We start from the raw sequence: 72,089 nt of genomic DNA on the forward strand, positions 1-72,089 counted from the left end.
CCGGACTAGGAGCATTACTAAGAAAAACATGAAAAGGTCTAACGTTAACTACCGGAAACGATATGAGGTCAACAACGGAGCGGCTGAGCGACTGAGCACTTCCAAGTTCTGTTCCCCTTGTTATGGATATTCTTCTTCCCCTTCCATTCTCTGGTTTCAGGAAAAAGTTATTCCCTTTTCTCTCTTATCCCCTCCCCCCCCTCCTTTTCTTACCATTCTTTTTTCCTTCAGTACCATATCAGACAGCAACTGGGTAATAAAGACAGTAACAGGAGACAACACCGTCACAGCTTAACTAAGTATAATAAATACTAAAAAGCTACTGTAAATAATCGTGTTAAAGCAGAACATTATGTAAACTGGTATAATGTCATGTATGATTGCAAATAATCTAAGCATATCCGTCTCATCTCAATATATGAAGTGTTTATTATGCCCATGGTAAAAAGCGGTTCAGTTCTGATGTGTACTGTATATATACAAAACTGAAAATAAAGAATATACAAAAAAAAGTTACAACTGCCACACACAGTGTAGTAGGGGCCAAAATAAGCATTTCTCCGCCACGTTACTTTGTCTGTAATACCTGTTTTATATTTAGTAAACCTGAAGAGCCAACTGCAATTAACACGAGGGCAGAATTACCTACTACATACTCAGCTGATTCTAATCATTGTAAAATTGTAATAAGATAAATTTACATAATAAAAGACGTGTTTTCCTACAACCACGGCTATTATAAGCCTATTCCTTATCATGATACCAAATGTTCTCTATGTTGCTCATATAACTTTAAAACAATAAGAAAATCACTGGCAGCATATTCGTGGTATTGGACAGATACATCTGTGTGGCCCCAAACCAAAATGCAAATGTGAGGAAAAAGCGGTATATTTGGATATTTCAAGAAAAAGAAATAATTCCCATTTGATCGCTAACTCCTAATGACTCCTATACCATATTTTGAGTAGATAAATAAATGGAAACATTTCATTTTGGGGCTTTTGTGTTTCTTTAAATGAGTCTCACCTGCATGTAGTCAAACGGCATAAGTGACTGTATTATCAATACATTTCTATTACTTTTCTATTATACACATTATGGGGCCCATTTACAAAAATCCAAAATTTGGGGGGCTTAAAACATGATATGGTAAAAATTCGGAGTAAACACAATAATTTCTGATGTTCTAAAATGTCCCGAAAATGCTTTTATCAGTCGTACGGAAATATCATAATTGCAATCGGAAAGACACAATATTTTCATACCAAAAAATTTGTTAAACCACGAAAACCTTTCTGGTTTTGGAAGCCTCCCATAGGACTCAATGGCACTCGACAGATCCAACCTGGTGAAAAGTGAGTCACAATACCGAAGCTTGAATGAATTCCGAAATGATCGTAGTCATTGCAAAAAGTACGACGTAGGGGTCTATTCATCACAGTACGAGTTTGAATCCCGAATTGGGAAAAATTCGGATTAAATACGAAATTTCAAATATCACGAAAATGCATATGAACCAATCGTATTAGTCATGACAATATTGTATTGGCAATCCGAAAGTCACAAAATTCTCATATCTGAACGATTGTAAACAGCAGGAAAACCTTTCCGACCTTGATCCTTCTGTACACGATTTTGGAAGCCTCCCATAGGACTCAATGGCACTCTGCAGCTCCAACCTGGCCCAAGGAAAGTCTCCCATAGGGCTCAATGGCACTCTGCAGCTCCAACCCGGCCCAAGGAAAGTCTCCCATAGGGCTCAATGGCACTCTGCAGCTCCAACCTGGCCCAAGGAAAGTCTCCCATAGGGCTCAATGGCACTCTGCAGCTCCAACCTGGCCCAAGGAAAGTCTCCCATAGGGCTCAATGGCACTCTGCAGCTCCAACCCGGCCCAAGGAAAGTCTCCCATAGGACTCAATGGCACTCTGCAGCTCCAACCCGGCCCAAGGAAAGTCTCCCATAGGGCTCAATGGCACTCTGCAGCTCCAACCTGGCCAAGGAAAGTCTCCCATAGGGCTCAATGGCACTCTGCAGCTCCAACCTGGCCCAAGGAAAGTCTCCCATAGGGCTCAATGGCACTCTGCAGCTCCAACCCGGCCCAAGGAAAGTCTCCCATAGGGCTCAATGGCACTCTGCAGCTCCAACCTGGCCCAAGGAAAGTCTCCCATAGGGCTCAATGGCACTCTTGGCAGCTCCAACCTGGCCAAGGAAAGGCCTCCCATAGGGCTCAATGGCACTTTGCAGCTCCAACCCGGCCCAAGGAAAGCCTCCCATAGGGCTCATGCACTTTTGCAGCTCCAACCTGGCCAAGGAAAGTCTCCATAGGGGCTCAATGGCACTCTGCAGCTCCAACCTGGCCCAAGGAAAGCCTCCATAGGGCTCAATGGCCACTTTGCAGCTCCAACCTGGCCAAGGAAAGTCTCCCATAGGGCTCATGGCACTCTGCAGCTCCAACCCCGGCCCCAAGGAAAGTCTCCCATAGGGCTCAATGGCACTCTGCAGCTCCAACCTGGCCCAAGGAAGTCTCCATAGGGCTCAATGGCAACTCTGCAGCTCCAACCTGGCCCAAGGAACGTCTCCCATAGGGCTCAATGGCACTCTGCAGCTCCAACCCGGCCCAGGAAAGTCTCCCTTGGCTCAATGGCACTCTGCCAGCTCCAACCTGGCCCAAGGAAAAGTCTCCCATAGGGCTCAATGGCACTCTGCAGCTCCATCCTGGCCCAAGGAAAGTCTCCCATAGGGGCTCAATGGCACTCTGCAGCTCCAACCTGGCCCAAGGAAAGTCTCCCATAGGGCTCAATGGCACTCTGCAGCTCCAAACCCGGCCCAAGGAAAGTCTCCCATAGGGCTCAATGGCACTCTGCAGCTCCAACCTGGCCCAAGGAAAGTCTCCCATAGGGCTCAATGGCACTCTGCAGCTCCAACCTGGCCCAAGGAAAGTCACAATACCGAAGCTTGAATAAATCCGAAACTTTCGTACTCGGCACAACAATACGATTTTGACGCAAAGTACGAAAAAGTTGCGCGACTATACGAAAAAAAGTTGCAGAAAATATGCACAGTACGATCAAATACAATTTGTTTGTAATTCGTACCTGTCATACTTAATAAATAGGCCCCTATTGTGTAATGTGTAATGTGTGATTGGAAATCCATTGAATAAATACAAGAAAATTTAAAGCAACCTTGCTTCCAAGGAATTCATCTTACTTTAGGAGCTAAGCTTCCTGTTTACATTTGCCCTGTGTCCATGCCTCATTAATTACTTCAAATGTCTCTGGGAAGGCACTAATGCTTCCTGGGAATGAAATGTAATACTCATTTGAATGCACAGTGGCACACCTTAGTCTGTGTCTTCTGGGCCGACCGGGCTTAGGCAACCTGGTTGGCCACCTCGGAGGGAGTCATTGCCCCCACCCTGTAATGACAACTGGCAGGGACAAGAGAAGGGAGCCTGGGCTAGGGGTAGGCAGGAGAGGTTCCTGCCTGTTGCCCCCCAATCGTTGTGCCCTAAGCAGTTGCCTCTTCTGAATACCCATAGTTCTGGCCCTGCTTCTGGGCAGCTAGAAAAACTTTAGAAGCACCCCCACCTCACAGTGCCCCCCCCCCCACTACCTATCTCAAGTATAGAAGAGGTGAACAGAAAGAGGCTTATACAGTGGAATAGCATCAGGCTACAGAATGGATGTGGATAATTCTGCAGAGAGAAATAGTAAAATGCACAGAGACTCATTACTAAATATAAACAGTTCAAATAATTTAAGTTTTTCTGAAGACAATCAGCATCTGAGTACTGGTATTTATGGTTTATTGCAGGTGAACAAGGAGCTGAACTGGAAAAAAATTGACTGACCAGATAAACATTGCTAGCGGTAAAAATGTATGGGTATACAGTATGTCTCCTTTGTCTATGTCACAGTGCGTCATCAATTGGTTCATTAACTGTGGCAAACACTCTTATCCAAACAAGAAGTTTAGCTGTATTCCTTGTATTCACTAGTGCAGTACAGGTGTTCCTGCTACATGTTTATTTAGTATTTGTTCCAGTATTTAGGGAAAATTATATGTAATATGTGTAGTTATGTTTTATATACTCTTGGGAACACAACCTTCTTATAGCCCTCTACCTTTGTTTGTTAAAGTTCCATGTTTACAACAATCTTATAGTAAAGTGTTCTGTTACTTGTTCTCTCTCTCTGTCTCTCTCTCTCTCTCTCTCTCTCTCTCTCTCTCTCTCTATATATATATATATATATATATATATTGGGAATTTACAGTAGTTCTTTAGGTAGAAGCAGCACCGTCTAAGGGTTCCTAGCCACCTGAGGTGACCAAGTTGATGCTGCCCCCCTTGCTCCCACCGTGCTTACCTGTTTCGCGTCAGAGGGGGGCGAGGGGGTGTGCATCGCTAGTGCAGAGAGCACTAAAGGAGCCAAAATTACACTTAAAAAATCAGAATTTTGGCCTTTTAAGTTACCAGGATCGGATTTTTGCTGCCCCCGGTAACTTGCTGGGCTCTGATGTCTGGGCAAGTTTCTCAAGGGTTTCAAACTGAGATCTGGTGTGTGAATTTATTCAACACAACAACTTTGGCAGAAACTGAAAGTTCGTATGAACCTTCAGTTTCTGCCAAAGTTGTTGTGTTAAATAAATTTGATTTATTAAAAATGTGATTTAATAAAGTCGATATCCCAATATCGATAAATAGCAGTCTTCCTTCTCAGAAGACACAAACAGCCCCATTTGGGCAGGTTAAACCAACATAAGTACAGTCCTTTGTAGAATCCCTGGGCTCTCTCAGCAACACCTCAATCCCAAGTATTTAAGATAGCAAATAGTAGCTGGTCCTTGCTGCTGGGATTAGGGATGTAGCGAACCTCAAAAAAAAAGTTCGCAAACCTGTTCGCGAACTTCCGCCGAAAATTGCGAATATTCGCGAACTTTGCGAACCCCATAGACTTCAATGGGAAGGCGAACTTTAAAACCTAGAAAAGCCATTTCTGCCCAGAAAACTGATTTTAAAGTTGTTTAAAGGGTGCCACGACCTGGACAGTGGCATGCAGGAGGGGGATCAAGGGCAAAAACCTCTGAAAAATTGACACACGCCGTTTTTCGAAATGATCGGTAATTTTGCGACTTTTTCGTATTTTCCGGCGCTTTCGTAAAGTTATCGTAAGTTTTGCGACTTTTTCGGAGCTTTCGTAACGTTATCGTAAGTTTTGCGACTTTTTCGGATCATTCGTAACGTTATCGTAAGTTTTGCGACTTTTTCGGATCATTCGTAACATTATCGTAAGTTTTGCGACTTTTTCGGATCATTCGTAACGTTATCGTAAGTTTTGCGACTTTTTCGGATCATTCGTAACGTTATCGTAAGTTTTGCGACTTTTTTGGAGCATTCGTACCGTTATCGTAAGTTTTGCGACTTTTTCGGAGCATTCGTACCGTTATCGTAAGTTTTGCGATTTTTTCGGTGCCGGCGAACCCAAATTGCGAACATCACGAAAAGTTCGCGAATTTGCGGACTTGCGAACACCCGATGTTCGCGCGAATTAGTTCGCCGGCGAACAGTTCGCTACATCTCTAGCTAGGATATCCACCTCTTGTGAATAAAGATTCCTCAGACTAAGAGGTAACTGTGCAGCCAACAGTTCTTGTCCCCAAAACACTTACAAACAGTATAAGCTCTACACTGCAGCCCCAGTGCTCACCTCTCTCCCAAAACAGAGCAGAGAGACACTACTCTTGGAGCCACCATTTAACTACAGGTGAGGCTAATCAGCCTTCACAGCTGCACAGACCCTCAATTTCACAACCCTCTGTGCTTATAGAGGATTCTGGGAAGGATATACCTTCCATCTATGATTTTTCCAACCATGCTGCTATACAGTATATATACAGGTCCTTTTCAAAAAATTTGCATATTGTGATAAAGTTCATTATTTTCTGTAATGTACTGATAAACATTAGACTTTCAAATATTTTAGATTCATTACACACAACTGAAGTAGTTCAAGCCTTTTCTTGTTTTAATATTGATGATTGTGGCATACAGCTCATGAAAACCCAAAATTCCTATCTCAAAAAATTAGCATATTTCATCCGCCCAATAAAAGAAAAGTGTTTTTAATACAAAAAAAGTCAACCTTCAAATAATTATGTTCAGTTATGCACTCAATACTTGGTCGGGAATCCTTTTGCAGAAATGACTGCTTCAATGTGGCGTGGCATGGAGGCAATCAGCCTGTGGCACTGCTCAGGTGTTATGGAGGCCCAGGATGCTTCAATAGCGGCCTTAAGCTCATCCAGAGTGTTGGGTCTTGTGTCTCTCAACTTTCTCTTCACAATATCCCACAGATTCTCTATGGGGTTCAGGTCAGGAGAGTTGGCAGGCCAATTGAGCACAGTAATACCATGGTCAGTAAACCATTTACCAGTGGTTTTGGCACTGTGAGCAGGTGCCAGGTCATGCTGAAAAATGAAATCTTCATCTCCATAAAGCTTTTCAGCAGATGGAAGCATGAAGTGCTCCAAAATCTCCTGATAGCTAGCTGCATTGACCCTGCCCTTGATAAAACACAGTGGACCAACACCAGCAGCTGACATGGCACCCCAGACCATCACTGACTGTGGGTACTTGACACTGAACTTCAGGCATTTTGGCATTTCCCTCTCCCCAGTCTTCCTCCAGACTCTGGCACCTTGATTTCCGAATGACATACTTTGGACCACTGAGCAACAGTCCAGTGCTGCTTCTCTGTAGCCCAGGTCAGGCGCTTCTGCCGCTGTTTCTGGTTCAAAAGTGGCTTGACCTGGGGAATGCAGCACCTGTAGCCCATTTCCTGCACGCGCCTGTACACGGTGGCTCTGGATGTTTCTACTCCAGACTCAGTCCACTGCTTCCGCAGGTCCCCCAAGGTCAGGAATCGGTCCTTCTCCACAATCTTCCTCAGGGCCCAGTCACCTCTTCTCGTTGTGCAGCGTTTTCTGCCACACTTTTTCCTTCCCACAGACTTCCCACTGAGGTGCCTAGATACAGAACTCTGGGAACAGCCTATTTGTTCAGAAATTTCTTTTTGTGTCTTACCTTCTTGCTTGAGGGTGTCAATGATGGCCTTCTGGACAGCAGTCAGGTCGGCAGTCTTACCCATGATTGCGGTTTTGAGTAATGAACCAGGCTGGGAGTTTTTAAAAGCCTCAGGAATCTTTTGCAGGTTTTTAGAGTTAATTTGTTGATTCAGATGATTAGGTTAATAGCTCGTTTAGAGAACCTTTTCATGATATGCTAATTTTTTGAGATAGGAATTTTGGGTTTTCATGAGCTGTATGCCACAATCATCAATATTAAAACAAGAAAAGGCTTGAACTACTTCAGTTGTGTGTAATGAATCTAAAATATATGAAAGTCTAATGTTTATCAGTACATTACAGAAAATAATGAACTTTATCACAATATGCTAATTTTTTGAAAAGGACCTGTATATAATTGATTTTCAGAGCTGTTAAACCCCGCTATTTTTTCGGGAGTTACACGATTTTGGTTCCCTCCACGTGGTCTCCCTAGCCTACCGCATTCTCCCAATTTTTTTTAAGATTCGCTTCTCTTGCAGTAAGCAGTCAGTGACATCATATGGAGCCTATGCAGAGGTAGCAACCCTGTAGTTTTTAAGAGTGCTTAGTCATTCAGTCCCTGCCCCAGTTAAGCTTACAGTCATTTACACAAAGGTTAATATCATCAGGAGCCTATTAATTAGCCAGTACTAGAAAGAAAATGGAATACCAGTAGGATCCAATACAGACACAGATGAACACCTTGCAGGCAGTACCGTGGTTAAACCCAGAATAATAAAACAACAGTGATAACCTATAAGCCACTGTACTGATGTTCTTGGGAAGACTGACTCTTTTTGAAACATACAGTTTATAGAGTGGGTGTTACCTGGGGCTAAACATGATCAGATGTATATGACCTTTGCTATGTTCCAGTACTGCAAATCTGGAAAGTATCACTGACACCTCCACCATAAAAATGGAGCCTTGAGACCAAAACTGTGAGCCATTACTCCAGAGGGCAAAGAAAAAAGAAAACTCAAGATGGTTCCCATGACCATTCTGCAAACTCTCCAACTGCCTAGAATACTGCAGATCTAATACTGGATATTCCTATAACATCAGAGCCTACACTATTAGACAACCTATTGAATATTAAAGGGGACCTGTCACCCACACACAAGCTGTATAATAAAAGTCTTTTGCAAATTAAACATGAAACCCAAATTCTTTTTTTAGTTAAAACATCCATAACTGTTTTAAATGTATTTAAAAATCTGAGTTGTCAATCATATATTGCCTGTCCCGCCTCTATGTCTGAGGCATAGAGGGGGGAAGGCAGTTACTTTCATTTTTAGCAACTCCTAGATGTAATTCCACTCCTCACATTCTCCCTCCCTCCTCACAGTCCATAATTTTGTTGCCTGTGCATGGACATGGTCCCCTCTTTTAGCGCATACACAAGATTTTGGGGTAATACAAAACTTGCCTTAGTAACAGTGCCCACAAAATGGCTCCTGTCTACTTTCTATGACTGTGGATTCCAAAACTGGAGAAAAAAAAAAATCTATATTGTATAAGTATATTTTCTGCTCAACTAACATGATTTGGAATTATATCTTAGGGTGACAGGTCCCCTTTAAGAATAACCTTTAAAAGCTGAGAGAGAGAAACACCTCACAGCTTAACTAGGTCATAGATTCATGTGCAAATTAATCAGATAACCTGGCTGGGTGCCAACAACTTTTCAGACCAGTCTGAAGAAGACAATCATGAAAAGTTTATTGAATCATGGATGCTTGACACATTTGGTAGGGAAGTCTTCTTATGAGCTTTTGCAAATGGGTGGACACATAAAATACCCTCCAAGGCTCATATACCTGAACCTTTCCCTTGGCCTCCAATAGCACATCCCCTTAGCATGAAAGTCAGAAGAACACTAGATAGGGAAAGGATTGTCCTTGGTCTGATATAATGAGTAGTAGAGAAAGATTTTCAATGGTGGTAGTTCTCTGAGGCAGTGTGAATAAAGGTTGTAATTGCTATGGGTTTTTGTGAGTTTGTTGGACAGTGTAGTGTAATAATGGGGGTCCCATGATGCAGCAGGGGGAATACCATTAAGTTGTGTGATGCTGCTTATGGGTCATAAAAAGATGTGGGGTACAAGGATATGGAAGAAAAGCTCTATGTTTAGGACTGGGAATCCCAGGACTACTTTCCTAGTTAGATTAGGCTACATTATTATTTAGTGATAATTTCACCATTGGCTAATTGGTGAAACTTCTGTGAAAATTCCGGAAAAATTTGCCACAGGTAATTATTTTTTGTCGAGCGTCAAATTGGACGCGGTCGCGTCAAAAAGGGCTGCTACTAGTAGCTCTGTGTGTCTTCACCCTTAGAAGTCTCCTTTTAGCATTTTCCAAGATACAATCTTTGTACAATGTTATTTTACTTATGATATATTTTTCACTTCTCTTGCTTTATATAATATTTACTTTTTAAGTGTAAATTCATGGAGAGCACATAGGACATCTCTGAGCGCATCCCTCACATTTAAAGCAGTCCATAACTCTGCCCCACCCTACATCTCTGAACTCATCTCTAGGTACTATCCAACCCGCTTGTTATGCTCCTCTACTGACCTGCTCCTCAACTCCTCTCTCATTCCCTCCTCACACGCTCGCATTCAAGACTTTGCAAGGGCTGCCCCCCTTCTCTGGAATTCGCTCCCACAAACTATCAGACTTTCTCCCAATCTCTCTGCCTTCAAGAGATCTCTAAAAACACATTTATTTAGAGAAGCTTACCCTAATCTAGTTTAGCAATACCCTGTGCCCCACCTCTCACAACTCTGGTCATGCCCATTCCCACACCTTGTGTCTCAACCCTTTCTCCTTGTAGATTGTAAGCTCTTTTGGGCAGGGCCACCTCTTCACCTCTTGTATCGGTTACTGATTGCTTTATATGTTACTCTGTATGTCCAATGTATGAAACCCACTTATTGTACAGCACTGCGGAATATGTTGGCGCTTTATAAATAAATGTTAATGTAATGTAATCCCAGGGGATTTTTCATTATAGCCATTCTGTGAAATCTGTCCATTTTAAGTACTATGGGCTGCCCACTACCTTATACAATTCACTCTGCTTACATACAAACCAAAGGAACACATTAACACTAGGATAAATAAATGGACAGAACGAAATAAATGGACAGATCTATATATAAGAGGTAAATGTTTATATATGCCAAGTCCTAAAAGGAACAGTAACACCAAAAAAATAGTAATTAAAAAAAAGTTGAGTTTTTGCTTCAAGGGCACTATTATAGTTCATATAAACAAAGTTGCTTTGGTTTTTACCTTCTGTCCCCTAGCAATACCAAGCCTTTTCCCCTACCCATAGGAATGAATCCAGTAGTTGGTAGTTAGGGGAGTGTCCTGATAGTAGGTAAGCCCATCTTCTCTCCTGGTGCACAGAAAGGGTGGATGAGAAATAAAAGATCTCCCTTGCGTTTCATCATTCTTGTCAGTATGGTGGATGAGGTGAGACATGAAACCAATGAAAGTCTAAGCAGCACACTGATTTTTGCACCAGCGGGCCAATAGTACACCAACCAAGGGTTCTGAGATGAACAATTCAACATGTGGACAGCAGGCTCCCTGGAGTCCTAGTGAGTTTCATAGAGGCTAGAAAACTAGTGAATTTCATAAGGCTATTACATCACCCAGAGAAATCCCTTGTGCTTTTCCAAAAATTGGGCCACCCATATCTGTCGAAGAAAAAACTACTAGTTTCTTTGAGCTTAGAGTTTATATTGAGTGCTTATATATCAATTGATTTATACTACCTGATATGTATAATATTTGTAATACTCGATTACAATTTCTAGAACCCTTTCCATCAGTTAAAAAGTAATTTTTGTAACACTCATGTGAAAAAATACTTATTATTACTTACTTAAATTAATTTCTACTTTAGCACTTTCAGAGAGCAATTCACTACCTTTATTCATTTTATGTATTATGCTCAGATAGATTAGATTTAGCTCACCCTGAGTAGTTTGTGTGAGTGTGTTGGTATGTGGGTAGGTAAAAGTTCAAAAAGCCTCTGCTAAGAAACTGTTCCATTGTTTGCAGATATGAATTTTCTGAAAAAAATCTCATCTGACTAGTCTAGCTTCAGTGGGTAGGTTGTGTGTCTTACACTTCAAGATTTGGGTATTTCCTAATAACATCATATTCTTCATTAGTCCCAGGCTAGTGGGGAAGCTTAATGTTAAAGCTCCACAAGGGAGAATATTTGAAATGGTCACAAGCCTTATCTTTAGTTCTTATGTCTGACGCAACAGCGCCCTTTTCTGACGCGGACGTGCCCTTTTTGATGTGACCATGCCTTTTTTGTACGCGACCGCACCCTTTTTTGATGCAACCGCACCCAATTTGATGCGCGACAAATACATTTCCGGGCGAAAAAATTTTCAGCGGCGAATTTTCACAGAAGTTTCACAAAACAATTCGCCAATGGCGGAATGTGAAAATTTGCTGCGAAATCGTGCCTGGCGAAAAGTGGGTGTTGATGGTGTAAAAAGACAGAGGCTCTGGCAAAGGGTATTAGATTTATTAGATTTAGATAAAAAAAAAAAACTTACATTATTGCTAAATATGGTTTTGGTTATATTCGATAGGTAGTGTGGAAAATTGGTTGAGAAATTTCTTTGGAAGTTTTTTTTTAGACTTCAATCATTTTCCCCAGGATTTTGCTTCATGCTATAAGTCGCTCCACCCATGCTCCAGAAATATTTGATTAGAATTAGGCAATCATTAAATAATTAAAGAAAGGATATGATCTGCTGAACCTTCCAAGTACATAGTACTGCCATGCTCAACCATACCTTTCTTAATCATTGTTGGATTACAAATCTCATACTGACTAATAATTTAACATAACAAGATTAATAGTAATTAGCAATTTTTTCGGCAGGCATGAATTCAAATTGAATTTCCACATTTTCCCATTGGTGAATTGTTTTGGAAAACTTCAGTGAAAATTTGCTGCAAAAAAATTTGGCGCACGTCAAAAAAAGTCACGGTCATGTCAAAATATGCATGGCCACGTCAAAACAAGTTGCGTGACACCTCTGTTCTGCATATGTTCTGTCATTTTTCGGCAAAATCAGGGTTGCATTATTAGACTAGTGCCACATGGGGCAGGCCGAGAATTTGATCAGACTTCTGATAGTTATGGCTGTACCTGGAGTGATTGTTTTTGCCGCGCTGCAGCCACACCAGGTGGAATTTGTCACAAAATTGCTTGTATAGGGATAGATTATCGGCCTGCTTTTACCAGCAGGCAGAGAGTCCACCCCATACAGTATGTTACTAGCAGCAGTGTTTCTAGACCTTATGCCACCTAAGGCGGCTTTCCTGATGCTGGGTCCCCCTCGGCCCCTGCGCTTACCTTTACTGCGCAGGAGGGGGCCTAGAGGGGGCCGCATCGCTAGTGCGTTAAAAAGCAGATATTCAGCTCCTAAAGTTAGCAGGAGTGTTTTTTTGCCATCCCCTGGTAACTTGAAGGGTTTCTCAACTCGCCTCATGGCAGCAGCACCCCTGTCACTAACCTTAAAGCAATAAAGTTCAATAAAAAAATGTCCTCAACTCTCCACACCAGTGGCTGCATTAAAATACAAAAGAATCTTCCCATAAGAGTCCTACCTGATCTATGTAAATCTGTCTCCATGTTTTTTTTACTTGGTAATTGGAGTTGGAAATAGTGATGAGAGAACTAGTCCCCTTTCACCGAAAAATTAGCGTAACGTGGAAAATATTGAGCGGCAAAAAAAATTGTTGCGCAACAATTCTTTTGATAACAGACAATTCTTTTCTTTTGATGAGAGACAATTCTTTTTGACGCAAGAGACAATTCTTTTGATGAGAGACAATTCTTTCCGACGCAAGAGACAACAATTCTTTTGATGAGAGACAATTCTTTTCGACGCAAGAGACAATTCTTTTCGACTTGAGACAATTCTTTTCGACATGAGAGACAATTCTTTTGATGAGAGACAATTCTTTTCGATGCAAGAGACAATTCTTTTGATGAGAGAGACAATTCTTTTGATGCACGACAATACGTTTTTTTAACGCTCACAACAATTCTTTTGACACGGGCGACAATTTTTGGATGCACAGTAAATTTTTCGGTGCCAAATGTTGTTGCCCGTTCCACGAAAAAAATCTGCCAATGGCGAAATGTGGAAATACACCGCGAATCTATGCCTGGTGAATTTTTTCGCCCATCACTAGTTGGAAACAATAAACACATTTCTCAGTACTGACTGATTCTATCCTTTATCCCCATGTCTGATTACAGGGTAATAGAATAAAGCAAAAATGACATACAGGTCTCAGATGCCTGACATGGTGCTAGTACTCATTGTCACTGGTGAATTTTCATGCATGTGTAACTGCATCTGTTTGGCAACTTCTATAGAAAACAAGTGAGTGCAATGGGGCAGCTTTAGGGGTAAGCTATTGTTTCTTCTACTTGGTGTCATCTCTATGAGTCCTGATGTCTTGGTTCTATTCTCCTGCTTGGGTGCTATTCTCATTACTACCACTAGTTGGGGCATGGGAGCATTCTTAGCAATGCAAACTATTTCAGTTCGTGTTGTTCTATACAAAGCTAAAACCTTCAGCCTTCAGGTAACCTGCTTATTGGAAGAGTACAGAGGATCTCTGGTGCCAGGAATCATTGCCTCTCATTGTATATAAAGTATTTGAAGCTGAAGTTCCCACTGTATGTATGTGGGTGACTGGCACCTTAAGTAGTGAATATTGAATCTGATTGGACCTGCCTCTTGATAGTGCTTAAGTCATTATGAGGCAATGTATTCCATTACAGATATTGAACATTTTCTCCTCAGCTTTCTTCAAAAACTGCTGCACAATCAAACCTAATTTCCTGCTTCCTAGTGCAAAAATGTGCAACTAAACTGCTAGAAGGGGTGAAGAATTTAATCTATGAGGAAAGATAGTCAAGGTTGTGGTTGGTTTCTGTATAGAAAAAGTGATTAATCTGTACAAGTGCATTAGAGGATATTATAGATAGATAGCGGGGAATCTTTTTTCCCAATAAAAACGATCAGCCCCCCAGAGACCACCCCTTTAGTTTAGAGAAAAGGAGTTTCCATTTGAAGCAGCATAGGTGATTTTTCACGGTGAGGGCAGTGAGGTTGGGGAATGCCCTTTCTAGTGATGTTGTGATGACAGATTCTATTAATTCCTTGATATCCAATGCTGTTGTAATCTTAATATATACAGTTAGTTGGCATAGCTAGGTATTGTTATATATATATATATATATATATATATATGTGTGCACTGGGGTTCATTGGGAGGCGTAGAGCCTGATGGACTTTTTTCAGCCCAACTTTACTATGTAATTATGAAAAGAGTTAGTTATAAGCACAACTAAGCACAAGAGCATGCTTTTACCAGATTCTTCCTGCTCCCTAGGACTAGGGTTACATTTCTTGAGGAATTAAAAATGAATTGGTACAGATCATAAATGTAACATTAAGGTATCAACATATTTTTCAAAAGATCACTTTATTCCTTAAATTCACACTAGATACGATAATTTCTGATAATCGCAAATATCACGTAAATGCTTATGAAAAAATCGGAATAGTCACGATAATATCGTATTGGCGATCCGAAAGTCACAGAATTTTCGTATTGAGCAATCATAAACTGCGGGAAAACCTTTGCGACTTTGATCCTTCTGTGCATGATTTTGGAAACCTCCCATAGGAATCAATGGCACTCTGCAGCTCCAACCTGGCCCAAGGATAGCCTCCCATAGGGCTCAATGGCACTCTGCAGCTCCAACCCGGCCCAAGGATAGCCTCCCATAGGGCTCAATGGCACTCTGCAGCTCCAACCCAGCCCAAGGAAAGTCTCCCATAGGGCTCAATGGCACTCTGCAGCTCCAACCCGGCCCAAGGAAAGTCTCCCATAGGGCTCAATGGCACTCTGCAGCTCCAACCCGGCCCAAGGAAAGTCTCCCATAGGGCTCAATGGCACTCTGCAGCTCCAACCTGGCCCAAGGAAAGTCTCCCATAGGACTCAATGGCACTCTGCAGCTCCAACCCGGCCCAAGGAAAGTCTCCCATAGGGCTCAATGGCACTCTGCAGCTCAAACCTGGCCCAAGGAAAGTCACGATACCGAAGCTTGAATGAATCCGAAACTTTCGTATTCAATACGATTTTGTCGCACAAATTTTGTTGCAAAGTACGAAAAGGTGGTGCACAGGTTCGAAAATGTTGCAGAAAATACGCACAATATGACCAAATACCAATTTTTTGTTTTGTAAAATGTTTTAATTATTTGCCTTCTTCTTCTGAATATTTTCAACTTTCAAATGGGGTTCACTAACATGTAAGGCTACACTTTTATTGTTATTGTTACTTGTTATTACATATCTTTCTATTTAGTCCCTTTCCTAATAATATTCCAGTTGCTCATTCCAACCACTGCTAGGTAGTGATGAGCACATTTTTTTCGGCAGACGAAACTTCTGCGGAATTCGCAGCAGAAAAATCTGTCGTACGTCATGAAAAAGTTGCGTCAAAATAGGCACGGTTGTGTCAAATTGGGCATAGTCACAGCAAAAAAAAAGATGTGGGTGATAGTGATGAGCGAATATGTCCGTTTCGCTTCGCCTAAAAATTTGTGAGACGACAATTCTTTTGATGCTCGCGACTATTCTTGCGACAATTTTTGGACGTGCAACTATTCTTGCAATGATTTTGGACGTGCGGCAAATTTTTTCATCCATTTTGTGAATCCATGCCTGGCAAAACATTTTGCCCATCACTAGTGGGTGACAAAAAAGTTGCACATGACAAAAAAGTTGCGTGACAAATGCGCTTTGTGGATTTTTCACCGTTTTGCGAATTTTCCTGTTGTTTCGGGTAATTTTCAGCAAAGCACAAATGCAGCATTAGAAAAATCACGTGAAAATGAGATGAGGTCAAATACAAGGAGAAAAATCCTTTCCCCTAAATCAGTTCAAATTTTTTCCCATAGACTTCAATAGAGTTTTCACATGATAAACAGTGAGATAAGTTTTTCCAAATTGAATTGCATCTCAAAATGAATCTCGTTTTCACGTGATAAATCTTTTCCTCACTGAAATGAATGTGGCCCATTCTGTTTTAGCTGTGCATTTACCATATTTAACAGTATATGACTAGTGATGAGGGAAATTTTTCACCAGGTCTCAATGCCAAAGAAACAGCTACTATTCTGTGTATAATACTTTACTGCCTATTATTTATTTATTCCTATATACTTCCTGTTGTTGACATTTTAAAATATTTCCCACTCTAAAATATCAAAATTATAGGTCTCTAGTGTCCTGCCTACAAAAAAGCCAAGAAACCTGCTGAAATCCATCAGTATTTAGAAAGCAATCCTGCCCATATCAATGCAAATTAATATCAACTGGTTTAGTCCAAACTGATGGCCTATAAAAAGGTTTCTTATTAGCAAGATATCACACAAGAAGCATCTCATGATTGGTAAAAGCAAAGAGCTCTCTCAAGACCTTCTTAACCTTATTGTTGCAAAACATACTGATGGCATTGGTTAGACATATTTCTAAGCTTCTGAATGTTCAAGTGAGCACCATTGGGGCCATAATCCAGAAGTGGAAAGAACATAATTTTCACCCTAAATTGTCTGTGACCCGGTGTTTCTCACAAGATTTCTGACAGAGGATTTAAAAGAATAATCAGAAGAGTTATCCAAGAGCCAAGGATCACTCACGGAGAGCTTCAGAAAGACCTTGGATTAGTAGGTACAGTTGTTTACAGTTGTTAAGTAATGCACTCAACCGGCATGGCCTCTATGCACGCTCACCGTGCAAGACCCACTGCTGAAGAAAAAGCATGTTGAAGCTTGTTTAAAGTTTTCTGCATGACATTTGGACAAGCCAATGAAGTTCTGAAAGAATATAGTCTGGTCAGATAAGAACAAAATTGAACTCTTTAGATGTTATTGCATGCAACATGTTTGGAGAAGAAATGGCACTGCACTTCCCCCCAAAAACACCATACCAACAGTGAAGTTTGATGGTGGCAACATCATGTTGTGGGGCTGTTTTTTAGCATTGGGTACTGGCAGAATTAATTTACTTGAAGGAAGGATGAACGGAGAAATGTACCGGAACATTCTTGATAAGAATCTGCTGCCATCTACCAGGATGCTGAAGATTTAATGAAGGTGGACATTTCAGCAAGACAATAATCCTAAAAACACAGCCAAAGAAACACACTTGCTTTTAGAGAAAGAAAATAAAGCTGCTAGAATGGTCAAGTTAATCACCCGACATGAATCCAATTAAAAATGTATGGAAAGAACTGAAGACCAGAGTTCATAGAACAGGCTCCCGGAACCTTCATGATTTGAAGACAGTTTGTGTGGAAGAGCAATGCATACGACTAGTTTCTCCATACAGGAGGCACCTTGAAGCTGTCATTACCAACAAAGGCTTTTCTACTAAGTATTAGATACATTTCAGAGAGAGTGTTCAACACTTATCCCCTGTGTCATTCCACTTTACTACACTTTGGGTTTTTACAAACAAATCATTAAGGTTGAGGAGACTACCTCATACAGATACAAATAAAAAAAAAGGAATTCTGGGAGTGAATTCCAAACAAACTCCTAAAAAAAAAATCCTATTTACATGGGTTGAGGAAGTCTCCTCAACCTTAATGATTTGTTTGTGAAACTACACAGTGACTCTACCTAAGCTGATCAGAAGACCCTTCACTATACTGATGAGCCTCAAGAAAGGCAAAACCGGTCTGTAGTTGGGAATCTGATCAGCTAATATCCTAATATCCTTTGCTTTTAAACCCAGTGGGTGAGCTTTAGCCTATAGGACAAACTCATGTAAATGGGATTTTTTTATGAGTTTGTTTGGAATTCAGAATTCCTATGGTTTTTGCTGATATCTAGTGTAAATTTCATGTCAATGGCCCCATTAGAAATATATTTACTGAGAAAAACATTGACATGTTCAATACTTATTTTCCCTGCCCTATGTTACCCATGAAATACTTTCATCACACTACCTTGCACCCTGCAACTTGAACAGTGCTATAGACACAAGGCTGCCCTGTATGTAATTCTGGACATTGGGCCACCCAGGGGCCTGCAGCCCATGGGCAAACTAGGTGGCTCCTACTTGAAGCCACCTTCTAGTCTTATAAATACAGTGCTGACAAACACAGACAGCCATGAATTCATAGAAATGAAGAACTTTATTCAATTTTTGGATTCAGTTACCTGCTTTCAACACAGATTTTTTGCTTAGTTCATGCTTATCATGCATGGATATTCATTCACTTGTATAATATTGACAGTCTCATAACGTGAAAAATCTGTCAGTTTGAGATTAGTCATGAGTGCAAATTGTGGCTTTACTTTACTGTTCTATAAATTGAGAAACTGTAAACAATCTTTTATAGCACTGGTCACCGAGGTCAGCAATGTGTGTGTATGTGTGTCTAAATGAAGTTTCTTTAAACAATTAGAAGCCAAGTTTGACTTTTCAATCCATGTCTAGGACATTTTTAAAGTAGATAAATATAGGAAGGGTGGACATTAACTATTCCCAATAATTCACTGTGATCATAGAAGTAATACTAGAGTTTTTTCCCCAAGCAAAAATAAATCAAAATTTAGAATTATCAAGCATTGGTGTCCCAATAGAAACATTCTGTCCAGTGATTAGCCCCCCCTCTAATCACTATTCACTAATCAGTATTGCGCCCTAGGCAAGGCAATTGATTTGCTGTGCCCCACAGGAGACAGGTTGAGGTAGGGCATGACAGCTTTCCTGAACTCTCGCGAGAGTTTGCAAGAGTTTGGGAGAGTTCAAGAAAGCTTGTCCTTCCTCCGCCTTTCTCTGGTAGGGCGCAGAAGTTTTCTCTGGAGCCTCCGGAGGTAAAGAAGGGTCAGAACTAGGGGTAACTAGGCGGAAGAGGTTTGTGCCCTGCGCCCCCCAAGTGTTGCGCTCTAGGCACATGCCTCTTCTACCTACCCCTGATATATATATACATTTATATTGAACATTAAAAAATCATATATATACTGTGTATAAATTCTCAGTTTTATCAAAATTCTCTGATACTGATAAAATTAAGGAGTATATACTGTATATATGTATATTTATTTTTAATGTTTAATAAGTCGTTTTAACTGAACAGGCTCGCCAGCCACTATTTATTATTATTGTTGTTCAATAAAATTATTGTTGCTTAAATAAAAATTAAGCACTATAAATGTATGTGTATTGATTAAGGTATTTTATTAATTAAGGTAGGGCAGTACAGCTACCAGCCAGTGTCGGAGTGGCCCACCAGGATACCAGGAAAACTCCCGGTGGGCCCAGGTGTCAGTGGGCCCTCCTGCTCCAAACCATTTGGCCTACTTCATGGTCATTCCCTATTTCTGAATGGGAACAAAGAGGAAAAATAAATGGATATATAGATGCTAGTGTGTAATTAAAAATAATAGGAGAATAAAGTTGTTAAATGAGAAAAGGAGGAAAAATATTTTTGAGAGTGGGCCCATGGTTTAAGGTTTTCTGGTGGGCCCCTGGGGTTCCAGTGCGACGATGCCACCAGCCACCTCCCACTTCTGCAATACACAACACACTCTCACCCAGGGCGCAAAGCTTGGGGGGCACCAGGCAGCAGCCTCTCCTGCCTACCCCTAGTACAGTTTTGCGTCGCGCCGCATCACATTGCACACCGCGGCGCGCCCCGCCCCCTCGCTGAACTGCGCATGCGCGTCAAACCACACGGGGGGGTGCGATAAAGTGGTGCAGGGGTGAGGTAGCCAACGGGTTGCCTAGGGTGCCCCTGCTCTCACCTACCAGCTTTTTGTTGCCTGTGCATCAAGGTTGTACAGGCATTCTGTCCACTTTCAGTCGTGCTATCAGCTACCCTCACCTTATAGCTTTTTTATTAAACCTGGCTTTAACCTTCATTCTATTTCCTGCCCAGCCTTTCTTTACTTGTGCTGTGAAGCTAGCAATCCCTTATTTGCACTGTACAGTCATAATATGCTAGAATGGGCTGTCAACTTCTGGTTCCTTCTCATTTGAACTGTACACTTATTTTGTTATACGATATTATGACTGTTCAGGTTGAGTATGCAGTGCAAATGGCAAGGGACTGGTAACTGACAAGTAGAAGGACAGTTGAACATACCATGTAAGCAATGAATAGGGATTTTAGAAAATGGAAAATATGTATAGTACTCCATTGATTTCTTCTTTAAAAAAAGCCTTATTTAACAAGGCATTGACTAAGTAGATATTTAATAAGGGTTCCAAATGGCCAGTCAAAAAGGGCCATAGTTAATGAGATACAGCCCATTAAAGGGCAAATCAAATATCCATATCAAATAAGTATCCCCAACTCAAAATGTCAGTTTAAAAAAATCGTTAAAAAAAATCACAAAAAGCATAGAGTCCCCACAAAGTGCCGCCATCAGGTACTTAGTCATAGGCAATAGTGTAGTTTATATAATAACAACACAATTGTTTGTGTTTAAGCAATATCCCTTTTTATAGCGTAATTAACACATGGCATTATCAGCATCTCTGACCCCTTGTGGTACTCTGTATTTTACCTTCATTAGGTATGTTACATGGATGATTGCAAAATACCATCAATTATACTTTATTAGCTAACAGAATACATTTCTGATTGCAAGCTTTAAGGATTACATACATTAGGTCCCATCATCAGTTGCGATCTAATACACAAGCTGAAATCATTATTTACACCCTCTTTTATGTACAAGCATCATAACAGAAAACTGCTGCAAACTAAAGGCTTGGGAATTGGGTGTTTTCTATTCAAGATGGAGACAAGATTCTATTCAAGATGGAGTCATTTACAGATTAGATATTTACTGTATAATGTTTATACAGGTATGGGATCCGTGGGAAACCCGTTATCTAGAAAGCTCAGAACTACGGAAAGGCTATCTCCCATAGACTCTGTTTTAATCAAATAATTCAGAATTTTAAAACTGATTTCCTTTTTCTCTGTAATAATAAAACATTACCTGTACTTGATCCCAACTAAGATATAATTACCCCTTATTGGGGGCAGAACAGCCCTATTGGGTTTATTTAATGGTTAAATGATTCCCTTTTCTCTGTAATAATAAAACAGTACCTGTACTTGATCCCAACTAAGATAAAATTCCCCCTTATTGGGGGCAGAACAGTCCTATTGGGTTTATTTAATGGTTAAATGATTCCCTTTTCTCTTTAATAATAAAACAGTACCTGTACTTGATCCCAACTAAGATATAATTACCCCTTATTGGGGGCATAACAATCCTATTGGGTTTATTTAATGGTTAAATGATTCCCTTTTCTCTGTAATAATAAAACAGTACCTGTACTTGATCCCAACTAAGATAAAATTCCCCCTTATTGGGGGCAGAACAGTCCTATTGGGTTTATTTAATGGTTAAATGATTCCCTTTTCTCTTTAATAATAAAACAGTACCTGTACTTGATCCCAACTAAGATATAATTACCCCTTATTGGGGGCATAACAATCCTATTGGGTTTAATTAACATTTATTGATTTTTTAGTAGACTTTAGGTATGGAGATCCAAATTACGGAAAGACCCCTCCCTATCTGGAATACCCTTGGTCCCGAGCATTCTGGATAACTTAGCTGTTTTGGTTATTTTTCAAGATTATATAGTGAATAACAAACCCACTATTGTAAAATATAAGGATAACCAGAATTCCCATGACTACATAAAAGCACAAGGTCGAAGACTGATTCATTTTCATATTTTACAACAGGGGGTACTTTATATATAATTATACACACGTTTCTTTGAGTCATGGAACAAAAATGATATCATTAAGCACTGATTATAACTGATGATCTAATTTACAGGATATATTGCAATATATGAATCATTTTTCTACTGCGGAAACTAAAACAAAACCAGTTAGACTCTCTGGTGCCATAGCTTGCATGCCTTGCATGACAACAAGATTCAGAGTATCTCTAGGAAAATATGCATTTACTTTTGTCTGTCAGTCTTTTTATCATACCCAAGAAACATTCTGGAAAATGTAAATCTCATCCAACTCCCAGAACACAAACATCCTGGATGTAGATTGAAAAGGATTAGCATGCATGATGAGCATGTAGCATGTCTGACAACATCATCTACCCAAAATTGACTCCACCTCTTAGGGGGTAACATCACTTAGAGACAGGCTCTTCCACTATAAAAAGGTCAGCTTAACTGCAGTACATGCACCTCCACTAAATACCCCCCAGTTCAGTAATAAGTTACTGAACAGAGGAAAAATGGGGAAAAGCAGGGGCATTTGGAACCCTCTCTATGTTCTCTTGATAGTGCTTCCCTGTCTTCAGGCTCAAGGTAAGTATTTCATGTGTTTTATAGTAGTAACTTCTATTAGTATTGAAAAAAAGTATTGGAAGGCATGCCTGAAAATTGAATTCTTCATAAATTATAGCATTACATAACATTTCAATGTAATCAAAATGAGAAAAAAATATTTACTTATTCCATGTAAAGTATTAATTATAATTATCAGTTTAAACAAAAAGTGAATAAAGTATTTATACATAAGCAGTTTTGCTACTATTTTTAGTAGCATTACAATCAAATATATGGCAAATTTACTTTATTTCATATATATATCACAGGCTACAAAATGCCTGAAAACCTATTGCAGATTACCAGGTGAATTGTTGAAAATGCATATGTTTTTATGCAATCGCATAGTTTACTACTGCTTTAGACACAACGATTCACATGATCTGCAATGTAAAGGTATTTTCAGGTGTTTTGTCACCTGTGGGAAAGGTGCTTTTGCTAAGATGTCAAACAGAAAATATATTTCCATAGTTCATTGACATAGACGACACAAGGTGACAAACAACTTAAGAGCAATTGTCATTACACCACTACAAATGTTTAGAATGCATCTAAATCCAGACGATAAATGCTGGAGATGTCTTGGAGATACCGGGTCCATCTCTCACATTTGGTTATAATGCCGCAGAATGAATAATTTCTGGGATAAAGTACAGTCAACCTTCCAGGAGATAGTGGGTTGCCAGACTAATTTAACCCGCCCCAGTTAATATTATTACATTATACTGAAATACCAAAGCTTTCCTTTAAACATAGCCTCCTGCTACAAATGATATTGGCAGCAAAAATCCTAATACGGAGACATTGGATAGACACTAGCCCTCTATTGTTTGAAGAATGGATAGCCAGTGTAAATGACATATATATTATGGAGGAGATTACTTTCTCGATACAAGGAAAACAGCAGGATTTTATCATGACATGGCAACACTGGGTCTCCTATCTTGGTGCTCAAAACAAAGAAAAAATATGTGTAGAAATAGAACGTCATCAAAAAACTTACCTTAAATTGTCTATCTTTTCTCCTTTTTACTCCTCCACTCTTTCTCACTCTTCTCTCGTTCCCTTTCTCTCGTTCTCTTCTTTGCTTCGTTCTTTGGTTGACTATTACATCTTTTTTTTTTCTTCTTTCATATGCAAAAAATAAAGCAATACATTTATATATATATATTTATATGTATAAGGAACCTAAGAGGATGACATACTCCTTTTGATTTATATATATGTACCAATATAAATGCTGTAATTTATCAGTTTGATCAATAAAAGCTTTCTTAGAATACAAAAAAAATCAGAAAAATGTTAACAGAAAGCTTTTTTGTCCTGGTTGGTGGTGGGACAGTTATGACTTTGCCTGAGTTGGCAGCTGGCATGACTCTTCTATTAAGTACACTAACTGAAAGACAAAAGAAATAAATATAAGAGTATTTTTTAATGAGAATACTGTCCTACTAAGGCACCTCATTTGCTTTATAGAAGGTTAGCAACAAAACGGTAACGACACTCTAATTCTACCACTGATATATGGTGTCTCAGGATTGAATTTCTTACATGCTCTTAGCCCCATAGCCCCAAGCTAGCACTTCTCCATCAGCACTAACACAAAGTGACATTCAGAATCATAGTTTTCTTATTCATACATTTTTATTTGTCCAATTTTTCTTTTTCTGTGCAGTTTTTTTCAAGTATACATTTTCTTAAATTTCAGGCACTTATTCCTTTATTTCACCAAGCTTGAATCCCATTTTCACAAGTAAGTGACTACAATATTTATTAGTGATAAAATATACAAATGTAGATACTAAATGTATTTACTGGATGTAAGAGGCATGGTCTAAGCATTACTTTTGACTTCTAGGCAGTTCCTCTGCCCACAATGGATACGTTTGCAGTACATGGGGAAATACCTATTTCAAGGCTTTAGATGGTGATATCTTCTACTTCCCTGGACAATGTAACTACTTGTTTGCTTCAAACTGCAAAAGTGTCACTGAAGAATTCAACATTCAGATCAGGCGTTCTGTTGTGAATGGGTTACCTACAGTCAGCCACATTGGCATGATCATCGAAGGAGTATTTATTGAACTTACAAAAGATACCATTACGTTCAATAGCCAAGTGTAAGTTTTTCTTTTGTTCTTATCTTGCAATTCATACTGCTTATATATATATTATTCAGTGCAGGTTAATTCAAATGACATGGTTTGATTTAAACAATACATATTAACTGTGGATTGAGGTGACATGGATCTATATTGCCTGAACTGTTTGAACTGAAAATCATGTTTGTACAGTTACGTTGATTTCATTGGAAAAAGATAATAGTCCATCAAGCTCAACCCCTCTGAATGATCCCCATTGTATAGTAAACCTACTGTAAATCTTAAAATCCCAATTGCCTAGATTAATTTGCTTGGCAACAAAATCTTCCAAGTCACTCTTAAAGGAAAATAATTATATAACCACACCACAACTAACAAAATAAGGGTGAAGACACATGGAGCTACTAGTAGCAGGTACTTGTCGTGGCTACTAAGATAGACAATGCTGATCATTTACTGATAATTGTCTCTATTTGTGTTTTAGCAGAGGCAATTCTTACTATTGTCTATGGCAGCATATTTTCTGGCATTTAGCAGCCGTGAAAAAGTAGCTTCTACTATTAGCTCAAACATGGAGTATCTTGAAGCAGTTTCCCTGCTTGTCCTGTTTAGCTCAAGAAAAAACAAAAAAAAAATTGATTATTCTTAATTAAACCAATAGGCAAACAAGTATGTTCAGCACAAGCCATGTTCATTAAACTCATGTTGAACAAGAGGGTGTACTGCCCCTTTAAGAAGCTTTCACCTTGACACAATATTATTCTAATACCATGGGGGAGGCAATCCTCAATATATTGTGTTAAATTTTTTTTATCCCCAAGTTTTTGTACACATAAATACCTTTTTGATTCTGGTAAAACCTGATAATGGCATTAAAATAATCTTTTAAAATTATTTTGTACCAGGGTTGATCTGCCATACAGTTTGTCCGGAATTCAAGTTGATAGACTTGGGCCGTACATCAGAGTCATTTCCAAAGCAGGTCTGGAATTTAAGTGGAATGAAGATGATGCTGCAATGGTACTTTTTTTTGTATTTTATTTTGCATATGCATACAGAGAGACAGGGCATTTTATTTAATTACATGGAAACCTGATATCCAGAAATCTCCAAATTTAAGGAAATTATTTTATTTAATTTATTTTGAAATTGCTTTCTCTTTATATGTAACCAAGCAGCATTAAGCCATATTGGTGTTGTATTTGGTTACTGTTTACATGTTATTTAATAAACAAGGTATGTTGATCCACGTTATGGAAAACCCCTTTGTTCATAAAATCCAATGTCCCAAGCATTTTGGATAATAATTCTCATATCTTTACATGGATACTAGAATTGTTTACAAATGACTCAAGCTAATAAGTTAAAAAAGTATAAAAATAAATGTCCAACAAGTCCAAATCGGCGGCGAATTTTGTTGCCCATTTCGCAAAAAAAATTGGTGAAACGTGGAAATTTGCCGCTAATCCATTCCTGGCGAATTATTTCGCCCATCACTACTCATGTCCAGTTGCTTTGACTGTGGCTGGTAATAAGGCTTTTATTGAAAAAGGCTATACAGGATCAACCTAAGGATGCAACAAAGGCTTTTATAGTTGTTAAATGAATGAGGATCCCTATTAGTAGCAATTTTGTATGACAGACCTTCAATGTTTTTTAAAGAGTTTTTAGTTAAAAGAATTTTTAAAAAGTTATATTATGTATTATTGATTGTACTTCCCAAATATTTTAGTTTTGACAGAAAGCTGTGTTAAGAAATAAAACTACAATTCAAATTCCTCTTTTTTTAGTTGGAACTGGATCCAAAATTTCAGAACCAGACTTGTGGTCTTTGTGGGGACTTTAATGGAATTCCTGTGTACAATGAATTCATGTTTAACAGTAAGTCACTTCTGAGCTAGCCTGTATGGATTAATATAAATTATGGGGCATATTTAAAAAGCTACATGGAGCTAAAATGTACCACACATCACTATATTAGCTCAATGCTACACAGTGTAAAATCAAGTGTACTTATAAAGCTATGTAATGAAAGTGTAGTGCAAAATTCTGTATAGAACACAAAATACACACCTCTATAAATGATATTGCTTTGGGCACCACTTTTTCGTCAAGAATTTACCCTTAGCCAGATTAACTTTAACTTGTTACACCAGCATTAAGGTGCTTGCAAAATAACGGTGTACTTTTTTTTTAAATCAACTTTTATAAACATCACCAATTTTAGCTTTGTATTTGATTTTGCCTCCTGATTTCAGCTATGGTAATGGGTAGTGTAAAATCAGAAGTAAGGATACATAAAGAGCATTTTAAATATCACTTTTATTTTATTCCACTGTTTACATGCCTTTCTAAATCCATTTGTAAAATCTGTTTTTTTTTACAGGTGTTAGGTTAACAGATAATCAATATGGGAATCTGCAGAAGATGAATGGGCCAACTGAAACCTGTGCAGATGTGCTTGAGGTTCCTCAGGACAACTGCACTGATTTGGTTAGTATTTTACTTATCTGCTTTGTACCATAATGTTCAACTCTGACTTTATTTAAAGTATTAACTATGATCCCAAACAAAGGATTTTCTCCAGTAGTACTGCACGCTATAAAGCTCATTTACAAAAAAAACCCAGGCATAAACCACCATGCATTTCGCATTTTGTACCCTGTTCCTTCCATGTGCCCCCACAAATCCTTGCACTCCAGAATAGGTTTAGAGAATAATACCAGGAACAAGGTGCAAAGGAGCTCAGACCTTATTGCCTGCCCTATGACAAGTGGTAGGGAATAGACTCCTTTACACCTGAACTCTGCACTCCAGATTTTTATTCTTTGGAATAAATGAACAATAAGGAGTGCAATAATTGTTTGTGCACATTAGTGCTCTATTGCTTCTGGAGCATTGTTAAATGACTTCAAATATGTTAGATACCAACTGTATTATATTGCTTTGGACAGGAAGCCGTTAAAGTATTAGATGGGCCAATATTTTGGCAGAAAGGATGAGCATATTGTGAGCGAGAAACTTTCCTTATCTGTATGTTTTCATGTGTAAATTAACCTTACTAATTACATATTGCTGCTGTTCTAAGCACTAATTTTCACTGGTGTCTAGGGAGTTTTGATGAAGTTACATCTTCATAGTTCCTCCAAAGAGAAACAATATCAATATTACATATAGTATAAATAACTTTTTTCTTAAACAACATTCAAGTAAAATTCAGCTTTAACTTTTTTGTTAAATTTATTTTACAGAGCAACATATGCCACGTGGTCTTGTCCAGTGCAGCATTTTCATCCTGCAACAGCCTTGTAGATCCTTCTCCATACATAAATGTTTGTGTACAGGATCTATGTAGATGTTCAAGTAATGCAACTGGGTTCTGCCTCTGTAATACATTCACAGAATATTCCCGTCAATGCGCTCATGCTGGGGGGGTCCCAAGCAACTGGAGAAATGCCAATTTGTGCCGTGAGTTTTGCTTGGATATCTGTATTTTATTTCTGCATCTCATGTAAAAAAATACCTTTGGATTTGGTGGAATATATAGGAAATGATTATGTAAAACATGTATATATAAAATATGCTGAATAACAAAATGTTTCATATTTTCCTAGCTTTACAATGTAACTACAACATGGAGTACAGCGAATGTGGAACTTCTTGTCCAGACACCTGTACCTACCCTGACCGCTCATTATCCTGTGATAGACACTGCACAGATGGATGCTTTTGTCCTGCAGGTAATTGAATTGCTGCATTCAGGGTTGGACTGGGTGCCCTTGCCACCCACATCCCCCACAGGTGTCCCTGCTGCGCCCCCCCAAAACCCCACAGGGGCCCCTGCCACCCGATATCCTCCCCTGAGCAAGTGTAAGTGACACTTGTGGCCGGGGGAGCACCAACAGGGATCGGGTCTGTGCCGCCAGGGCCAACTGGGTATTTTTCCGGTGTTCTGGCGGCCCAGTCTGACCCTGATTGGTTTTGTATATGAGAGGTAAAATTCTACTAGTCATAGCTAAACCACTCTCTATAGACAGCAATATGTTTGCCCATTGTATCTATCTATCTGCATCTATAGTGGTGCATAGCTAGTTTCCTCAGGAAAGACAGTGTAGCAGTGTAACGTTGTAGCATAAATGTCCCTCCAGTTTCTGGTTGCTAGAGTTCAAATTACAGTAGCAACCAGGCAGTGGTTTGGATGAGAAACTGGAATACCAATAAGAGAGTCGCTGAAAAGAAAAATAAGTAATAAAAAGTAGTAATAACAACAAAATTATAGCCTCACAGAGCAATTATTTTAATTGCTGGGGTCAGTGACCCCCATTTTAAAATAAATAAAAAGAAGACCAATTGAAAAGTAGTTAACTTCCCATTAATAAAATGTGAATCACCTCTTTAACACCTACAATTGCTATAATAATGTAAGAGTGTTTATAATGTACTTTATTTTTTATTATTTTTAAGGAACTCTGTGGGATGACATTGGCAATTCTGGCTGTATTCCCAGCAGCCAGTGTTCTTGTGTTTATAATGGACAGGTATATAACTCAGGAAGCACATATTTTGCACAGTGTCAGTCATGGTAAGCCATCTTTTATTCTCTTATTCTCTTACATGCTCCTCTCTCTTGTTGTATCGCTGTCACAAATTGAAATTGTGTTGTAAGAACTGCACTTTTGTTATCAGACCAACTGGTACACACAAGGGCAGATTTATTATAATTCAAGATTGTATTTTTTCCCAATTTAAAGAATATTCAAGAATATATTGTCTATAGAAGACAGTAAGAATTGTCTCTGAAGTAAATTTTTTTCCAGTTTATTAAAAATTCAACAGTGTGATTCGCATTTGTTTACTTCTTTTTTTTCTTGGCAAAACACAACCACGATATTCTTTTTTTTTTAATGTTTTTTTATTGATTTTTTTTAAACCAAAAAGATAACAAAGTAAACATAATTAAGTATAGAAAAGTAGAAAAGAAAGCAACCACGACTATTCTGTCTGAAATATATTCTAGAATACAAAAAAAAAATCTGCCTCCCCATGTTAGAACTTTAGTCATCATCGTCTTTACAGATTTTTGAGGTGTTTTTTGCTTGAGAATTGCAAATGGTATGGGTTAATTCACTTATAGTTTATTGGAACCCAATACTTAATTGCATGTTGATATAAGGGCTCTTACTAGTAATCTAGTCCAGAAAAATTAGCAAAAGTGAAAAATCCACGAAACAAATTTGTCACGCATATCTTATTTTTGACCCATCTGCATCTATTTTGACGCAACCGTGTCTATTTTTGACATGGCCGCTACTTTATTGACATGCAACGAATTTTTCCGCGGCGGATTTTTAGTGAAGTTTCACAAGACAGTTTGCCAATGGCGAAATGCAGAAATTTGCTGCAAATCCATGCCTGGCGAAAAAATTTGCTCATCGCTAGCTCTTACACATGGGTATTTTTTGGTGCGTTTGACACGTCTGACAAGCAGGTTTGAGTGCACCTAAATGCATTATCTAATTGATCCCATTGTATTCTGCCTGGGTGTACACAAACATTTTTAGAGTTGCATTTTATTACATTTTTTAAAACACACCATTCTGCATTTAAATACCATAAAGCAGGGCTCCCCGACCTTTTTTACTTTTAAACCACATTCAAATATAAAAAGAGTTGAAAAGCAACACAAGCATGAAAAAGATTCCATGGGGTACCAAATAAGGGCTGTAATTGGCTATAGGTAGCCCCTATCTGAAATAATACCATACAGAAGGCTTTGTTTGGTACTACGAATGGAATTTAAAAATAAACACCTGCTTTAAAGCCACTGAGAGCAACATCCAAGGGGTTGGTGAGCAACATGTTGCTAAGGAGCCACTGGTTGGGGATCACTGCTATAAAGTAAAGGGTGGCATATGAAACTGACGTGCATTTTTGTGTGTTTGGCAGGCTTTTCTAAATGCATAAAAAAGCCAGTTTCTAATAACCCTAAAAATATCAAAAATATGATCTCTATCTAAGGTGGTAAAGGGAGGTAAGAAGAGGTCACCTTTCTGAAAATTGACATAGAACAAAATGCATAACTAGATAAAACAGATAAATTCAATGAATAACAAGTATTCTGAAACACTGAGTACTCCATGTGAACCGAATTCCTTATTTATTTATATATATATATATATTCTTCTTTAGCACATGCGTCAGAGGAAAATGGCAATGCGTTGACCAAGATTGCACTGGATCATGTTCAGTTGTTGGAGGCTCTCACATCACCACTTTTGATTTCAATCGTTACAACTTTTTTGGCGATTGCAGCTACGTCCTGACCAAGGTACAAGGAAGTAATGTGAATATTGTAACTTTATAAGATGCATAACAATATCTACTTTGCTTATGCTCTGTTTTTGTATTATATAGATGTACAATTACAATATTGGGCTACAATATGGGCTTTTCCGTACTTTTCAAGTATTAATCACTATTTTAGATGTTTTTATAGTTTCAATACATAGGTCGATCAAATATGTATTCATGTTTACAGTATGAGGGGGTCATGAGGAGCAGTTGTCTTTAACTTACCTATTTGCAGAGGCACCATGTACAGGTATGGTGCGGTTCAATAAACTGATCAATATCAGTGGTACATATTGGTTAAAATGCATAGTAGATGCATAGCTGACATTACTCTTTTTGAAAGCATAATACATGCAAAACTATTAAGAAGGGCATGGCAATAAAAAACTGATATAGAATGGAGCTCATAATATGGGTCACTTGATTAATTTATACAGTAGGTTACAAACTGGGGGGCCTGGCTCCCCAAGTACGGTGCTCAATAAATTGAATGACTTACTTCTATTAATGAAAACTGTTTCCTTTCTTTTATCTTTTAGACAAGTGACAACCAGTTCAGTGTAGTGGGAGAATTGATGAAGTGCGAACTTAAAGACACTACAACTTGTCTAAAAAGTATTGTCATCTCTTTAGAGTACGGAAATGAGGTAAACACTCAATAAGAATGAAAAATTCACATTTAGTGGCAGAATTATTTTTTTTCCTATTAATACATCCTTTTTTTCCCCACATCTGTTAGGTTATTGAAATTCAACCCACCGGCAGTGTAGATGTGAATGGAATATACTCCCAGCTACCAGTCTCATCAGGTATGTCAGAAAGTTCCACTCATGCCACAATAATATCATCTGGTTCAAAAAATGCCTTAATAATATTATACAGTGGGTTCAATGGCAACTTACAGCAATTCTTGTATACACTGATGAAGATTCTTATTATTAAGTATAGTAGATGTGAACAAAAATGATTGGTAAGCAATCTGTAGTTCTAGTTGAAGAGATGGTTCCAGTGATATCTGCGTCTGATCATTCCTCTTGTAAGAAATGCTTGATGAAGGCTAGGTTCAAATCATACAATCTTCTGTTCAAGTAAAACATTTTTCAACATCCTTCTGATTTTTTTTTTTATATGTTATAATTTGGTCACAAGTCATTTGTTTGATGTTTGTTGCTATATGCAATATGTGTTAGTGGTTCCTCGATACACCAAACTGACATGGTGCAGAACTAGCAGATAAATTACAATGAGTGGGGCTTCCTAAAAGGGTGAATCATCTGGATATGTCAGTGGAAAACAATGTTAGGTTAAACTAAACTACTAAAAAAGAACTAAAATGAAATCGAGTGTTCCTCCAATAAATAGAGGTATGTCCAGAAAAGCTTATAATGAGATTTATTCTGGCTGAAATAGGGTTTTATTGCATTATATACTAATAATCCTTGCAGTATTTGTGCTGCTATTTTATAGGTCACTGATGAGGCCTTACTTTAATTATTATATTTAGTTTTGGTGACCAGAAGATATTAAAAAAAGACAAACTGTAACGATACAGGGAACTAAGATTTTAATTGATCTAAATAACAAAGTATATTAGGAATGGCTCCAAGACATACTTTAATAGGCATACTAAATTTTCCAACAGTTTTGCTTCAAATTCTGTGTTTTTTGTTCTTTTTTACAGCAAGTGTGACCATCTTCCAGCCTGCATCCTTCTTCATCATTGTGCAAACAGCTATAGGACTTCAGGTGGAGATTCAGTTAGGCTCTGTAATGCAAGTGTACATTTATCTAGATCCAAAGTGGAGGGCACAAGTGTATGGTAAGTAAATATTTAGTTTGAAGCCATAATATTGTCTAATTGTTAAAAAAAAATTCCATCTATAATGCCATTATAATGCCACATACACTAACATTCACAGCTTCACACATTCCAACACTTCTTTCTATATAGCCGCATAATAATTCCTACCTGCATTTTGTTAAGAAAAATTAATATCTTGGCTTATTTATATTCTTTATGCAAAAGTAAAACCTTTAAAAAACTCATTGACAGGTCTCTGCGGTGACTACAATAATGTTCAAATGGATGACTTCAAAGTACTTAGTGGAGTTATTGAAGGAACTGCCGCTTCTTTTGGTAACACCTGGAAGACTCAAGCAAGCTGCCCAAATGTCATATCACACTTTGATGATCCTTGCTCACTCAGTGTTGAAAATGGTAAGTTTGCCTTTAAAAACTAAATTTTATTTATAGTAGTATAGCAGAAAATGGTGATGAAAAACTTGCAGATTTTATGGCAAGTTGGTAGTGATGAGCGAGTCTGTCCTGTTTTATCGGAAAATTTGTGAACCTTTCAAAAGTTTTGCGAAATGGTGAAAAATTTGCAAAACGGTGAAAATGTCACACGCAAAAAAGAAAAAATTTTGTGCGCATAATTTTTTTGACGCAAATTTTTTTTTTTATGTGGGTGACAATTGTCCCATGCAAATTCTGTCTCCCTTTTCGCGAAACAATCCGCCAATGGCGAAACGTGAAACATGAAATCAGAATAATATTTCATCCCTCACCCAGCCTGGTGCCTTAATTTCCTGAATAAATCCACCAATATATATTTATATTACTGGAGAAATATGAGATACAATGTTAAATTCAGTACTGTGGTATTTTTACAGCAAACTATGCTCAGTTCTGGTGCTCAAAGTTGACCGACCCTGCAGGACCATTTGCAACATGCCATTCTACAGTGGATCCACAGCTATACAAAACGGTATGGAAATTACATTCCATTACACTGAAGTTTTTATAAAGTTCTATGGGCATAAACAGTAAAAAAGTACCTTACATTTCATGTGGCCAGTGTAAAAAGGAAAAAATATCAGATCATATTATAGCATGTAAAAAATAAATACCAAATATAACCACTTTCATATATTGCTTTGGTAGATGTAACTGAGGATTTTTTTTTATTTCATATATCTCCAGAACTGTATGTTTGACTCATGCAACTATGCCAATAGTGAGGACTACATGTGTGCAGCTCTCTCAGCTTACGTCCATGCTTGCGCTAGAGTGGGTGTTGCCATAACAGGATGGAGAGATTCTAGCTGCAGTAAGTATCAGTCATATTACTAAGCATCTGCTAATAGAATAGAAAGGGCTTTTCTACTTGCTTTTGTATAAAATATATGTATGTCCTTGTACTGTCCTGGAGTACTAAGATTTTATTTTCAATAGCTTAGTGTTCGTATCTCTTCTCAAAGAAGAACTTGGATATCATATATAAAAAATAATTAAAACTAAATTAATACTGATGCCATCTTTTTGCACTAGATTTGTGCAATCATGGTTTTATACATACTTTCTTCATGGAGGTAGGACAGTGTTGTTGGGTCTTGCACACTATTTGGGTAGGGTTCAGGCAGGAAACATTATTCTAGTCTCATAATAATTCCTATTGTATTCAAAGCTGGAAACTACCCATGCAAGAAAGGTCAACTAATTCTAAAACCTTGGGGTAATTGTCTGCCAGGAAGCCAATGTTCTCTTTACTTGTTGTTATTATAATAATATAACAAATGTTAGTATTCAATAAAAATTCCTAACTCAATGGAAAACTTAAATGAACTCTTTCTAAATTCACACCAATGTTTACACCAGATGCATCGACCACATGCCAAAGCAGTCTGACTTACAACTACTATGTAACATCCTGCCAACCTACCTGCCGTTCCCTCAGCGAGCCTGACGTTACTTGTGATATCAACTTTGTGCCTGTTGATGGCTGCGTTTGTACAGATGGAACATTCCTTAATGAGCAGGGCGTCTGTGTTCCTCGTGAACAATGTCCATGCTATTTCAGGGGCAAGATCGTGAATTCAGGAGAAACAGTTAGGGAACTTGGAGCCTTGTGGTAAGTAAATGTTTTTTACTGAAATAAAAAAAGCACATGAACATGCTTACATACAAACTTAAACACAAATATTATGATTATAATATCATATAAATATTTTTTTCTGTAACTGAATGCATAGGAATACATTTTGTTTAGATCAGGGGTCCTCAAACTTTTTAAACAGGGGGCCAGTTCACAGACCCTCAGACTGTTGGTGGGCTATAGTTTGAAAAAAAAAAAACATGAAGGAATTCCCATGAACACTGAGTGATTGTGATATCACTCCATATGAGCAAATGTGCTTCAGTTTGCGCGCATCGCGTTGTATGCTATTCTGAAGTGTCTCAGGTGTTTTCACACCACTTATTACATAACAACCCTTATGTGCTATTAAATATACAACTATGACAACCATGATGTGCCCTTAAATGTACAACCTGAACCTTTGCACCCCCACCAGATATTAGGATAACCATGGTAATACCAAGAAAGCACAAAGTACACATTGTTTGTGCGATAACAGCTGGACTGTTATAGGATAGACACCCATTTGATAGCCCTTCAACTGCATGTAGTGGGAATTACAGATTTATACCACTAACTACAACCCCAACTATACTCCACAACACCTAGTAATGCTGGGAATTGTAGTTCAGATACCAGAATACCCCCACATTCTCCTAGCCATGTCCTGTGTGTCCCCCATTCAGCTTATAAAATGTCAGCGCATCTCACTGCTCCCTTGGGGGTCCTCAAACTACGGGCCGTGTAGACTACCTCAGCGTCCTCCTCAGCATTGTCCTTGGCAATGCAGCAGGGCGGGTAAATGACTGCGAGGGAAGGGGCGTATCCGGCCCACGGGTCGTAGTTTGAGGACCCCTGGTTTATATGATTGCTGGGGATGCAATTTGTTCTCTATCATTGATGTATCATTCTTTATGTTGATTGGAGATAGAAATCTGCTGTTTACAAGAGATGGGTTATTCAAACCTATTGCGATAGTCTTTGGTACTATGAGATATATTAAAGGAGATATATGAAATAATGCTATAGGGGCCCTTTAATAATTTAATTTAGTAAATTTGCATTTCTTTGTAATATAGTACCTGCTCCCTTGGAAAACTAGACTGCATTGGACACCTTAATCTTTCAAAAGGTAAATAATTTTAATTATGGATAACTTGATTTTTTTTGCACTTTTGCACTTTATCTACTTTGATATTTGTATATTTATTGTATATTTATATTTAAAATAGGAACATTTTGTTTAGTTGGATAATAGCTGAAAATTAACATTGTGCCTCAGCCTTTATAGAGAAAATGCTGCGAGTACAGGTATGGGATCTGTTTTCCAGAATGCTCGGGACCTGAGGTTTTCAGGATAATCCATAATTTGGATCTCCATAACTTAAGTCTGCTAAAAATATTTTAAATATTGAATAAACCCAATAGGGCTGTTCTGCCCCCAATAAGGGGTAATTATATCTTAGTTGGGATCAAGTACAGGTACTGTTTTATTATTACAGAGAAAAGGGAATCATTTAACCATTAAATAAACCCAATAGGGCTGTTCTGCCCCCAATAAGGGGTAATTATATCTTAGTTGGGATCAAGTACAGGTACTGTTTTATTATTACAGAGAAAAGGAAATCATTTATCCATTAAATAAACCCAATAGGGCTGTTCTGCCCCCAATAAGGGGTAATTATATCTTAGTTGGGATCAAGTACAGGTACTGTTTTATTATTACAGAGAAAAGGGAATCATTTAACCATTAAATAAACCCAATAGGGCTGTTCTGCCCCCAATAAGGGGTAATTATATCTTAGTTGGGATCAAGTACAGGTACTGTTTTATTATTACAGAGGAAAAGGTAATTTTTAAAAATTAGAATTATTTGCTTATAATGGAGTCTATGGGAGATGGCCTTTCCGTAATTCGGAACTTTCTGGATAACGGGTTTCCGGATAAGGGATCCCATACCTGTAGTAAATCGCTTCATGACCTATTAAAGTTCAAATTTGAGGGTTTTTTTAAGTGATTTGAGAATATTGAGGCAAAAGTCCCAACAAATCTTGACAACTACATCCTGGCTAGCTTCTATAAAAGGCTGTTGGAGGTGATTTTTCAAAATTCAAGCTATTTTACCATTTGCGATTTTTAAAAGAACTAATTGAAAAGGAATTGAATGATGTGATTTGCATTCTGACTACGTTTTTTTTGAAAATGCAATTTAATTTTTTTTTTTTTGTGGAAATATACTGTACTAGCGATCAAATTTTGGGACTTCTAGAACTTCCATAGTGACCCTTCCACTGATTATGTTGAAAACACTTTTCCCCTGGTTATTGTCTTGAACATTAATGTCAATGCAGATGTTTTCATATTGACTGTTTAAATAAACCTTTTTTTCTTGTAGTGTGTTCGGGAAGCAAGGTCTACTTTGACTGCAATAATCAAAACGCTACTGCCACTGGTGTGGAATGCGAGAAAAGTTGTCAGACTCTTGATATGAACTGCGTAAGTTCTACTATCTAATCAAATATGTCAATGCAATTACAGAGACTTACATATAAAAGAATTCGTTTTGGTAGCAGCTGCTTACTAGTGATGGGCGAAATTATTTGGCAGGCATGGATTTGCGGCAAATTTCACGAAAATCTAAATTCGCCTCATAATAATTTGCCACACAACAACAAATATGTCGCCAGCATCAAAAAATTGATGCCCATGTAAAAAAAAAATTGTCACCCATTTAAAAAAATATTGTCCAAAAAAAGACGCATGCGTCACTTTTTTCTGCGTGCGTCACAAAAATTATGCGTACGTCAAAAAATGGTGTGCACTACAAATTTTTTTACTTGTGACATTTTTGCCGTTTCGTGCATTTTTCGCCAATCTTTCAGAATTCCCACTGGTCACTACTGCTTACAAAACAATCTATTTCATGGGGGTTTGTAGCAAAGACAGTTCAACATTACTTTTTAACAATAACAAATGAAACTTAACAGGTGATGTAAAGGTGATGCTTTTATTGGCTAAGAATTATTCAGCACATAGCAATCTTTTTAGAATGTTTCAGTTCCTATGTCAAGCTCATTGTATTAAAACGGTGATCATTCTGATAAATTAACAATAAAAAAAAAAATATATATATATAGTTATAAACTGTGGAACAAGTAGTGATGTACATATGGGGAAAAAAGCTATGCAGAGGAGAGATACTGTTCAAATGGTTAAGATCAAAGTATCTGAGCAAATATTTTTATTGCAGTTGCTGCTATGGTTATATCAGTGCAGGATGTGCATTTCTATTAGCAACCTGCTTAATTTGCTTTGGAATGTTCCTTACAGTACAGCGCTCAGTGTGTGTCTGGCTGCATGTGCCCTAATGGATATGTAGCTAACGGAACTGATGGATGCATTCTGGAGGAACAGTGTCCCTGCATTTACAACAATGATCCCTATGACGAGGGTGCTACAATTCGAGCTTCATGCAGAACATGGTAAGTGTAGTTATTTATTAGTTAGCCACTAATGAGCATATACATATTACAATTATTATAATTATGTTACATTAAGCAATGTGGTTCCAACTGTAATCTTTCAATTAAGTGGTCAGTTTTGTTTTGTTTTGTTATTTATCATCTGTTATTTACTGTATGTAGCACTTCACATCAATGATATATCATCTACGTCAGTCCCTGCCCCTGTGTAGCTTGCAGCACATCAGTATTCATATGAATACTGTAGTACTGTATGCTCTTCTTGGCATAAAATATGCTGTTCTCACCAAAACAGTGTACAAGCATACATGTACACAAATCTGGCAGTTTGTTACTATTGGTGTTTACCATTATATTCCACCTCTCTCCCATCTAAATATCCATAATAACAACTTTAGAATAAAACACTGGAAAAAAGCCATGTACCCTACAGCAGGGGTCCCCAACCTATTTTACCTGTGAGCCACATTCAAATATAAAAAGACTTGGGGAGTAACACAAGCATAAAACATGTTCCTGGGGGTGTCAATGACTTCTATTGGCTATTTGGTAGCCCCTATATGTACTGTAAGCCTACAGGAGGCTCTGTTTGGCAGTACACCTGTTTTTTATGCCTCCAAAACTTGCCTCCAAGCCAAGAATTAAAAAATAAGCACCTGCTTTGAGGTCACTGGGAGCAACATCCAAGGAGTTGTTGCTCACGAGCCACTGGTTGTGGATCACTGACCTACAGTATAACAATAAAACCATGGAAAGAAATAGTTATATAAATGCAAAACCCCACACAATTTAGAGGTGGGGAGACCCTCTTATACGCTTTCACAGGTCAATAAATGGCAGTCTTCTGGCACATTTTGGAAAACAAGTTTTTTTTTTTAATAATTTTAAAGGGGCTGTACAGACTTTCTATGTTAAATGTGCAATTATTTATTTGCAACAAAGCAAGTATTGCTATTGTGAAAACATTCTATGCCATTAACACATTTAAGGACATTTTCTTATTTTACCCTTTAATCAGCACCTGTCAAAACAGAATGTGGTATTGCACTGGTGAAACTTGTCTGGCAACCTGTGCCGTGTATGGAGATGGCCACTATTACACATTCGACAGCAACAGATATGGTTTCAGTGGAGACTGTCAATACGTCCTGGCTCAAGTAAATATTACTTTAGTTTTATTTCAGAAACTATATTATATGTACATTCATAGTTATAGGCAACAAAGTTTACTTTGTGCCACAAGACAATTGCTGAAATAGTATTATTGTATAAGAACTGAAGAGCACAAAAAGGGGGGAAAGTCATTTTGGCATTTTACTGTCAATAGATTCACCACATTAGTGCTATATTTATCCTGCAGAAAGCTTTATCATACCTGAGTAAAGAGCCCTAGAGGCTTTCTCTGTTTGCTTAAGATAGCAGCTGCCATTTTAGCTTGGTCTTCATAGCTTCCTGCTTTATAGCTCTAGCCATTATAGCTCAGATCACACAGGAGGGGGAGGGAGTTTTATGAATTCTCAGGGGAGCAGGGGAGGGGAGAGATCTGTGCAGACTCTGGCCCCAGGAATGAAGGATTTTTTTCTGAGAGAAGAAGTCAGATATCCTAAGAACATGTTTACAAAAAAGGAGACAAGAAATCCTGTGTTTCTTTTGATAGAGGACTCAGTGCAGAGTTTCTGTGAGTGCCTATGGCTGTATTTACATAGACCTTTCTGATAAAGCTTACTTTAGTTTTTACCTTTCCTTCTCCTCTAAATACTTTCCTATTCAACTTTTCTATTGCTCTTTATTTTTTTATTATCCATAGTTTTGTTTTTAAATAATTAGTCTTACTCTTCTGCTTGTTTTCATCTTTTGCATTCTCTGTGAAGCTTAAACCTTATTGTTATTTGTAGTTATTTAGCGTTCTGTTTAGGCCTCCTATTTTCCCAGAGCAGTCAAAATACCAAGTTTTCTATCGATTTAAGGGTACTGAATGAGCTGTTGTAGTGTATAAGCAAACTATTAATAGATTATGAAAAATAAATAATGTGTTTCATACAATTTAATCTAATTTTAATCAATAATGTTTTACTTACACCTTACTTTATGTTATTCTTTTTAAAATAAGGATTATTGTTCTGATCCCAATAATGGTACCTTCCGTATCATCACTGAAAACATCCCATGTGGTAGCACAGGAACCACTTGTTCCAAATCCATTCGATTCTATCTTGGAGTAAGTCATAATTCTTCCATATCTACCACTGAATTACCAGCTGATTGTCTCTACTAACTACTTTAGTAATTTACTTTCTCTCTTTCCCATATATTCTTTGACAGAATAATGTGCTAATACTTTCTGAAGGAAAATTTGAAGTTCAGTATACAGGTTCCGGAACCTATGTGCCATACAAAGTGCACCAGATGGGTATATTTTTGGTGGTTGAGACTCTGAATGGAATAGTTCTGGTCTGGGATAAGAAAACAAGTATTTATATTAAGCTTCAGCCACAATTTCAGGTAAGGTCAAAAACCTCACATGAATTGATGTATTTAAATACATAATCTACTGTATTAAGATTTTTTTTCTAAAGCATATGATACAGTACCATGCAATTAAATGAAGGAATATTGACCTTTAACATAATTTGTGTACTTGGCTAGAGAACTGGCTGAAGGATAGATTACAAAGAGTGGGGGTAAATGGAACATTTTTTAATTGAACCAGTGTTTTGTGGCCTGTGTGGTCCATTGTTTTTGATTTGGTCATCATTGACACTGAGTATATCATATTAAGTTCTGCCTCATTTTTCCTGATGATACTAAATTGTGTAAAAATATAAGTACCAAACAGGAGCAGAAAGATTTAAATAAATGTGCATACTCATTGTTGATAAATGCATGGTTATGCACTAAATTAAAAGAATGCTGTACGCTAAATGTTGTATACTAAATGGAAGTTGAAAGTGTTGTCAATTCAAAATCATTTGAAGGCTATCGTAGAAAACAAATTGTATAACATTATGAAGTGTCCATGTCTGGAGTTGGGTTCACTAAATACACAGAGGCCCAAACGGCGCCCCTCCCCCACAGGCCACATATATAATGAATATCCAAGGCATCTTACAGTAGCCCCTCTGGCATTTGCTAGGATCTACAGATTGCCAGTCCGGGCCTGGAAGTGGTAGTCAGCATCCATGAAAGTATAAAGGACTCTCTTGCATAAAATAGGGCATTATCTTAAGGAATAAAAGTATATTTTTCTTTATAAATCCAAGGGAAGGCCTCACCTAGAATGTGCAGTACAGTTTTGGGTCCAAAAAATATAACTGAGATGGAAAAAGTGCAAAGATTCTGATTTTTTTCTGTGAGGAATAGCAGATAGCAAGGGTACACAAGTATGCTTTCAACTACATTAAAGGACATTATAGTTAGATAGTGAGGGATCTTTTTTCAGATAGGAAAGAATAAAGAATAACAGACCATCCCTTTAGACTTACATGTTCGCCGGTGGGATGGCAGGGGTAGGCAACTCGGGGAGATTAGTCGCCCGCGAACAGGGAGTTTTGCCGCGGGCGACTAATCTCCCCGTGTGCCAGAGCCCTTAGACTTTAGGAACTGGATTATTACTTGAACCAAAGCACATGGTTCTTCATGGTGAGGAAAGTTACAATGTGGAGTTACCTGTCTCTTGATGTTCTGATGGTAGATTCGATGTATGCCTTTAAAAGTGGCTTGGATGACTTCCTCGGAAAGCATAATATCTAGGGCTACGGTAGTCATAAGATCTACAGTCAGCTTCATATATGTATTTATATATTATATGTATGTGAGTGTATTGATAGGTCTGTATGTATGCACTGGGGATTATTAGTAGGACTATTGTCTTTATGAAACCTAAATTAACAATCTATGTAATTTTACAGGGCAAAACTTGTGGATTATGTGGCAACTATGATGGAAACTCTATAAATGACTTCACCACCAGAAGTCTATCAGTCGTTTCAGATGTTCTGGAATTTGGAGACAGCTGGAAACAGTCCACAAGTTGTCCAGCTCCTTTAGCAATTGGGGATTCTTGTGCAGCCAACACATACAGGAAGCCATGGGCAGAGAAAAAGTGCAGCGTTATTATTGGTACCACCTTCGCAGCTTGCCATGCTGTTGTAAGTTCATTAACAGATTTGAGAAATGACTGCAGAATTTAAAAAAATGGGGTAGTGAGCAATCATAATTTGGGTTTTAATAGTCTTATTAAAGTTTACTAGTCATAACTAACTGCTGATTGTTTGGAATGGATTCTGACTTAAGAATAGAATTACTCCAGTGAGTATAGCATATTTGAATTTAGATTGTATTGATCTAGACTTTTTTCATTTAGACTTTTTTTTACATCAAACATCAAAATATACATACACATACATACACATATACATACACTCATTCATTACTATGCTTTTAAGATGGATTTGACTTAAATTACTGTGTGTATTTTACAAATCAACCTTTTTTCCCCAAACCAGGTGAACCCAAATCCATATTATTCCACATGTGTCAATGATGCTTGTGCCTGTGATACTGGTGGGGATTGTGAGTGTCTCTGTACTGCAATTGCCGCATATGCCCAAGCCTGCAGTGAGGCTGGAGCCTGTGTCAGCTGGAGAACCCCAGATTTCTGTCGTAAGTACAAGTTTACATATATATTATTGTGGAATATATATATATATATACAGTATATGATGTATCTGTAGATGTATAAAACGTACATGCATCATTTGAATTTATATAATTTAATATATTATCTTACCACATTAACAGGTATTTCCATACATAGTAATTTTTATTTGAAAATGTCTTTACATGCATACATTTATGCATGCCCTTAGTCAGGCAAATTTTCTCCTAGACACATCTACCCTAAAATCAAAAAAGTTATAGGCAAGCTTCCGAATAACTTAGGCTTCTTGACTGCCTTAGGCTTATGCACAAATAGCTTTTCTTTACCAGCATAGAAATGTTAAGAAAAAGGCTGACCTGCCCACATCTACCCTGTGTGTGCGGTGACATGCAGATCACATTTATTCCGGGAGCCCAATGACCCGAGTAAAACAAAGGGCATGACTAAGCTAGGAGGCAACCCCCCTTCACCCCCAGCGTCCCTCCCTCCCCAATAGGTTGGAGTCAATAGTTGCAGTGTGGGGGGTGGGGTTGACTTTGAGCCCCAGAGGAAATTAAAAAAGGTGCAGTTGGTAAAGTGGGTAACTGGGTAGGCCTGGGGTCCCCAGGCAGATGGATAATCCTAGAATGGGACTTGGATAGTAGAGAGGACACAGGCTCCGGGCGTGGGCTCAGGGTCAAACCTCTTTGGAGGATATAAGTTATTTGACTGCTGTTTAATGTTTGGATTTACAAACGGTTTAATACAAGTTATGGTTGCTTATATATATATATATATATATATAATTCCTGATTTATATTAAATCATTTGCAATAAACAACTGCGGCCTCTTCTCTCCCCAATTAAGTGTCCGTTGTTTTATTGTGGAACAGGGAGAGGGTAAAGGGGCACAACAGGCTCGACGCTGCATTAGTCATGTCACTTCACAGAAGGGATGGATTTGCCTATATGTGACGCAGTCTTACAGCAATAGAAAAATAACTGGATGCTTTTGCTTTGCTATTAATGGTTTGCATTTTTCCCCAAAATAGCCTTGTTCTGTGACTACTACAACCTCGACGGACAGTGTGAATGGCACTACCAAGCCTGTGGCGCCCCATGCATGAAGACTTGCAGGAACCCCACTGGATTATGCTATTACAATTTGATGGGCTTAGAAGGTACTAAATAAAATTAAACTTCATATAAACAACCAATGAATGTTTTTACAGTTCTGTGCTTGGGATTTGTGCCACCATTTGCAAATGTAGATAAAGGCTGCAAATATCAGGTTTTGTTACAGAGCATTACATGAATATAATGAACATATTCACACATTTGCACACAGAATTAATACTTTGCTGTCAACATTATCATGATATTATCTTTCTGGTGCCACAAAAAGTTTTACCCATACTGTCTATACTGTATTGTGAGTAAATGCATATTTGAATACTCATAATACAATAAAATAGATTAGGAGCTCTAAGCTCTCTTTAAGAAGCATAAACTGGGATCCTAAAAACATCTTTAACTATACCTTCTATTGAACTACAAGTACTATCTGGCCCAGTGTCGGACTGACCCACCAGAATAAAAGGAAAACTCCCGGTGGGCCCAGGTGTCAGTAGGCCCTCTTGCTTCTGTTTGGTCAATTGCATGGTCATTTCCTATTTCTGTATGGAAAAAAGAGATGAAAGGATAGAGAAAGGGGACTTGGGTTATAAAGAGGTTGAGGGAGGAGAGGAGAGAAGGAATAATAGTTTAGAAAGTGGTCCAAGGTTTTCTGGTGGGCCCCTGGCATCTCAGTCCGACACTGATCTGGTCTCAGCTACAGGCTAATGTAAAAATATATTAAAGGGGACTTGTAGCAAAATTAACTACACAAAACTAAAACTGAATTACCTAAACGTAGTTAACAAAACAGATTAAAAAATAAGTGGGGTAATGTAACAAAAAGTACAAAGGTTGCTACAGGTGCAGTCACCTATAGAAACACATAGCATTTACCTGTCACCTATTTAAAAACAAACATCTTATTGGTTGCTATGACTTACTGCACCAAGAGCATATTTATGCCTTTTATTATATATAAGAATAATTTACCACTACTTTTATATTAGAAGGTAAAATAAGTAATTTTTTGAGTTCTGTAACCTGGAATTTGAAACTCTTCAGTGACATCTAATACCCTTATATTTTACAGTGGGTGGGCATTATTACCTATCAGTTTGAATAGAGCTAAATGGTGGAACTAAATGGCCCATCTAAGACCACTGTCTAGATAAAGTGTGCATGTTCTTGTGATCTGCCCCATACTTATGTGTCATCGGTAATTACCGTTAAGTATGGATATTAACAAAATTTTATTTATACAGGTTGTTACCCAGTATGCCCACCTGACAGACCTTACTTTGATGAAGAAAGGATGGTCTGTGTCAAGTCTTGCTGTTATGATAACATAGGCAGAAATTATGGGGTTGGTAAGGTGATGCCCAGAGAGCCTGAAGATGGTAACTGCACAATTTGGTAAGACACAACAAGTACATTATATTCTTTTGTTTTTTTTTAAAAATGGGTTTTGAATGTACAGAGATAATATTAACTTTTACTTCTAAGAAATGTAATTACGTTTTATAAGGACAAAACACCTAAAAAGATGGTCCAAATACATGTAATAAAATGGCATTTGTGGTGGGCCACACCTTTCATTACTTCTTTTTTTATTCCTATCAATTTAGACTTTCATTTTCCAGTGGGCACTTTCTTCTTAGTTCTTGCTTTTTGTATGATCCCCGCAACTCAAGTGTAATTTTAGACCTAATACTTCTTTTCTTTATATGCAGCTCTTAATGTTGTTCCTTTTTCTATCCTTTCTACTTTTTTTCATTTTTTACCTCCCAGGTACTTCTCAGTTTGCTAACTTGCTTTTTTCTGTTGTATCCCTATCTTTTATTTCTTTTTTCTTTTTGTTTTTTCTTCCCCATTTGTAACTAAAGCCTTATCTGCTGCTTAATGTTTCCTTTTACTGCCTAATTTCTTTCTTTACCTTCCCCACTTTCCCACACCCTTTATTCTTTTTTTCATGTCCTTTTTTTTGGTTTATTTCTTTGACCTCTTTCTTCTCTGATACTTACTTTAGCCATTGACCCCTATTTATCTTCAGGAAAAATGCATTTCAAGAATTTGTTTCCATAAAACAACTTCTTGTGCTTCAAGAGCACTTGAACTCTTAATTCACTTTTAATAAATAGCTCTACTGCAGTCTGTAAACTGATAATTGAAAATGAATTTCATTTTTCAAATTTGAACTGGCTACCAGGAGAATCAGAGGACTTTTTAGGCAGCATGGGAGGCTACAAGGGTTGAGGGGAGGCAGTTATTCCAGGATAGGAAACCATGTGAAACTTTGGGCTTCTAGAAGGCAACATCACTACAAAAAAATGACAGATATGACAGATAAGAAAGGAGTCAGAGGCATGAAGTTCTGGAAAGTGGCAATTACCTATATGTGTCACTGTATAGTTTTAAATAGTTGTATGGTTTAATCAAGACTGTAGCCATTTGCCACCCTATTAATACTGCTTATGCTACTGTGGAGCATGATTGTAATGGTACAATATAACTACAAAAAAGACTGAGAAAGATAAGGAAGATTAAAACTGAACAAGTAGATCCAGATTTTTTTCAAAATATGATCCTACAGTTGTATGAATATTGGTGTGGATGTCATTGACAGATGCAGGTTCAGTTTGGTATTAAAGCTTTTAAAAATGACTGGGTTTGCCAAACCTGTTACCCAGCCAAACGGGTGACAGTAGACCTAACACATGCCATGGTGACAAGTTTATAATTGTTGCTTTAGCAAGACTATGTACCACAGGATATCTTCTGTTACTAAAATTTGTTTGTCACTGTATAAATGGAGGTGTAAATAAGCAACTTCTCAGAGGCATAACCCTACGGTAACTCTGTAAGTACAACATAGAGCAATAGTATCATACATCACATTTCTTTTCTTTTTGTTTTAGTCTTTGCACCAGACAAGGAAGGCAATGCTTCGCCGATACAGGTATATTACTGATAATTCATATAAATATAAATATATTGCAGGATAATCTATTACACTCCTTAACATTTTGTGCTAGAAAACGTTAGGATTTGAAAACCCACCAATAACACAGACCACCTCCAAGAATAAATGCATTTGAAAACCCGGCCTCGCCCGTGCACCTGCATCGCACAAGCACCACCCTCTTTTGGTTTGGCGCGCATGCGCAGTTTGAGAATCCCCCCCCCGTTTTGTTATATTAGAAGCAGGGCAGGAAATGAGTGCAGCTAAAGTCAGTAAGATGTAATTAATCTGCCAATTAAAGTGCCTATTATCACACAAAACACTAACGTGCCAAAATTTTTAAACTACAATTTCCACAGATTGTTGTGATTATGATAACACAAAGTATACAACAACACAACCAATCTACTGTACAAGTGATGGACTGGGAGGGAGTGTCCATGCCATTTGCGAGAATGGAACAATCACAAGATATGCTACAGATACACCTTGCACAACTACTACAACTCCAGTAACCACAACAAGTGTTACTACAGTAACATCCACACCACCAGGTAAAAAGCTATCAGTCTTTATCAATGTATCTATTTGACTGTATTATAAAGTATTGGTAAATATTTAAGGCAAAATCCAGCCTGAATATGGAAAACATCTCAGAATAACACCAAAACTATGATGTACTGTATGTATAAAAGGAAAATGTATACATGTACATAATCCATTCTGCTCATTTTGCAGATTGTTATTCCCACCCCACTGATGGGGTAACTCCTAATGGTGACTCTGCCACTTCACCTGATGTTTCACCTTATACGAATCAAGATATTGTTCCCTCGGAAGCTCCTATCTGTACATTGACCCCATGGATTGATGTAAGCTATCCAGTATATGGAGGAACTGGAGATGATGAATCTTTTGATAATATCAGAAGACATGGAATTTCTATTTGTAATGATACCATGAGTATAGTGAGTGTGGATTGCAGAGCAAAAGATTTTCCCAGTGCTTCACTGCAAGACTTAAGTCAAACCATAACATGCAACACAGAAGTAGGTCTAATTTGCCTTAACACTGACAACTTCCCAAAATGCGACAACTATGAAATCCAAATCCAATGCTGCAGCCCAAATACAGCTACAGAACCAACAACAAAAACACCCAGATCAACTACTACTTGTTCAATGCATACAACAACTATAAGCAGCCCAACAACAACATCAACAACAAGCCAGCCAACAACTACTACTACAAGTCCAACAACAACCAAATCTCCAACAACAACAACCACAAGCCATCCAACAACAACGACGACAAGCCACCCAACTACTACAACAACGACCACAACCCATTCAACTACAACAACAACAACAACCACAAGTCATCCAACAACGACAACCACAAGCCATCCAACAACAACAACTACTACTACTACTACAAGCCAGCCAACAACAACAACCACAAGCCAGCCAACAACAACAACCACAAGCCAGCCAACAACTACAACCACAAGTCATCCAACAACAACAACTACAAGCCATCCAACAACAACTACTACTACTACTACAAGCCATCCAACAACAACTACCACAAGCCATCCAACAACTACAACCACAAGCCATCCGACAACTACAACCACAAGCCAGCCAACAACGACAACCACAAGCCATCCAACTACAACAAGCCAACCAACAACTACAACCACAAGCCATTCAACAACTACAACCATAAGTCCTACAACCACAAGTCCTACAACAACTACATACCCTACAGAGACCACAACCAGCGTTACTACAGTGACACATACCAGAACACATGGTAAAACCCCATAAATGTCTTTTAATGTGTCCTTTTATCGTAAATTCTACCTAGTTTATATGACTTACTTATTTAAAGAACATTAATATATTGCATATATTAGGGACATATTTTAATCATGTAAAAAAATAGCATGATTTTTTTAAAAGTCAATTAACTAAACTAAACTAAACTCTAACTAGTTGATATGACTTACTTTATTGCTAAGAATGCTTTAGTATATAGTATATAAAAGAAATATTATAACCATGTAAAAACATAGCATGATGTTTTTAAAAGGCAACTAACTCTGCTCCTTTTGCAGCTTGTACTACTCCCTCTTCTCGTCTTGTCACATCACCTCCTATCTGTACGGTGACCCCATGGATTGATGTAAGCTATCCAGTATATGGAGGAACTGGAGATGATGAATCCTTTGATAATATCAGAAGCCATGGAATTTCTATTTGTAATGATACTATGACTGTCGTGAGTGTTGACTGCAGAGCAAAAGATTTTCCCAGTGCTTCACTGCAAGACTTAGGACAAACCATAACATGCAACACAGAAGTAGGTTTAATTTGCCTTAACAGTGACAACTTCCCAAAATGCGACAACTATGAAATTCAAATTCATTGCTGCACCACTAATACTATTACGATAACCGAAACACCTACAGTGGCAACAGAAACAGTTCCAGAGACCACTACGTGTACAATGACTACCACAACAACTACAAGCAGTCCAACAACAACCTCAACCACAACCCATCCAACAACTACAACAACAAGTCCATCAACTACAACAACCTCAACCCATTCAACAACTACAACCACAAGTCATCCAACAACAACAACCACAAGTCATCCAACAACAACTACGACAAGCCATCCAACCACAACTACTACAAGCCATCCAACAACGACAACCACAAGTCATCCAACAACCACAAGCCAGCCAACAACTACAACCACAAGCCACCCAACAACGTCAACCACAAGTCATCCAACAACAACAACTACAAGCCATCCAACAACAACAACTACTACTACTACAAGCCACCCAACAACATCAACCACAAGCCAGCCAACAACAACAACTACAAGCCATCCAACAACAACAACAACTACTACTACAAGCCATCCAACAACAACTACCACAAGCCATCCAACAACTACAACCACAAGCCATCCGACAACTACAACCACAAGCCAGCCAACAACAACCACCACAAGCCATCCAACAACTACAACCACAAGCCAGCCAACAACGACAACCACAAGTCCTACAACAACTACGGAGACAACAACCAGTGTTACTATAGTGACACATACCAGATCACGTGGTAAAACCCTATAAATGTCTTTTAATGTGCCTTTTAATTGTAAATTCTACCTAGTTTATATGACTTACTTTATTAAAAAATGCTTTGGTATATTATATATATTAAGGACATATTATAACCATGTAAGAAATAGCATGATATTTTTAATTGTCAATTAACTCTGCTCCTTTTGCAGCTTGTACTACTCCCTCTTCTCGTCTTGTCACATCACCTCCTATCTGTACGGTGACCCCATGGATTGATGTAAGCTATCCAGTATATGGAGGAACTGGAGATGATGAATCCTTTGATAATATCAGAAAACATGGAATTTCTATTTGTAATGATACTATGACTGTCGTGAGTGTTGACTGCAGAGCAAAAGATTTTCCCAGTGCTTCACTGCAAGACTTAGGACAAACCATAACATGCAACACAGAAGTAGGTTTAATTTGCCTTAACAGTGACAACTTCCCAAAATGCGACAACTATGAAATTCAAATTCATTGCTGCACCACTAATACTTATACGATAACAGAAACACCTACAGTGGCAACAGAAACAGTTCCAGAGACCACTACTTGTACAATGACTACCACAACAACTACAAGCAGTCCAACAACTACCTCAACCACAACCCATCCAACAACTACAACAACAAGTCCATCAACTACAACAACCTCAACCCATTCAACAACAACAACGACAACCACAAGTCATCCAACAACTACAACTACAAGCCATCCAACAACAACTACTACAAGCCATCCAACAACAACGACTACAAGCCATACAACAACAACCACAAGCCATCCAACAACTACAACCACAAGCCAGCCAACAACTACAACCACAAGTCATCCAACAACTTCTACTACAAGCCATACAACAACAACAACAACAACCACAAGCCAGCCAACAACTACAACCACAAGCCACCCAACAACAACAACCACAAGCCATCCAACTACTACAACCACAAGCCATCCAACAACAACCTCCACAAGCCATCCAACGACAACAACCACAAGCCAGCCAACAACGACAACCACAAGTCAGCCAACAACAACAACCACAAGCCATCCAACAACAACCACAACAAGTCATCCAACAACAACAACCACAAGCCTTCCAACAACAACAACCACAAGTCCTACAACAACTACAACATCTACGGAGACCACAACCAGTGTTACTACTGTAACACATACCAGAACACATGGTAAAACCCTATTAATGTCTTTTAATGTGTCTTTTTGTTGTAAACTCTAACTAGTTGATATGACTTACTTTATTGCTAAGAATGCTATAGTATATAGTATATAAAAGAAATATTATAACCATGTAAAAAAATAGCATGATGTTTTTAAAAGGCAACTAACTCTGCTCCTTTTGCAGCTTGTACTACTCCCTCTTCTCGTCTTGTCACATCACCTCCTATCTGTACGGTGACCCCATGGATTGATGTAAGCTATCCAGTATATGGAGGAACTGGAGATGATGAATCCTTTGATAATATCAGAAGCCATGGAATTTCTATTTGTAATGATACTATGACTGTCGTGAGTGTTGACTGCAGAGCAAAAGATTTTCCCAGTGCTTCACTGCAAGACTTAGGACAAACCATAACATGCAACACAGAAGTAGGTTTAATTTGCCTTAACAGTGACAACTTCCCAAAATGCGACAACTATGAAATTCAAATTCATTGCTGCACCACTAATACTATTACGATAACAGAAACACCTACAGGGGCAACAGAAACAGTTCCAGAGACCACTACTTGTACAATGACTACCACAACAACTACAAGCAGTCCAACAACAACCTCAACCACAACCCATCCAACAACTACCACAACAAGTCCATCAACTACAACAACAACAACCACAAGTCATCCAACAACTACAACTACAAGCCATCCAACAACAACTACTACAAGCCATCCAACAACAACAACTACAAGCCATACAACAACAACCACAAGCCAGCCAACAACTACAACCACAAGTCATCCAACAACAACAACAACTTCTACTACAAGCCATACAACAACAACAACCACAAGCCAGCCAACAACTACAACCACAAGCCACCCAACAACTACAACCACAAGCCATCCAACAACAACAACTACAAGCCATACAACCACAAGCCAGCCAACAACTACAACCACAAGTCATCCAACAACAACTTCTACTACAAGCCCTACAACAACAACAACCACAAGCCACCCAACAACTACAACCACAAGCCATCCAACAACTACCACCACAAGTCAGCCAACAACAACAACCACAAGCCATCCAACAACAACCACAACAAGCCATCCAACAACAACAACCACAAGCCTTCCAACAACAACAACCACAAGTCCTACAACAACTACAACATCTACGGAGACCACAACCAGTGTTACTACTGTAACACATACCAGAACACATGGTAAAACCCTATTAATGTCTTTTAATGTGTCTTTTTGTTCTAAACTCTAACTAGTTGATATGACTTACTTTATTGCTAAGAATGCTTTAGTATATAGTATATAAAAGAAATATTATAACCATGTAAAAAAATAGCATGATGTTTTTAAAAGGCAACTAACTCTGCTCCTTTTGCAGCTTGTACTACTCCCTCTTCTCGTCTTGTCACATCACCTCCTATCTGTACGGTGACCCCATGGATTGATGTAAGCTATCCAGTATATGGAGGAACTGGAGATGATGAATCCTTTGATAATATCAGAAGCCATGGAATTTCTATTTGTAATGATACTATGACTGTCGTGAGTGTTGACTGCAGAGCAAAAGATTTTCCCAGTGCTTCACTGCAAGACTTAGGACAAACCATAACATGCAACACAGAAGTAGGTTTAATTTGCCTTAACAGTGACAACTTCCCAAAATGCGACAACTATGAAATTCAAATTCATTGCTGCACCACTAATACTATTACGATAACAGAAACACCTACAGGGGCAACAGAAACAGTTCCAGAGACCACTACTTGTACAATGACTACCACAACAACTACAAGCAGTCCAACAACAACCTCAACCACAACCCATCCAACAACTACCACAACAAGTCCATCAACTACAACAACGACAACCACAAGTCATCCAACAACTACAACCACAAGCCATCCAACAACAACTACTACAAGCCATCCAACAACAACAACTACAAGCCATACAACAACAACCACAAGCCAGCCAACAACTACAACCACAAGTCATCCAACAACAACAACAACTTCTACTACAAGCCATACAACAACAACAACCACAAGCCAGCCAACAACTACAACCACAAGCCACCCAACAACTACAACCACAAGCCATCCAACAACAACAACTACAAGCCATACAACCACAAGCCAGCCAACAACTACAACCACAAGTCATCCAACAACAACTTCTACTACAAGCCCTACAACAACAACAACCACAAGCCACCCAACAACTACAACCACAAGCCATCCAACAACTACCACCACAAGTCAGCCAACAACAACAACCACAAGCCATCCAACAACAACCACAACAAGTCATCCAACAACAACAACCACAAGCCTTCCAACAACAACAACCACAAGTCCTACAACAACTACAACATCTACGGAGACCACAACCAGTGTTACTACTGTAACACATACCAGAACACATGGTAAAACCCTATTAATGTCTTTTAATGTGTCTTTTTGTTCTAAACTCTAACTAGTTGATATGACTTACTTTATTGCTAAGAATGCTTTAGTATATAGTATATAAAAGAAATATTATAACCATGTAAAAAAATAGCATCATGTTTTTAAAAGGCAACTAACTCTGCTCCTTTTGCAGCTTGTACTACTCCCTCTTCTCGTCTTGTCACATCACCTCCTATCTGTACGGTGACCCCATGGATTGATGTAAGCTATCCAGTATATGGAGGAACTGGAGATGATGAATCCTTTGATAATATCAGAAGCCATGGAATTTCTATTTGTAATGATACTATGACTGTCGTGAGTGTTGACTGCAGAGCAAAAGATTTTCCCAGTGCTTCACTGCAAGACTTAGGACAAACCATAACATGCAACACAGAAGTAGGTTTAATTTGCCTTAACAGTGACAACTTCCCAAAATGCGACAACTATGAAATTCAAATTCATTGCTGCACCACTAATACTATTACGATAACAGAAACACCTACAGTGGCAACAGAAACAGTTCCAGAGACCACTACTTGTACAATGACTACCACAACAACTACAAGCAGTCCAACAACAACCTCAACCACAACCCATCCAACAACTACAACAACAAGTCCATCAACTACAACAACGACGACCACAAGTCATCCAACAACTACAACTACAAGCCATCCAACAACAACTACTACAAGCCATCCAACAACAACAACTACAAGCCATACAACAACAAGCCAGCCAACAACTACAACCACAAGTCATCCAACAACAACAACAACAACAACAACTTCTACTACAAGCCATACAACAACAACAACCACAAGCCAGCCAACAACTACAACCACAAGCCACCCAACAACTACAACCACAAGCCATCCAACAACAACAACTACAAGCCATACAACCACAAGCCAGCCAACAACTACAACCACAAGTCATCCAACAACAACTTCTACTACAAGCCAGCCAACAACAACAACCACAAGCCACCCAACAACTACAACCACAAGCCATCCAACAACTACAACAACTACCACAAGTCAGCCAACAACAACAACCACAAGCCATCCAACAACAACCACAACAAGTCATCCAACAACAACAACCACAAGCCACCCAACCACAACAAGTCATCCAACAACAACAACCACAAGCCTTCCAACAACAACAAGTCCTACAACAACTACAACATCTACGGAGACCACAACCAGTGTTACTACAGTAACACATACCAGAACACATGGTAAAACCCTATTAATGTCTTTTAATGTGTCTTTTTGTTCTAAACTCTAACTAGTTGATATGACTTACTTTATTGCTAAGAATGCTTTAGTATATAGTATATAAAAGAAATATTATAACCATGTAAAAAAATAGCATGATGTTTTTAAAAGGCAACTAACTCTGCTCCTTTTGCAGCTTGTACTACTCCCTCTTCTCGTCTTGTCACATCACCTCCTATCTGTACGGTGACCCCATGGATTGATGTAAGCTATCCAGTATATGGAGGAACTGGAGATGATGAATCCTTTGATAATATCAGAAGCCATGGAATTTCTATTTGTAATGATACTATGACTGTCGTGAGTGTTGACTGCAGAGCAAAAGATTTTCCCAGTGCTTCACTGCAAGACTTAGGACAAACCATAACATGCAACACAGAAGTAGGTTTAATTTGCCTTAACAGTGACAACTTCCCAAAATGCGACAACTATGAAATTCAAATTCATTGCTGCACCACTAATACTATTACGATAACAGAAACACCTACAGGGGCAACAGAAACAGTTCCAGAGACCACTACTTGTACAATGACTACCACAACAACTACAAGCAGTCCAACAACTACCTCAACCACAACCCATCCAACAACTACCACAACAAGTCCAACAACTACAACAACCTCAACCCATTCAACAACATCAACTACAAGTCATCCAACAACAACAACAACAACTACGACAAGCCATCCAACAACAACTACTACAAGCCATCCAACAACGACAACCACAAGTCATCCAACAACCACAAGCCAGCCAACAACTACAACCACAAGCCATCCAACAACAACTACTACAAGCCATCCAACAACGACAACCACAAGTCATCCAACAACCACAAGCCAGCCAACAACTACAACCACAAGCCATCCAACAACCACAAGCCAGCCAACAACTACAACCACAAGCCATCCAACAACAACTACTACCAGCCATCCAACAACGACAACCACAAGTCATCCAACAACGACAACCACAAGTCATCCAACAACCACAAGCCAGCCAACAACTACAACCACAAGCCATCCAACAACAACTACTACAAGCCATCCAACAACGACAACCACAAGTCATCCAACAACCACAAGCCAGCCAACAACAACAACCACGAGCCATCCAACAACAACATCTACAAGTCCTACAACAACTACAACATCTACGGAGACCACAACCAGTGTTACTACAGTAACACATACCAGAACACATGGTAAAACCCAATAAATGTCTTTTAATGTGTCTTTTAATTGTAAATTCTACCTAGTTGATATGACTTACTTATTTAAAGAATGCTTTGATATATTGTATTTATCAAGAATATGGTATAATGTAAAAAATAACATGATATTTTTACAAGGCAACTAACTCTGCTCCTTTTGCAGCTTGTACTACTCCCTCTTCTCGTCTTGTCACATCACCTCCTATCTGTACGGTGACCCCATGGATTGATGTAAGCTATCCAGTATATGGAGGAACTGGAGATGATGAATCCTTTGATAATATCAGAAGCCATGGAATTTCTATTTGTAATGAGACCATGACTGTCGTGAGTGTTGACTGCAGAGCAAAAGATTTTCCCAGTGCTTCACTGCAAGACTTAGGACAAACCATAACATGCAACACAGAAGTAGGTTTAATTTGCCTTAACAGTGACAACTTCCCAAAATGCGACAACTATGAAATTCAAATTCATTGCTGCACCACTAATACCATTACGATAACAGAAACACCTACAGGGGCAACAGAAACAGTTCCAGAGACCACTACTTGTACAATGACTACCACAACAACTACAAGCAGTCCAACAACAACCTCAACCACAACCCATCCAACAACTACAACAACAAGTCCATCAACTACAACAACCTCAACCCATTCCACAACTACAACAACAAGTCCATCAACTACAACAACCTCAACCCATTCCACAACTACAACAACAAGTCCATCAACTACAACAACCTCAACCCATTCAACAACAACAACAAGCCAACCAACAACAACAACAACAAGCCATCCAACAACAACAACTACAAGTCATCCAACAACAACTACGACAAGCCATCCAACAACAACTACTACAAGCCATCCAACAACGACAACCACAAGTCATCCAACAACCACAAGCCTGCCAACAACTACAACCACAAGCCATCCAACAACTACAACCACAAGCTATCCTACAACTACAAGCCATACAGCAACAACCACAAGTCATCCAACAACTACAACCACAAGTTCTCCAACAACAACAACCACGAGCCATCCAACAACAACAACCACAAGTCCTACAACAACTACAGAGACCACAACCAGTGTTACTACAGTAACACATACCAGAACACATGGTAAAACCCAATAAATGTCTTTTAATGTGTCTTTTTATTGTAATTTCTACCTAGTTGATATGACTTACTTATTTAAAGAATGCTTTGATATATTGATAACTCTGCTCTTTTGCAGCTTGTACTACTCCCTCTTCTCGTCTCGTCACATCACCTCCTATTTGTACGGTGACCCCATGGATTGATGTAAGCTATCCAGTATATGGAGGAACTGGAGATGATGAATCTTTTGACAATATCAGAAGCCACGGAATTTCTATTTGTAATGATACTATGACTGTCGTGAGTGTTGACTGCAGAGCAAAAGATTTTCCCAGTGCTTCACTGCAAGACTTAGGACAAACCATAACATGCAACACAGAAGTAGGTTTAATTTGCCTTAACAGTGACAACTTCCCAAAATGCGACAACTATGAAATTCAAATTCATTGCTGCACCATTAATAGTGGTACAACAACAGAAACAACAGAAACAGTTCCAGAGACCACTACTTGTTCAATGACTACCACAACAACTACAAGCAGTCCAACAACAACCTCAACCACAAGCTCACCAACAACTACAACAACTATTCCAACAACAACAACCACAACCCATTCAACAACTACAACAAGAAGTCCAACAACAACAAGCTATCCAACAACCACAACAACAAGTCCAACAACAACTACTACTACATCGTCAACAACACACACAACTTCCACGCATGTCACTATCACTTCAACATCTGGGACAACTACTTCTACAGTGCCTTCTACATCAGTGTCTACATCATCTACATCATCTATACCTACTACAACTCTATTATCTACAACCATCTCAACCATAAGTACAGAGACCACATCAGAGCCCACCACTTCCTTATCTTCAACTACATTTTCAACAATCACCACATCAACAAGATGCTATTGTCAAGTACAGACAACCTTATATGTCACTGGTAAGTTTGTTTAAAATGATAATAATTTGCAGCTATCATTACAACACTAGCAGCTTATTATGGCTGCTTTACCCTGTACTGTTTATTCTAGTGAAATTTAGACATGCATTTCATATTTATTAAAATCACACTTAGGAAATTATAACAGAGAGTGCATGTCTTGGCAAAATTCCAAATACGTTATTGTATTTTATTTTGGATTTGACTAATAGAAACAGTATTCTTAAATATATATTTATTTCTATTATCTTTTTACAGAGATACTTTGATGGTTATACTTGCCCACCCTTCATTTTTAGTTTGTCTTAATGAGTTATTAGGGGTCATTTTCTTATTCCTAGTATGTAAGTTATAGACTGTTAAGGAATACAAGACAAGTTAAGGAATACAAACAAGTTAAGGAATACAAACACTTGCACCCCAGTGAAAGCGGCATTCTACTTTTCATGCTGGACTAAAATCTGGCCTATAGTGACATTTTTTTGCACTTTGCACTTAGTGTAAATTACACCTATTGGTAGTTAGGGGGTCAAATTTCTGTTTCCTATTATGTGCAATTGTTTGTTAGCTGAGCTTATGTGTCCCTAGACCCTTAAGGGACACAAGAGCTCAGCTAACAAACACTTGCACCCCAGTGAAGGTTGCACTCTGCTCCTTATACCACAAATTACCCCTATTGTCTGAATGCAGGCTGGTCGAATGCATGGCAATCTTCATACAAGGAAAAAATCCTGGACAGTCATACAGTCTGTACAGAGGGATTCTATGTTAGTATAGGTTTTTCCCAGTACTATGTACATTTATATTACGAATTGGATAATATAGTGGGTCTCTAAATGAAAGAAAATGTGAGGACTCAACATAGTAAATACTTTAAGCAAGGCATCCTTCACACTGAAACACTCTATATATTCATGGGTGCCCTATAGGGAATGTCATTTTCAGGGCAAGCAATATGGGAAGCTCAGAAAATACTGTATATGTAACATTTGACACTCTATCAACCAGTAATCATGGCTGGCATGTTTGGTAAGTCATTAGTTGCCAACATAACAGCTTTTTTCTTTTTAAATTCTGTGCTCACTTGTTTGTGCTGCGGACCTGTTTGTGTTAGCGATAGGATGCCCTTTACACTTGCTTTTGTTATGTTAAATAGATTTGTCTTCAGGTATTTTAATGTAACAAATCCACTTGTCTGTGTTAGATATTTAACTCTCTTTATGATAAGCATTGACAAATTTTAATTTAATGGAAAATGTATAAAAGTCTCAAATGAAAACTCTGAAATGGACATATTTTGAACTGCTTTTTTCATTTTGTGATGTAGGTGAACGTCTCTATACAATTATGGACAAGGCTGGCTGTGAATATTATGCATTATGCAATGAGACCTGCCAGCCACAAAGATATGTTGGACCTTGTACCACTACAACTGTCACCACACCGTCCTCAACAGAGACCTCACCAACAACTGCCACACCAACTACAACTTGTCTTATGTGGATGCCAACTACACCTGGTTCAAGTGACTCACACTCCTCAACACCGGGTTCAGTTTACTCACACTCCTCTACACCTGGTTCAAGTGACTCACACTCCTCTACACCTGGTTCAAGTGACTCACACTCCTCTACACCTGGTTCAAGTGACTCACACTCCTCAACACCTGGTTCAAGTGACTCACACTCCTCAACACCCGGTTCAAGTGACTCACACTCCTCTACACCCGGCTCAAGTGACTCACACTCCTCTACACCCGGCTCACGTGACTCACAATCTTCTACACCTGGTTCAAGTGACTCACACTCCTCTACACCTGGTTCAAGTGACTCACACTCCTCTACACCCGGGTCAAGTGACTCACACTCCTCAACACCTGGTTCAAGTGACTCACACTCCTCAACACCTGGTTCAAGTGACTCACACTCCTCAACACCTGGTTCAAGTGACTCACACTCCTCAACACCTGGTTCAAGTGACTCACACTCCTCAACACCCGGTTCAAGTGACTCACACTCCTCTACACCCGGCTCAAGTGACTCACACTCCTCAACACCCGGCTCAAGTGACTCACACTCCTCTACACCCGGCTCACGTGACTCACAATCTTCTACACCTGGCTCAAGTGACTCACACTCCTCTACACCTGGTTCAAGTGACTCACACTCCTCTACACCTGGTTCAAGTGACTCACACTCCTCTACACCCGGTTCAAGTGACTCACACTCCTCTACACCTGGTTCAAGTGACTCACACTCCTCTACACCCGGCTCAAGTGACTCACACTCCTCTACACCTGGTTCAAGTGACTCACACTCCTCTACACCTGGTTCAAGTGACTCACACTCCTCTACACCTGGTTCATATTTTACATCCATTCCAGTACCTGGAAGTACACGTGAGTATTGATTTTATTTGTAAATGCTGTATGAAAATAAAACCTGTTAATATTATGATTTTTTTCATTACAATAAGGATATTCTTATAGAAAACCTAAACCTACTAAATACAATGGCAACTCTAGTTTAAATTGTTCTGTGGTGCCCAGCGTGAACCTGCCTTTCATGAGAGGGCTGGGGCACAATATTGGGCGCTTGTTGCCATTTCAAAGACCAGTGAAAATTAAACCATTCAAATCTTACAAATAAATGTAACACATAAGCTTCCATTAGCTAACACATGCAATAAGGCATATTATACCTTGGGCACTGATACAAATCTGGCAGCACCATCTACCACCATCTGTGGAATGATACTGCAGCAAATAGTTGTATTGCAAGGTGCAAAACATAGTGCTGACAAGTGCAAGATAGTCCTTAAACCCCTCTTTAATTAGGACATTAATTATAGGGCTTCCTTGCTTTCCCTATGGGGTTCTTTCCCTTCTGCTCCAGTATGCAGCAACTCAGGGGTGCAGCTTTAACATTTTAATGAATAACTCCATAAACAGATTCAAATACTGAAAAAAAAACTGTTTAGTGTAGAGAGTTCCTCTGAGATAAACAAGAGGGACAAATAACCTTGATAGGTGCCTATGGGTGAATTAATAGCAACGGTTATGCCTCTGAATTAAAAAATATGCATTTTACTTGAATTGTTAAGAGACTTTAGACTACTGGTTGAACTTGGAGAATGTCTTATTTTAACCTTTTTCCTATAGAAAAAAAAGGATAACAAATATACTGTAGTATTTGCAGTACCAAAATCGTTGAATGTTTAGTAAACAAGCATTTTTTTCTCCCCAAAGCAAATGAATGTCAGTGCTTCATGCCAACCTGCTCAATAGGCTTCCGCGTGGCTGCTATGAAATCACGTATCAGCTCATGTCCCAATGTTACATGCGGTAAGTGTGTAGATTTACGGTAGGTATTGTTTGTATTCTATTTATGTATCCTAAGGTACAAACTAAAATACAGATAATATATTTGTACCTGTTAAACATTTCTGTTCTTTCCGTAATAAACATTTATTATTTCATATGAAACAGACATTTTTGGAGAGATGGCTGAAGCACTTATTCAAAAGTCTACAAAAATGTTTCTTTAAAATAGTGCAAAAGATTTCTGAGATTCCATGAAAGGTGCTAGAAAGTATGGGGAATATTTAATACATTAGCAACTGTTTAGTGATAGGTTCAGGTTCTGATTGGGTCATATAGTATGTAAGCATAAGGTATGTAATAACAGACAAAGGAAATGTGCTGAAAGAGTCCCTCTTTCTACCCTTCCTTCTTTCATCTAGAAAAGGAGTGATTGTGGTTTATGGACTGTTTATGTGTGTTGCTTTATATGCCATAAGAGAGGCCTCCTTCTGAATCTTGATTAGTATAGCAAGAACTGTAATTGTGTTCACTCTGAAATAGCAACACTGCAATACACGTAAAAGTGCAGGCAACAATTTTGAAATCAGAATAATAAAATTTACAGAATTTTACAAGAAGCATTTTTTTTAGATTCAAAGTGGGGAAACCTAAAAAAATTCTCAGCACTTCAAAATTTGGCAGAGATACTAAATACTACAGTCAAAAAGTTTAATCATGGCCTCTGGGGTTCTTTATATGTGCCAGTTTAACAATAACTTTAAATGTATTGCTTTGTGTGACTTTGTGTAAGTAACAGCACTAAATATCCTAAAGTTTTGGGGGGGAAAAATAACAAATTTTAACAGAATGTCAATATATGAAGTGCTTTCAAAATTGAAGGAAATCATGTTCCATATTGCTACATATCAGTAGTGATGTGGGATAGTATTTCTTAACAGGACCTGCTCCTTTGTTTGGAGAGGCGTAACTATCAGTACAATACAGTACAATACAATACAGTACAATTCTGAAAAAAAAAATCTTGCGGGTATGATAATTTTGCTCCCAAATGTTATAATGAAATTGAAGTCCATGCAGTTTATTCATATTCAATGAATTTGTTGAAAAAAAAAAAAAAAAAGAGGTCAATTGGACAGCTTTAAAAGCTATTGGGTCTAGAAATCATAGCTATAATTCGGGAATCTATCAATGTTTTTACAGCTGGTCATCAGTTTTACTAATATTATTTTTTTTCTTAATCAATAGTGCCTGATGCAGTCTGTGTCTATGGAACTGATACATACCAGGTAAAGTCTATGGGCATTTTAGTTTGCAGACATTGTTTAAATCTGCCTTCACTGTTTACTTTTTATAATGCTAAAATAATGACCAGACAACAGTTGTTGTTGAACTACTATATGAAAATTAATTTTTGAAGGACATGTTAACCCCACACACAAAAATGTAATCAGTGAACAGCCTCTTTGAAATCTTTCAATTCCTGTCACTCTGGTTGTTCAGAGGTTAATAGTAAGGCTGCAGAATTCCCTTAATCACTTAGATTTCCTTCTCCTCCTGTAACCTGCTTGGCCCCTCCCTCAGAAATTTGCTTTGGCTTTTGGCTCCTGGGCATGCTCAGTTTTCAGTTTTTCTCAGCTCAGATTACTAAACACACCCTCCATTCTAGCAGCCAATGAAGACATGGCTTTGCTGGTTCCCACAGAAACTCTGCTCCTATTTTTTTCTCCTAACCTCTTCTCCTGAGCTCAGCTTAATCATTACAGTGCTCAAACAAAGCAGAACTTTTTATCAGACAGACAGTTCTGCCTGTGTAAGCCTGCATTCTTGATTAAATTTATGCCGAATAAGGGTCTTTGTGTGTGTGAATGCTGTTTGCTGATTTAAATGTAACTGATTATGTGTAAAAGGAAAAATGGCCACCGGGTGAAATCTGCTGTTTGTTATAGGAAAATGTGATGGTGCTGGCAAATGGCAGGGATATATGCAGTACAAATGATGCCACTTGGGTGGTGGAGACGTGCCCAACTTATATACATTGTAGGCAAATGTAGGCTTTATATGTCCTTTAATGGGATCTGGTTGATGGGGTTTTCCAGCAAATGATAAGAGGGCAACCCTCATCTGTACATACAGTTTAACTTTGTATTGTCTGTTCTGTTGATGGAATGACATTTTCACCATCAGTGCCAGTGCTATTAATGTTCTAACTGGGAAATAAAATGTGTATACACTGAAATACATTAAAGCAGATATGTGAAAAAATAACCTTAATTGTAAAGGAGAATCATATATTTTTAATTGCATGATGGATGTTCTTTATGATTAAGAAAAAACTGTACTTTGAATATATGCCTGCTTTTTTTGTAGATTGGATCAGATATCCCACAACCTGCAGATTCTTGTCAGACATGTGAATGTTCTCAAGAAATGGACACAAGATCAGACTTCTACATAGTAAAGTGCCAGCCAGTTGTGTGTAACACGGACTGTAGTGCAGTAAGTTTCCTGTCTTAATTTTACAAAGTAATTTTTCATGTAGCGTTGCGCAGCTTTAACTAAATCATTTTATATTTCACCAATTCTTCTACTTAATTCCATTATAAATGAGACAATAGAAACTGTACTCTCTGTATTCCCCCTGTGCCCAAAGCATATGTAAAGATTTTAGAGGCTTATCTATACTATATATATATATATGTTATGATTCTAAATAAAATATTATTAAACAGTCTATCTAAAATAGGATAATACATTGTCCAACTATGAACCTGTACCTGGAATAGAGGTTCATAATATCTCCTTGGCCACTTTTAATTGAGATATTGAAGTATTTGAGATATTTAAACAAATCATGACTAGAACTGTATTGCTCAGTATTGTTGCCTAAAATACCTGATTTGCAATATTACTTTGTCAGTTTTATTATATTAAAGTTAACTTCACATTAACTGCACACTGCTATACTTTTCTCATTTTTTCATAAGGGTTATGAATACAAAATGAAGGCAGGACAGTGCTGTGGAGAATGTGTGCCTATCCCATTAAGATGTACCATGATGGTAAATTATGATACAAATGGAAACACAGGATACACAGGAGGCTCAGGAAGCACAGGAACCTCAGGAGGCTCAGGAAGCACAGGAACCTCAGGAGGCTCAGGAAGCACAGGAACGTCAGGAGGCTCAGGAGGCACAGGAATGACTGGAGGCTCAGGAGGCACAGGAAGCACAGACACCTCAGGAGGCACAGGAGCCTCAGGAATGACTGGAGGCTCAGGAGACACAGGAAGCACAGACACCTCAGGAGGCACAGGAATAAGTGGAGGTTCAGGAGACACAGGAAGCACAGGAGGCTCAGGAAGCACAGGAACCACAGGAGGCTCAGGAAGCACAGGAACGTCAGGAGACTCAGGAAGCACAGGAACCTCAGGAGGCACAGGAATAAGTGGAGGTTCAGGAGACACAGGAAGCACAGGAGGCTCAGGAAGCACAGGAACCTCAGGAGGCTCAGAAAGCACAGGAACGTCAGGAGGCTCAGGAAGCACAGGAACCTCAGGAGGCTCAGGAAGCCTGGGAGGATCAGGAGGCACAGGAAGCTCAGGAGCAACAGGAAGCACAATAATAGACCTAGAGGTAAATTACTCCACAGTTCATGAATTTAATTGTGAATTACAACTTTTTGGATATGTTTGATAAGGGTAGATATGTTAGAAATACCTTATGTATAGGTGTTAGATTGATAGAGTAGGATCAAGACCTGATGAATTCCTACAGTATAGTGACTGTGGAATGTAAAGTGGAACAAGTAAAGTACTGGCTCAGTTAACCATTATTTTCTGCTATCCTGGTTCATAGCCAGCCCTCCCTTCATTCCTTTACTGTGTTCAACTGTAATATCATTCCAGGATTCTACTGGGCAGCAGGTTGGGATCTAAATACTGTAGGTATACAGCAGCCTTATTAAATCAAAATATAAATGCGTTCATGCATTGTTTTTCTGTACTACTGTATGTTTTTATCCCTGGTTTCCACAACTACACATATGCAAGGTGCCTTCTAGATACATGGTGATATCACCAAAAGAGGTCCAATTGAAAATTATATGAATTTATAAAACATTATTGTCATAAATTATTGTTCTTTCATGCTGAAAACATTTTTCCACCCCATTGTTGTGGTGCTTTAGTTGACCTTGCATATTTTTTTCTTAAATGCCACCATAAACTATTTAACTCATAGGTACTCTAGCTTAAATCTAAAATTATTTTTTAAATGTATGTTAGCTTGCTGAACCCACTTTTTCAAAATGTTCTTTCCCCAGATTGGAGAAATATTCCACATACCTAATAACACTTGCGCCTATTATGAGTGCAGAGCAGAAAACGGTGTTGCCATCCTCACCAGGGTGGAGAAGGTTTGTCAGCCATTGGACGTCTCCATATGTGACATGGTATGTTGATATCATACTACTGAATATAGTATGTCAGTTGCATTACATGCAAAAGGGAAGGGCAAATAAATGTGTTTTTCTTGGTTGTTTCAGAGTATTATCACATATGATTCTGACAACTGCTGTAGGATATGCACACCTAAAAAAGGTAAGTAGTATTTAGTCATCTCTGCCCACAACTGAGATTATATAATGATATAATGTCTAATTATGACATTTTTTATGACTTATTATGAACATAAAACCCAACTATTGAGTGATCTTAATGAAAGCATGAAATCCTATTACAAAGCAAGTAGCAAAAAAAAAAAAAAACTCTACTAAAACAGTAATTGTAAGATCACATAAGCAGAGAATCCAATGAAACAACTGTTCTAGTCAATGCATATTTTCCAGTTATGATCAAGTTCATCTTATTCAGCCTTTATCCACAGGGATTTTTCTTTTATTCAATGTACTAATATTTATTTTTTTCTCTCCAAGAACTTTACCAAGGACTTATAGAATCAATATATTATTAGAATGTTGGAAAACCTACTCAAGTGTTTAATCTCTACAAGGAAGGGGCCTCCTTCTCTTAAATCCCTGTATATTTCCAACTATTTATGTTATTTCTACATTATAAAATGTATACAGCACTGCATCTCCTAGTAGCACCATATAAAATTTCCAATTAAATAGTTTATATAATGACTGTACTGTATATCTGTCCTATATAAACATGTGCAGTTCATTTTAGTGTACAACAAGATCAAGATGACAAGTAAATACATTAGTAGGATATTTATAATATGATAAATTATATCAATGCACCGAAATATAACTTTGTCTACAAATGTATCTCTTCTTTTAGAATTCATAATAACACCACCTCCAACGATCGTGGAAGACTGCAGTGTACGTAAGAATGTCACAGTCCTGGAACAAAATGACTGTATACTTGAGGTGGAACTCTCTTACTGTGGAGGACCCTGCATGGGATCTTCAATGTAAGTTACTTGTCCGGTACCCAATAATTCTTCCATGCATGCTATTGTGGTAACAACAGTATAATAACCTCTTTATTAGATTACAAATAAAACTAATATTAGTCATTTAATATCTGGTCAGGGCCAGAGAAACTGGCCATAACCAGATAAAAAATGTTAAGCATGTAATACCATCCAAGCACCCTAGTACCACAAGGTTTGCATTCTGACGTTTTTGCAAATCTGGAATCAGTAGGGGAACTGGGCAATGGTGTAAGACAGAAGGAGACCAGAGGCAGATGGAAAGTAAGCAATAGTCGAAGAGCAATGTGGGAAACAGGCAGTGTAGGTGCATGGCATTTTTGGAGATCAAAATGCAACAGAACTGAAAATTTAGATTTAAGTATTTCATTTTATTGTACTAATAAATAGGAAATGATTGTCAACAAAGCTGTAATGGCAATGGTGTTCTAACACTGTATACTATGCACATTGATAATCTTTTGGTTTGAGGACTGAAAAGAGATGTCCACCCTAAAACATTATGTGCATAATAAAAGATAATGTAATTGTAAGCGACAATATATATCAATTAACAGTGTTCAGTGTTGCTTTTAGAGGAGAAACCAAGAATAAGTGCAGCGGTTAGAAATGGATAATCTAATACTGCTTTCAACTGCAATTGCTTTTACAAATGAATGCAACTAATTTACACTTTTCAGTGAGGTATAAATGAAATAAGTTGGCAAGTACACTTTTGAACACTGTTTAAACTAAATGCTTAGCATCATCTTACACTGAATGCACCTTAATATAATTAATCTGTAAAGAGTTGATATTTTTTCCATTGAATCTTATGAATTACTTTTTCCTCAGGTATTCAATGGCATCCAGTGGTTTTGACCAGAAATGTTCATGCTGCAAAGAGATGGAGTTTGTAACAAGGAATGTTGATCTGCAGTGCGCTGATGGAAGACGCCAGGCCTACAGCTACAATGATGTGTTGAGTTGTGGCTGTTCTGGAGCAGTTTGTACTCCCTATGTATAAATCTTACCCAATGAATAATCAGTCAGTAGAAACATCAGCAGACAAAAAATAAATGGATTGCAGCTTTAGGTTCTCCAAAAAGAGCAGGGACTGAAACTTTGAAAATTGTGTAAAGCCCACATAATCTATACCTCTCTATTAGTTGTGATTTTAGAACATTAGCAAGCGCCAATCATTCTGGGGATCTGTAATAAAGCACAAACTCCCCTATTAAATAGTCTTACCAGACTTTGCTGCTTAAACAATTGTCTGTATTGCTCTTGTAAGCTAGAATTTAATACAATGTCTTTTGTAAATGTCAAAATAAATAAATTTTAGATTGCAAATAAATAAAGACGTGATGTTTCTTTTGGGTGAATGGGTTTAGTGTACAGAAATGTATATATCAGTGATCCCCAACCAGTGGCTCGGGGGCAACATGTTGCTCACCAACCCCTTGGATGTTGCGCTCAGTGCCCCCAAACCAGGGAGTTATTTTTGAATTCCCGACTTGGTGGCAAGTTTTAGTTGAATAAAAACAAAATTTACTACCAATTCAAGCCCCCTGTAAGCTGATAGGGTGCATAGAGGCCCCTAATAGTCAAGCTTAGCCCTTATTTGGCAGCTCCATGAACTTTTATGATGCTTGTGTTGCTCTCCAAGTCTTTTTACATTTGACTGTGGCTCATGAGTAAGAAAGGTTGAGGGCCCCTGCATTATATGCATTTAAAGTGTGGAGCTTTATACATAATTTACTATAGTGCTTAGTAGAGTGCTTGAACAAAGGAGACTGAAAAGAAGGCCTTGTGGAAAATATTTACTGTTGCCCACTTATAAACATATCACTATGCCCATGGTTTGTGCGATGGAGGGGTCCTAGAATTATTTTGCTGAGGTGAGCAGTAAGGTGCACTTGGAAATCAAAACAAGCACTCCCATCTAAATCTACATATATCAGGATGCTCTAAATCTCAGTAATAAGCATTTACATTAGCAACATCAGCTGATTGGTAGTTGTGGGAAGGCGTTTACAATTCACAATATGGTTAGAACCAAGTCAGAAAGCTGCAATGTCCCCATAATTAAATAGAGCTTTTGGCTTAGAAAACCAGGTTGCATCCACAAAGGGCACAGATCTCAAGAAGACAGTACTGAGCCTTAGGCCCTGCAAACTTTTCTTCCCAGGAAGTTCTCTCCCTTCAGAAAACAATTAAAGGACAAATAAACCCCTCATAAAGAATGTAATCAGTTAACAGCCTTTTTGAAATCTTTTAATAGCTGCCACTCCTGTTGTTTAAAAGTTAATAGTAGGTTTGCAGCCTCCCCTTAACGACATAGTGTTCCTTCTCTTAATTTAAATCACTTGACTCCCTCTCTTACTTATTTGGATCTTGGCTTACTGAGCATGCTCAGTTCTTATCAACCCCAGTTATCCTCAGCCGAATCCCAAACAGAATCCTGGATTCAGTGCATCCCTAATTATAAGTCTTTATCTGCTACCTATACTTACAGGGAAAAAAGGAAAGGGGGAAGAGAACTACAACTCTTACACTTATTACTAAAAGTGCTCCTACTGTGAGCTTACAACCAACAAAGGCATACAAGACACACTATAAATTAAGAAGAGAGAAAGATAACTCTTTTTTTGGTTATAAAATGATATGTGGCAACTTTTCCTTATGCTCTGTAGTTGCCGCAACAACTAACTACTGGGCAACCATTTCCCTCAATCCAACAACCAGCTTTTTTCCAAGGTTAAAAAATTCAGTACCTATTTAAGTTTCTGTGGTTATACATACACATGTCAACAAGTCAATGTAATAAGGATTTTTTCACAAGGTGCCCAATATATACTTCATTACTGCAAATTCATTAATAATCAAATAAAGTGCTGAAAATCAATTGAAAATAAAGTGACTAATGCTCAATTTAAAAAAAATATCAATTCCACATTTCAATTATGAATTTGCAGTGATGAAGTATATATTGGGCACCTTATGAAAAAATCCTTATTTCACTGATTCGTATTTACCGTATATACTCGAGTATAAGCCGATCCATATATAAGCCGAGGTACCTAATTTTACCTAAGAAAACTGGAAAAACTTATTGACTCGAGTTTAAGCCTAGGGTGGGAAATGCAGCCGCTACTGCTAAGTTTCAATAATCAAAATAAATACCAATAAAATTACATTACAATTGAGGCATCAGTGGGGTATATGTTTTTCAATATTTATTTCAAAGAAAAACAGTAAACTAGCTCTGAAAGCGGAGAAGAGGGTCAACAAAAACAATATGAGTACTACCCCACGCTCATTGCACATTGGCAAACTGGCAGCAAGCCCGGTCCCGGAGGGATGTAAGGGCAAATAAGTATTGCTAGTGGGAGCCTAGGCCAGGGCACTGGGGGGTCTGGTTGCAGGGGGCCTAATTTGCACACAAAGGAGAGAGGGTGCTAGTCTAGAGGGACCCATGGCACCCGACTCGAGTATAAGCCGAGGGTGACTTTTTCAGCACATTTTGGGTGCTGAAAAACTAGACTTATACTCGAGTATATACAGTAAGTATTTAGTCAATTTGAGTTTTTTGGAGCTTTGCGACACATTAAAAATGATGAAAAAATTACAAATTTGAGGTATTCAAGATTTTCTTTACATAGTTACTTAATTTTTAAAAATTATACAAAAATATATTCTGATACATAGGCCTCTCCAGTTTTATCTTAGCATAAGCATTTATTATCAAAAGTTGTTTTTTCCTACCACTAGGTTCCTATTTTATTTATTGTACTGTATCAAAGATCCAGGTGGGGCATGATATGGTACCCATAATGCAGGACATGAAAAAAACTAATAAATGGAGAATGAAAATAAGCACTTTTAAACATTGTGCTCATGTTACCATGCCCCCTTAAGGGGACCTTTATAGGGACTCTGCATGGAAGTGTAGTAATCGCCTCCTGAGAAAGGGTGGTGAACACCACAGGAAGTCCGTACTGGTCTTAATTATACAACTCAATATATTCTACAATCCTGTTAGTAGCCTTTGAGGCATGAATTATTTTCAATAAATAGGTCTACACAGTTTTTTTCTCTTGTGTTTTATTTATGCATATTTACACGTTTATGCAAAGAGTTTTAGTTTATGTATCAAGTAGTTAGACTTGTAATGTAATGTAGACAATGTAAAATTGGTTTTGGAACCTACTTCAGACTCCCGCTATAGCTTCTTGCGTTTGAAGCAATGCATCTTTTGGTTGTGCTAGATAATATTAGTGAGTGATTCCCAACACAATGGTGTTTCAGCGAGTTTAAGAATCTTTAGTTGGCCATACACGGTAAGATCCGCTCACTTGGCAAGGTCACCAAGCGAGCGTATATTCTCCCGATATCCCCAATGGCCAAACAATCAATAAACACCATTGGTTTGGAGGTTGCATCAACGAGCCGATGCTGTCCCTGATTTGATGGAAAAATCTAACCTGCCCGATCGAGATCTGCCTGATTTCAGATGTTGGTCGGGGAGGCCTGTCGTTCAAGCCCATACATGGGCAGATAATCTGCCGAATTGGTCTAAAGGACCGTTATGTCACTTATTATTAAATATAACAAAAAAGGAGAAATGAAACAGGTAAAATGATCAAGGGTTTGCCACAATTTAATGGTAATTATGAGTACAAAAAATGTAAACCCCATCATTATGATATGTTGTGATACTTTAGAGAAAAAACAGGAATGCCATATTGAGTGCCCCTCATCTTTAACCTCTCTGGCAAATTTCTTTTTATGGGTGAAGTTG

General features: G+C 38.3%; 1 protein-coding gene across 1 annotated transcript; it reads left to right on the plus strand.

Moving 5' to 3' along the window:
- Positions 1 to 22,453: 22,453 nt before the first annotated feature.
- LOC100485343 (mucin-5AC) lies at positions 22,454 to 58,539 on the plus strand. Its single transcript, XM_031900755.1, has 38 exons — positions 22,454 to 22,565; positions 24,295 to 24,339; positions 24,445 to 24,706; positions 25,594 to 25,708; positions 26,479 to 26,569; positions 27,075 to 27,181; positions 27,940 to 28,156; positions 28,303 to 28,428; positions 29,153 to 29,270; positions 30,878 to 31,016; positions 31,579 to 31,686; positions 31,779 to 31,848; positions 32,721 to 32,858; positions 33,093 to 33,257; positions 33,713 to 33,807; positions 34,023 to 34,149; positions 34,698 to 34,950; positions 36,036 to 36,088; positions 37,352 to 37,452; positions 38,287 to 38,438; positions 39,457 to 39,595; positions 40,549 to 40,656; positions 40,761 to 40,940; positions 42,347 to 42,586; positions 42,944 to 43,100; positions 44,130 to 44,258; positions 45,456 to 45,606; positions 47,109 to 47,149; positions 47,512 to 47,706; positions 47,891 to 48,967; positions 49,272 to 50,291; positions 50,467 to 51,439; positions 52,078 to 52,715; positions 52,892 to 53,938; positions 54,115 to 55,206; positions 55,383 to 56,450; positions 56,623 to 57,588; positions 57,704 to 58,539. Exons 1-38 carry the CDS (start codon positions 22,493 to 22,495, stop codon positions 58,537 to 58,539), a joined length of 12,612 nt encoding a protein of 4,203 aa, XP_031756615.1. The 5' UTR covers positions 22,454 to 22,492.
- Positions 58,540 to 72,089: the final 13,550 nt, after the last annotated feature.

Source organism: Xenopus tropicalis, chromosome 4 (assembly GCF_000004195.4).
Source record: "Xenopus tropicalis strain Nigerian chromosome 4, UCB_Xtro_10.0, whole genome shotgun sequence".
Classification (NCBI taxonomy): Eukaryota; Metazoa; Chordata; class Amphibia; order Anura; family Pipidae; genus Xenopus; species Xenopus tropicalis.

What these genes read in the sequence shown, in the direction of transcription:
- LOC100485343 (XM_031900755.1), top strand. Translation starts at nt 22,493, where the DNA reads ATGGGGAAAAGCAGGGGCATTTGGAACCCTCTCTATGTTCTCTTGATA. An exon ending in AGCTTCAGCCACAATTTCAG is followed by an intron (nt 40,941 to 42,346) that starts GTAAGGTCAAAA and finishes GTAATTTTACAG; the next exon opens with GGCAAAACTTGTGGATTATG. An exon ending in GACACATACCAGAACACATG is followed by an intron (nt 48,968 to 49,271) that starts GTAAAACCCCAT and finishes CTCCTTTTGCAG; the next exon opens with CTTGTACTACTCCCTCTTCT.